Raw genomic sequence first — 72,089 nt, forward strand, 5'->3', positions numbered from 1 at the left:
TGTTCATGTGTAATCTTATTACAGAAAAAAAAAAAAAAACTTTCGGTTTTATAGTTTCAGCATTTTTAAAGGAGTGTATGAAAGATATTACATGGATATTCTCTTTTGTTTAGTATTTTGCTGTAAGTCACAAATACATGATAGTATTTCTGTTAGAACAGAAAATTAATTGACTACTAGAGATAGTATAAGTCTTAGTAATAGTCTAATTACAGAGTATATCATGGTATTTTCAATTTTTTTTTTTTTTTGGTTGGAATATTTTTGCCCTTGCTTCCCTTGCCTTTGCCGTTGTTCCTAGGAAGATGTTGCTACGGCTGAGGTCGAAGAGGTTGCTGCCTGCATTCTCCTCAAGGATTTTGATGGATTCCTTTCTCACATTGAGGTCCTTCATCCATTTGGAGTCTATTTTCGTGTGTGGTGTAAGGAAGTGGTCCAATTTCATTTTTCTGCATGTGGCTGTCCAATTTTCCCAGCACCATTTATTGAAGAGGCTGTCTTTTTTCCATTGGACATTCTTTCCTGCTTTGTCGAAGATTAGTTGACCATAGAGTTGAGGGTCGATTTCTGGGCTCTCTATTCTGTTCCACTGATCTATGTGTCTGTTTTTGTGCCAGTACCATGCTGTCTTGATGATGACAGCTTTGTAATAGAGCTTGAAGTCCGGAATTGTGATGCCACCAACTTTGGCTTTGTTCTTCAATATTCCTTTGGCTATTCGAGGTCTTTTCTGGTTCCATATAAATTTGAGGATGATTTGTTCCATTTCTTTGAAAAAAATGGATGGTATTTTGATAGGGATTGCATTAAATGTGTAGATTGCTTTAGGTAGCATAGACATTTTCACAATATTTATTCTTCCAATCCAGGAGCATGGAACATTTTTCCATTTTTTGGTGTCTTCCTCAATTTCTTTCATGAGTACTTTATAATTTTCTGTGTATAGATTCTTAGTCTCTTTGGTTAGGTTTATTCCTAGGTATCTTATAGTTTTGGGTAAAATTGTGAATGGGATTGACTCCTTAATTTCTCTTTCTTCAGTCTTGTTGTTGGTGTACAGAAATGCAACTGATTTCTGTGCATTGATTTTATATCCTGACACTTTACTGAATTCCTGTACAAGTTCTAGCAGTTTTGGAGTGGAGTCTTTTGGGTTTTCCACATATAGTATCATATCATCTGCGAAGAGTGATAGTTTGACTTCTTCTTTACCAATTTGGATGCCTTTAATTTCTTTTTGTTGTCTGATTGCTGAGGCTAGGACTTCTAGTACTATGTTGAATAGCAGTGGTGATAATGGACATCCCTGCCGTGTTCCTGAACTTAACGGAAAAGCTTTCAGTTTTTCTCCATTGAGAATGATATTTGCGGTGGGTTTTTCATAGATTGCTTTGATAATATTGAGGTATGTGCCCTCTATCCCCACACTTTGAAGAGTTTTGATCAGGAAGGGATGCTGTACTTTGTCAAATGCTTTTTCAGCATCTATTGAGAGTATCATATGGTTCTTGTTCTTTCTTTTATTAATGTGTTCTATCACATTGATTGATTTGCGGATGTTGAACCAACCCTGCAGCCCTGGAATAAATCCCACTTGATCGTGGTGAATAATCCTTTTAATGTACTGTTGAATCCTATTGGAATAAAATCTTTTTATTCCCTATTAGAACTCACATATTATAGATCTGGATACTTGGTATGTGGTTAGTATCATGTGTCATCGACATTAAATGTACCCATACATCTGTTTTCCTAACTACAAAGATGTTAAAACCTTCACCACTATGGCTGCGAAGGATATAGCCAGTAGCCCAACTTAAGCAGAGGATCCAGAGAATCACAAGATTTTATTTCCCTTGTCAGTCTTGCGACAGTTCTGTTCTCCAGGGTCTCTGATTTTTTTTTTTTAAGATTTTATTTATTTATTTGACAGAGAGAGATCACAAGTAGGCAGAGAGGCAGGCAGAGAGAGAGGGGGAAGCAGGCTCCCTGCTGAGAAGAGAGCCTGATGTGGGGCTCGATCCTAGGACCCTGAGCTCATAACCCGAGCTGAAGGCAGAGGCTTAACCCACTGAGCCACCCAGGCGCCTCTCTCTGAGGGCTTTTAAGGAAATTTTTAATTCTCTACAAATGAATTCTCTAAGACACAAGTGGAAAAGGTAAGGGGATTTCTTTTTTTTTTTTTTTTTTTTTTAAAGATTTATTTATTTATTTGACAGAGAGAGATCACAAGTAGATAGAGAGGCAGGCAGAGAGAGAGAGAGGGAAGCAGGCTCCCCGCTGAGCAGAGAGCCCTATGCGGGACTCGATCCCAGGACCCCGAGATCATGACCCGAGCCGAAGGCAGCGGCTTCACCCACTGAGCCACCCAGGCGCCCAGGTAAGGGGATTTCTAAGTTTTACAATCTGGAGACAGGAAAACATGTATCATTAAACATATTGACCCCGCAACCCATGAAATGATGAAGCATTAGATACAGACTAAGGAATAATTTATTTTGAGAGTTGGAGTTTTCATGCAATTTATCTAGTCAGTAATTTAGAAAATCACTCATCGAAGAAGAAAAATATCCTATATCTGTCAAACAAAGATGAAACATAGGATAGTTTTTAGGAACTGGGAATTCTGCCAGGAACTAGCTCATCAACCTACTTCTCAGATGCATATATGAGAAAAGATTTTGCCCACTATTTTGTTCAAATCATACACCACATCACATCATATCTCTTTTTTTTTTCCTTTAAAGATTTTATTTATTTATTTGACAGACAGAGACCACAGGTAGGCAGAGAGGCAGCCAGAGTGAGAGGAAGGGAAGCAGGCTCCCCGCTGAGCAGAGAGCCAGATGCGGGGCTCCATCCCAGGACCCTGGGATCATGACCCGAGCCGAAAGCAGAGGCTTTAACCCATTGAGCCACCCAGGCGCCCCAACACATCATATCTCTTGATGTAATCTTGATAGATTTTAAGTGTGAGTGATATTCATCCCATTATATATGCATATATATGTACATTCATACATATATACACATACACAAATGCATATATCACATACATAGTAGTATGTACATAAAACAGAATGAAACAAATAAAAATGCATTATAAAATATAGTCAGCTTATCCCCAAGATTCAAATAATACCACTCCAGCAGCACCTGTGTGGTTCAGTCGATTAAGTGTCCGACTCTTAATTTCAGCTCAGGTCATGATCTCAGGGTTTTGGGATCGAGTCCCCTGTCAGGCTGTGCACTGAGCATAGAGTCTACTTATCCCTCTTCTTCCCCTGGTTTATGCTCTCTAAAATAAATAAATAAATAAAATCTAAACACTGAAAAAATCACTACAAATTTTCTATGAGTAGTAACTCAAAACACATTTCAGAAAATGGTTTGATATCCTTAACATTTTAAAACACCATATGAAAAAAAGTTGAGGTTTTTAAAAATAAATGAAAATGGAAGAAAAATGAATAATGGAAAAAAAAGAAAAGGAAATTTAAAGTGGTTTAGGAGAAGTAAAATCTATATTGTGGTTGGTAAATCATGTAAACAGCACTATGGAAATTTGAATAAGTGACGTGAAAGATATTCTTGAGGTTTCTTCCATAATGTAAAAGGACAAAAACTTACAGGAAGAGTAAAAAAATGTTTGAAGGGGTGCCTGGGTAGCTCAGTTGGTTAAGCATCTACCTTCAGCTCACGTTGTAATCCCAGGGTCCTGGGATGGAACCCCACATTGGGCCCCCTGCTCAGAGAGGAGCCTGCTTCTCCTTCTTCCCTGCTTGTTCTCTCTCTCCTTCTCTCTTTCGTTCAAACAAATAAAATCTTAAGTGTTCCCAAAAAAGATGAATTCAGTGTTCTATATCCAGTGTAAATATCCTTAAGGAAGGGAATTGATATGAGGAAATTTTCAGTTTAAAGAAAACAAACAGAATTCATTGCAAGAATATGCTAATGATATTGAACATTGCCATGATATGCTCAAGGAATTTCTTTAGACTGAAGGGAAATGATACCTAATAGAAACATGAATCATCAAAAAAGGAATGAAGAGTATTGAAAATGGTAAATATATGAATAAATGCAAAATGCTATTATTTTTATTTCTTCTTAAAGAGAAAAGAGAGAAGATACAAACTGTCAATATCATGCATGAAAGTGTTTTAACACTACAGATGCTAGAAATATTAAAATAACAAAAATATTATGGATTATATCATGTCCATACATTTGACAACCTCGATGAAATGGACATATTTCTTGAAATATAAAAATTATCAAAATTGATGCAAGGAGAAATAGAAAATTCTAATGGTCTGAACCTAATTAAAGAAATGTAATTCACAATGAAACTCTTTCCAGAAGGAAAAATACAGGCCCAGATGGCTTCACCGATTTAATTCAATAATTTAGGTAACAATGAAATAATACAAATTCCATACAAACACTGTCATTAAAATGAGGAGAAGGAAAGACATTTCAACCTGTCCAATGGCACCAGTATTGCCCTGAAACAGAAGTGAAAGACATCACAAGAAAGCAAGCTAAAGCTCAATATCCTGCATGAACATACAAACAAAAACACTCAATAAACTTTACAAGTAGAATCCAACAAAATAAAAGTGATGTATCATACCTAACTGTTACTATTTCTGGAAATAAAGTGATTTATTTGAAACATCTGAAAACCAATGAGGTAATTCAGAATATGAAAAAGATAAAAAAGGAAACCAAATAGTCTTTTAAATAGATCTAGGAAAAGCACCTAATAAAATCCAACACTCATTTATGCTAAAAGTTCACAGTTAAACAGGAAATTTCCTCAATCAAATTAAGGACATCTATGAAAAATCTGCAACTAAGATCATACTCAATGGTGAAATAATGCTTTCTGCATAAAATCTTAATGTTCATTCTCACTGCTTCTATTTAACTTTGTACGAGAGATCCTAGACTGTACAATAAAGCAGAAAAACTAAATAAAAAGCATACATAAAGTGAAGAATAAAACTGTCTTTACTTAATTACATGGTTATGTACACAGACAGTCCAAAGGAATCCACCAAGAAGCTATTAGAACCAATCAGTGAAGTTAGTAGGGCCTCAGGATACAAGATCAATATCAAGAGTTCAACTCTATTTTTATGTACTATTAAATCAAAAATGACATTTTTTAGGTCACATTTAATTTAATTAAGTAACAACTCATTTTATAAGTCTCTAATCCTTCCCAAATAGAGAAGAGATTCCAAATACAAATGACAAAGGTAGAGTCATCTTCTCCAAGACATCTTGCCACCTGGTTCACCTGGGAGCTCACCGTGTTTGTGTGTGTGCATAACTTTGTTTGAAGTAGATTTATTTTGAAGATTTTCACAAACGGTCACACATATGAAACTAGTTTTAAGATTTTCTGACTGCCTTTGGAGAACCACCTTTAGGGCTTGGAGCAGTCCACAGCATATAGTAAGTACCCACCTAATATTGTGGAATGAAGTTTTAACAGAGTGTATTTACAAGAGCATCACAAAGTACTTAGGGATTTTTTTTTTAAATGTATAAGATTTATACCCTGAAATGCAGAAAACGCTGATAAGGAATATCAGAGAGGGCCCACATAAATGGAAGATATAAAATGGTCATGAATTGGAAGACTGGGTGTGATTAAGATGGCAGTTCACCTCAGATTGAACTACTGATTGATGCCATCCCAAACAACATCTTAGCCAGTATTTTGAAGAAACTGACAAATTCATGCTAAAATACATACAGTAAGGCAAAGACCTAGAATAACCAAACAATTTCTTTTTAAAATTTTTTTAAAGATTTTATTTACTTATTTGAGAGACAGGGACAGTGCACAGGTGGGGGGAGGGGCAGAGGGAGCAGGAGAAGCAAACTCTCCACTAAGCAAGGAGCCAGATGCAGGGTTTGATCCCAGGCCTCTGAGATCATGATCTAAGCCAAAACCAGCCACTTAACCAACTGAGCCACCGGGCACCCTTAACCAAACAATTTCATAAAATAAAAACCGCTTGAAGGACTTACACTTTCTTATTTTAAGACTTCCTATAAACTTCAATTGTCAAGAGAATATAGTGCTATTATAAGAATAAACATATAGAATGGTGAAGTATAATGAACAATTAAGAATAGACTTTCTACTTAAATGATCACTTGATTTCCTAGCAAGGCATTAAGATAATTTAATGAAGGGAAGATGGTCTATTCCACAAATAATGTTGGAGCAAATAGCAACCCATATAGAAAGAGTAAACATTGACCCCTACTTCATTCCAAATAGAAAATTAACTTTGAATGGATAATAGACTTAAATGTAATTAATTGCCTAAGCTTTTAGAAGAAAAGAGATGATTTCTAGATACTGGATTTGGAAAAGATTTTTAAGCAGGATATAAAAAGCAGGGGCCATAAAGTCTTAAGAAATGACAAAAATAAACTTCACCAAAATTGAAAACTTTTTCACTTTGAAAGATAGTTATGAAAATGAAAAATCAAGCTATAGATTGAGGGTAAAATTTATATATATATGATACAAGGCTTGCATTAAGATTATTAAAAAAAACTACAATTTAAGAAAAAGGAGATAATCAAGTTTTAAAAGTGGGTTAAAAAGTGGGGGTGTATGCTTTATTAAAGACACACAAATAGTAAAGAAGCCCATGAAAATAGATGCAATATCCTCAGTCATCAGAAAAATAAAAATTAAGACAATAAGATACAATTACTCACTCACTAGAATGGCTGAAGTTAAAAAGACTGACAATACCAAGTGTTGATGAGGATATAGAGCAGCCATAACACTCATAAATTGCTATGAGAATATAAAATTGTGTAGTAATTTTGGAACACAATTTCACAGTATCATATAAAATCCGACATAGATTACCATCAGACCTAGAAACACTACTAATTATTTTCTCAAGGGAAATGAAAGCAGATATTCACACAAATACTTGAACATAAATGACCACACTAACAATTTCATAAAAGTCAGAAAATGGAAACCATCAAATCTCCATCAACTGGTGAGTGAATAAACATACTGTAGACCATCCGTGCTATGGAAGCTACTCAGCAATAAAAACAGACAAGCTGTTAATACATGTGACAACATGGATGAATCTCAAAAACATTATGCTAAGAGAAAGAAGTCTAACAAATGACTATGAATCTGGGGCCCATTTAATAAAGTGTGTTTGTTTATATCTGTGAAGGGCCCAGAACTTGTGACCTAGAGAGTCCCACAGTCTGGATTTTACTACTTGCACAGTCTTGATGCAATTCAGTGTGTTCCTCTGTTTTTTGTTTTTCCAGCAAACAGATGGCTGATCCAGAGAAGGTTCAGACACAATTTCAAACCCTTTGGCAAAACTACCATTTTTATGAAATTTAGTAACAAAACAGACAGCAAATTAGTGCTTGTCTGGGGCAGGGTTAAGGTAAGCAAGCCAACTACAAAGGAACATGAGCAAACATTTGGGTAATAGAAACATTTCTGTCTAATTTATGGAGGTGGTGGGTACATAAGACTATAGAATTATCAAAATTTATCAAACTATACAAAGTTAGTGAATTTTATTCTAAAGAAATTATATTTCAAGAAAATTGGAAGAGAAATAAAGAAACTTCCAAAAATACAAAATAATGTAGAAAAAAAATGAACATATAAAATATCCAAATACCCAAAATTTAATTACACATAAAATTTTAGTACTTCATCTCAGGCTTAGAATTTTCAAAGTTTACATATATACATATGTATTACTCTTTACAAAAATGTTGTATAACACAGTATTTTAAAATATACTTAAAAGCAATGAAGACTCACCAAGAAAATGTAAAAATTGCAAAAATAGATACATAAAATAAAGATAATTTCTTATGATTTATTTCAGCTACTAGATAAATTAAGTAAAATTAATAATTCAAGGCCTATGTGTCCTTTCTTTTTTTTTAAGATTTTTATTTATTTGACAGAGATCACAAGTAGGCAGAGGCAGGCTGAGAGAGAGGAAGGGAAGTAGACTCCCTGCTGAGCAGAAAGCCTGATGCTGGGGCTCTATCTCAGGACCCTGAGGTCATGACCTGAGCTGAAGGCAGAGGCTTTAACCCACTGAGCCACTAAGGCACCCGATATGTGTCCTTTCTTTGCCAATTCTAGAAACTAGACACAGTTGGTTTGTAGCTTGATCTTCACTACTCAGTTATTTACTTCTCACTCAGCTCCACGACCACTCAAAACAATACATGCTCCTTCTCTCTTCGCCTATTCACAAAAAATTTAAACTGTTTATGTGCTTGGGGGATTGCACCAGTAGAATTACTAATTCCAAAGAATTGTTTTTCCAAGCAGAAATAACTATGCAAAACAACACAATGGAAATTGACATTCACAAGAAATAGAAGAAGTGGTTTTCTGATTTTTCAAATTGAGTGGCCTGGGTTAATTTTATTTTTTTATTAGTAAATTTATCATCTGTCAGTAGACTTCTTATTTGAAATCTTTTTATAAAGGACCTGTGATATAAAAAGTTTTAACTATGAATCTAAGAATGAAACAGTTTGTGTATTTCCAATTATTGTTTTCATTTAAACAAAATGATGGTGTGTAAAGTATCCAATTAAGAAATTATTGAGTTTCATGAATGACATGCCAATGTTAGTGAAATCTGAATGACTCTATTAAATGTTAGAATGTCTATTTTATTTGACAAGAGTATGTGTCAGTAATTCTGAACCTTACAGAGCTCTTTAAAAGTTTTTTGCATATTAGAAACTCTAAAATGCCACTATTGTGGCATTTCATGTAAAGTCTATCAAAACCCAAAATATATTTTTCTTCCACAATGAGAATTGTCCATATCAATAATTCTGCTCAATCTTTCAAGAGAGAGAGAGAGCACTGTTCAAAGTGGCTGTTGGTTAGCTCTCTGACAAAAGGCCTATGCCCGTGCACAGCAATAAACTGCAAAATATCTGACTGTTCATTCACTGCTCAAAAAATCTCCCTGACAGGTAGCCAAAACAGCATCAGAGGCCAAACAGGAATAGACATGTCTTTAATAAGCTGAAGGAGAAGCCATGATTCACATCCAAGGTCTTTGTGCATCTTCCCTCTTTCTCTAACAAGGCCCGGGACTTGAGCTACTCCTCCGGAATACCAAACGCATGAGGATGGGTAACCTGCTGTACCTCTCATCCCTGTGCTTCCATTAAAGCTGATCTCAGTTGTCTGGACGTATTTATACAGGAGGGCCAGCTGCAAGGCAGCCTACCTGGTAGAGGTCAAATAATAGGCATCTTTGAACATCTATTCCAAAGGAAGAAAAATCTTCCACAATACCACTCTTGAAGGAGAAACAGTATCTTTGTAAAACTGTTACTTGAACAGGCACCTGTTCATCCACTAAGCCTGGATGGTCACTCTGCAGCAAAGGTAAAAGCTAAACAAAAGCACGTGTTACAATCTGATCCTAGAAAGCACATCTAAAATTTGAAGTCTGGTTAATGGAATGGTTTAAGGAATTTTAGTTTTCAGTTTTTCCCGGACTGAGTTTCCCACTGGATCGGGGATCAGTCACTGCTATATTGCTTTCTACTCATCCCACAGTGTGGGGGAAATGTCTATGAGATGCATAGGTGGTTGAAATGGGAAGTCATCAGGGTAAGGGGTTGGAAAAATAACTTGCAGTGAGGTTAAAATCCTGAGCTTGTAAATTTGGAGACTTCTGCAATATTCAAGTTTCTTCCTTTTCAAAATGAGGGTGTTAATATGAATCTATATATTTTGATCCTAGAATGTTATTGGAGGAATTAAATAAAAGGTTTGGTATAACACCCTTATCAAGTAGAACACCCTCAATGTTGTGTGAATTTTCTTCTCCTTTTCTTTTTCCCAGGAAGACAGTATCTAAGCCACAGATAAGCTGTAATTTTTCTTCCTTCATTACATAATTTAGCACCATTTTTTTTGTTTTTGTCTCATCCACTAGATCTATCTAATCCTTTATATCCCTTTTTTATCCCATTCCCATATACATAAATATACCTACCATACACATATCAAGACATAGGCACCTACCAACACATAATGACACACAAATCTGTCTAGGATACTTGACTTAAAAGTTCACCTTTCCTGGGACACCTGACTGGCTCAGTTGATAGAACTTGAAACTCTTGGTCTTGGGGCTGTGAGTTCAAGCCCCACATTGGGTGCAGAGATTACTTAAAAATAAGGTCTTAAAAAAAGATCACCTTTCCCATTTTCTAGGCTGACGCCTATCACAATTGGAAAATAGATAAAGAGTTCCTACTTGACTAGCTCCTACATTCTATTGGTTCAGAATCAAGTTACATTATAAGCAGTTGCAGAGCACACAAATCATTTTTCAGATCTTTCCAGTTCTACTTTCTGTATGATAATCATATGTCCCCCACCCTGTTGAACTTAGGCTTGCTGGATGATGCTTTGACTAATGAAATTTGAGAAGAAATGATATATTCTACTTCTTGGCAAAGGTTTTAAGAGCCAATGCTTATGTCATGTATTTTTTTTCTTTCCTTCTTATGACTAAAAATATTCCAGAAGGTGGTTACTCTGTTAGCCTGAGTCCCAAAAAGAGAACAATAATGATAATACATATATGGTTCTCAGCCAACTTTCGATGGGAATGTGACAGGCGATTAGATAGTTGTTTAAAGCTTGGGTCCCCCAGGAGGGGTGGGGGTGCAGCAGGAAGGAGATGTTTGGTGGGAGACATATGAGACCTGCAATTAGGCATATCCTGCCTGATGGCCAAAAGGAATTCCAGTACAGAAGGTATAGGATGCACATTAGCATTGTGGTTTGGCGCATACCTGGGGGCTTTTTTAGGGGATCCTGGGTAATAAGTAAGACATAAGAACTTCACTCAGGTGCACCACAACAAGGAAGGAACCTTCCTTCTCGACCAGCTGTAGGATGATCAGAGGTTTATTCTGGCAGTGCTCCACAAGAAGCTGGATCAAACCAGACTGGCCCAAGATGGTAAATGCCAAGACAGGAAACCCCTGACCAAATTCAGAAGAAAAGATAGGAAATGTTGCTTCCTACCCCCATAGTGAATATTCCAACCCCCAGTTAAGAAAAACCCTAAGACCACTTACATTCAGGGCACTTGAGTCTATCTCTCAAACTGCCTGCTTATCCCTCTTGTGAGTATATTTAATAAACTCTGCTTGCGCATGCTTTTTGTCTCTTGACTGGATTCTTTCCTGGGAGAAGACAAAGGACTAGGCCACGTCACTCCAGGTGATAACTGAAATGTATCATAAACAGGAAATAAGTATTTCTAATGAGGTTTGGGAGATTTTATTACTACAGTTTAATCTACCTTCTCATGGCTAATATACTGGTCTCCAGCCTGAACTAGGTTATTTTAAATAAATAGACTTCACCCTTTTTTTTGTTCTTGAATAAAATTTTTGTAAACCATTCCAATACAATAGTAATTTCATTTGGCTGGATCAGTTTATGTACTCCAACTCCACATTAAGAAACAATAGTTTAGTGCTTCAGTCTCTAGTATCTACTCACATTACTTGATAATAATTTCTTGGATTTCCATATAGCATTTTCCCTGAGTTTCCTGTTAATATAATCTTCCCATCTGTTGCCAAAAAAAAAAAAAACTTTTATCTTTAGCACCTTACTAATGATTCCTTTCATGAATTGTGACCTGATAATCGCCATCCTTCCTTGTGCATCAAGCTTTATGTCCTTAGGGTCCTTTTTCAGCACCAGTGCCTAGATATAATCCCCTTGTTGTCCTTCGGGTGTGGCAAAATTTGGTTTCTATGTTACTCTCAATCTATAATATGAATAATTTTGATCAAGCTATATATTTTTTTAAGATTTTATTTATTTGTCAGAGAGAGAGAGACAGAGAGAGAAAGATCACAAGTAGGCAGAGAGGTAGGCAGAGGCAGAGGGAGAAGCAGGCTCCCCGCCGAGCAAGGAGCCCAATATGGGACTCGATCCCAGGACGCTAGGATCATGACCTGAGCCGAAGGCAGCCGCTTAACCAACTGAGCCACCCAGGCGTCCCTTGATCAAGCTATACTTTGATTAATAATGAAATATCCACTCTGTGAATTACTGACTTTGTGGCATTTTTGTTTTAATTCTGACTCATCTTATGATTTTTTTGTAAAAATTTAATAAAACATGTTACCAAAGATAGTTTAATTGTATGTGCCAAGTTCCCTTTTCTATGGGACTGAGAAAATGATTCAGAAAAGAAATGTGAATTTTCTACCACTCCTGTATGTATGAATACACACATACATACATTCACTGCTTGAAGCTAAGTGAATTGCCTTGCACATTTTTTCATAGATCCTGAAGTTGCTAAGAATAAAAACAAACAAAAAAAAAATTAAAAGAATGCTTTCACATGAAACTCATCATATAGTTCTCCAGTGAGCAAGTTTGGACAGGGGCCTTGGCACAAATTTGAAGTAAGCAATAGAATGCTAGGGGGATATTTGGCCTAGCATACAGATTAGGCTTGGAATTAATTTAAATGTTGGCTATCTGACATATTTCATATTTCCCCATCTGACTAGTTGCAAGAGATAGGAAATGAACAAGTGACACACACAGGGGAACGAGTCTTACTTCTGATCTCATCACCTCAGTGGTCAGCTGCTACTCCAACTGATCAGACTTAGATTGTGACACCAGTGAGTTAATTAAGAGAGAACAAATCAACAAAATAGGGTCACATAGAAGAATGATAAGTTTTTTGGAGTGCCTGGCTGGATGAGGTGGTAGAGCATATGACTTGATATTGGCGTTGTAAGTTTGAGCCCCATGTTGGGTTTCGAGATTACTTTAAAAAAAAAACAAACACCAAAATCTTTAAAAAAAAAAAAAAAAGAAAAGGATGGGGCACCTGGGTGGGTCAGTTGGTTAAGCATCTACCTTCATCTCAGGTCATGATCTTGGGGTCATGGGATCAACCCCTGTGTTGGGCTCCCTGCTTAACAGGAAGTCTGCTTCTCCCCCTCTCTCTGCCTCTGTCCCTGACTCATGTGCTCTCTCTCTCTCATGCTATAATAAATAAATGAAATCTTAAAAAAACAAAGACAAGTTTTTTAAAGAACCACTTGGGTTCAAACATTTTTATTCCTATTTACCAGCTGTGTGACCTTGAGTAAATTGCTTAATCTTGGTAAGTCACACTTCACAATCTTTACAATTGTGTTATATTAGTGCTTAACTCAAAGGATGGTTACAAGAGTAAAATGGCTTAAGATATGAAAAGTATTTATCCTAGTGCCTGATACATAGTATGAACAAAGTGAGCTGTCCCTACTATTATTATTAAGCTCTGTATACAGTCATGCATTTTACTCATCCTCTACTCTTGTCTTATCTCACCTTCCTTACAACCAAATTATCCCAACTATCCCAATTTTCTGCACAGCACACTCACAATTCTGTTATTCTGTTCCTCCGTTCCTTCAAAGCTTTCCTGCTCTGTCGGCCTGTGTTTGCATAGGAAAATGGCACTCCATGAACATAAACTCCTCACCTCTTCCCTCATCTGTGCCCCCTTTGCCTCGCCAGATGGCTCATCCCTTCAGTGCCCAGCGGGTCATTAATTACCGGTAAGGGTAGTGCCATGCTAACCTACCTCTCTGATAATTATAATAAAATATTAATGCCAAAGCTACTGAAAAATTAAACTATGTGTGATCTTCCTGAGAATTATGCAGCAGTAACTCTGAGAGTCAACTGTTGTTGCCCAAAGAAACTGTTAAAGTAAACTGTTGTGGCAGCTCAGAGAATACTGAGGGCACATATTCTTCACGTTCCTCCTTTTTTTGTTATTTGGCAGGAGATGATCTTAGCATCCAGCTCTGGTTGGTGGGGGGAAAAAGAAAAAAAAAGGAAAAAAAAAAAAGTGGAAGGAACTTGTTTAAGGATTTCTTTCTCCCAGTGAGCCCTGAGGACAGGGTCTGAACAAGGTCAGTTTAAAGGTGGGGTGTATCCTGTGATCTCCCCATCACCTTGTTTGCTCTTTGATTTTACAGATGAGAAAACAGAATCCTAGAAACATTGTCGCTTGCCCCCAAATCTTGTATTAAGTACCGTATTGAGTATGTTTCTTGAAGTCATCCGTTTTCCTCTTTATTCTTTAGTTTCTCCAAGTGTTCCTCCTGCTAGGCACTAGCTGTCCCAAGCATACGAAATGCTCTTCCAGCATCTCCCTTGCTTTCTTATTTTGTTTTCTGTGGCATGCTTTCTCTTCCCTTCCTTCTGAAAACCCAAATCATAGTGAAATGTCAGAACCATAGTGAAACCTTCCTTTTGGCCCAGTCACTGCACCTCCCCTTTACCAATGCCGACACAAAGCATTTAGTTTATATTTGTCATTCTTGGGTTCCATGCCTGTATTTCCAAATATATTATGCACTCTTTGATGAAAAGGCCCATGTCTTTTTTAAGGGGGATTTTTAAAATATGAAATAATTCTTATATCTACATAAATTCTATGTAAGTCTAGACGGTACATAGGATGACAAAGTGACCTTGGGTGCTCAGGACTAGCTTACAGGACAGAAGATTACCAGCATCGTAAACCTCCCAAAGATATCTCATGGAGAGAGTACTCTTATCCCCAGACTTAATCATTAATCCTAATTGCATGTTTATTATTCCCTTCATTTTGACTGTAATTTCACTAAGGATATATATCTACCATCAAACATCATATTGCTGATCGGATTGGTATTACACAGAATAGGCCCCTGGTCTTCTTAATTATTTTACTGTTAAGATTCAGCACAAAGCCTAGAAAAGGAAAAAAATAAATAAATAAATAAATCGTAGAAATAAATAAATAAAAAGTAGAAATAATGGTGGTATTATTATTATTATTATTTGGATAAGCAAAAGAATGTTCTATCTCACTGAATGTTCATAGTTTCCTGTGAGGTGTCTGTGAAGGAACAGTAGGATCTCCATTTGATGGATGGGGGATGAGGCTCTGGGAAGTTTGGCTGACACAGTTTTACCCCTGACCTGGTAGACAGGGTCAAAGGCATTTTATCCTCACCTTCCTCCACTGCTGTTGCTGGCCCAGGAGGCCGTCTTGCAGCGCCACTTTGGTCCCACCACCATTAGAACCATTTTTGAGATTTCTTAAAATTGGACCACTTCCCATGTTTACTTTTCTCACCCCCCGCCATCACGGTCATGCTGAATGCATGTGTTAGAGGAAACAGAGAAATCAGACGCTGACAACAGTTGCCTCATTCTTGTTTTCAAGTGGTCATTTTTTTTTTTTTTTTTTTTTTTTTTTTTTTAAAGATTTTATTTATTTATTTGACAGATAGAGATCACAAGTAGGGAGAGAGGTAGGCAGAGAGAGAGAGAGGAGGAAGCAGGCTCCCTGCCAAGCAGAGAGCCCAATGCGGGGCTCGATCCCAGGACCCTGGGATCATGACCTGAGCGAAACACAGAGGCTTTAACCCACTGAGCCACCCAGGCGCCCCTCAAGTGGTCATTTTTTAATTGCTCTGTTGGTGTAAGACAAAAAGGTAGTGGTGGGGGTTGGGGAGAGGCTGGTATCACAAGGGCAACAGATGTGGCCAAAGCATCTGTTTGATTCAAATTAGCAGCCTATGAACTTTGGCTAGCACCTGATGGTACTTGCCTTTATTTTTATGATGTGGCAGAGTGATCTGTTTTTCCCTCATCTTTGCTGTGTTGGAATCCTTTCTCATGACTTTGTTTTGGTGATGTGTATTTCCATTCCAATCCAAAGAACAAGGTGTTGCACCTGTCTAGCTTTTTTTTTTCCCCCTAAGATATTATTTATTTATTTCAAAGACAGAGAGAGAGAGTGCACACATGAGTAGAGGTGGGAGAGGAAGAGGCAGAGAGAGAAGAAGGCTCCCAGCTGATCAGGGAACCTATGTGGAGCTCAATCCCAGGAACCCAGGATCATGACCTGAGCCTAAAGGCAGATCCTTAACTAACTGAGCCACCCAGGTGTTCCTCCTATCTAGCATCCCTCCTGCAAGATCAAGGCTAGATCTGTCTCTCTGCTTAAGATAATGGCATTGTTTCGGAAAGTTCTAGGTTTTCTATTTTATCACCTTACCAAATGGTTACAACGTTAGTCAAAAATCCTAGGTGATAATAAGTAGAATAAAAGAAAGAAAAAAAGGAATTCCATTTGAAAAGTGTGATTTTAGAATTTAGAAAAGGAATGTTAACATCTAGTTGCTGTCAATTAGGGGCTGTGTCTTCTTGATCATATCATTTACCTTATGTGTAACAGAGGACCGATAATATTTGCTTTACATGGCTATGCTCTTTTTTCTTTTTTTTTGATGATATGGTTGAATGACCTTTTTAAGCTCTAAAGGCCTAAATGATTACAAGTTTTTTAAAAAATAATTCTTAGAACTTGAAAAAGATTGGAAAAGTGTGTGGTTAGTGTGAGGTTGTTGACACTATCACTTAAAGTGATAATTTTCTTGTAAAAATGAATGTACATATAAGTGAATAATACATTCTAAACACAGAGGAACAAAATATATTAAAAGGATCTGAGAAGTAGTGAAAAAACAGAATGAATATATCATAAAAGTTTGCCTCTAATTTTCAGGTAGGTAATCAAAATATACTGAGTTCTTTGTCTTTTTTATCTCAAAGCAGTCTTATAAGTAAGTCTAGAGAGATTTGATTCAGGGACAGATGCCAAAATTTCCAGTAGTTATAAAATCTCCCTTTTTTGTTAATATAATAATTATGCTTCATATGAAGTTATTCATTTCCTACTGTTCTCTTTGTTACACTTCCTATAAATTTCTACATAGTGAAATATAGATAGCAATATGAAAACACCCGAAAGTGTCTTTCACACTAAGATCAATTGTCTACCATTTTACAATGGCAAAGTACAATAGAGGAGAACCCCAAATGTCAAATGTTGTGCTCTTTCAGTTTGGATCTTGACTACTCTGATGCCACTGGGACAAATTTGCTCAAAATTATCCAACAAAGGGCCATCTGCGTGGCTCAGTTGGTTAAGCATCTATCTTTGGCTAAGGTCATGGTCCCACTGTCCTGGGATCAAGCCCAACATGGGCTCTCTGCTCGGTGGGGAGCCTGCTTCCCCCTCTCTCTTTGTTCCTCTCCCCGCTCATTTCCTTTTTCTCTCTCAAACAAATAAATAAAATCTTTTTTAAAAAAATTGTTCGACAAGGCTATGAGGGACATGGTGTTGACCATGTTATATAAATAAAAATGACTATTTTCTCTTAGTCCAGTGACTTGATGATCTAATTTTTATTTGAAAATACTGAATTACTTTTGGTATATTTATGAAGGGTAAATCACAGTTGTTTTATTTTTTTATTCTGAAGCTATTTTTTTCTGTCGGCCTAATGATACCTGTGTGAATTCACCTTACATTTGTCAAAATACTTTGAAAGTGTTGCCAAAAGCTGCCTCCTCTAATGAAGCAGCTTATTCTATTGAAATCCTTCTTCCTCATGACTTTATAGTCTCTCTTTTTGTTCCCTGGAAATCTTATTTTTTTCTACATTTAAGTTTCTTTTTAATTCTATGATTCTAAAAATAATTTATAGCACACTCAGTTGAAATATCTTAAGACCACTCTTTCCCTTGAGAAATCTTATTTTCCTACAAAGTGCTTAATTTATTCTCTCTCTCTCTCTCCCTATGTGTACACACACATACACACACAATTTATCTGCGTTATATTCCCAGAAAATTGAAGCATCTTTACTCATGGAAAAAAAAATGATTAAAAAATGCAGTTTGCTAGTAATTTCTGATGCAGCCTTCCCTACTTTTATATATATTTTTTATTTTTTTAAGATTTTATTTATTTATTTGACAGAGAGAGAGAGATCACAAGTAGGCAGAGAGTCAGAAGAGGGGGGTAGGGGGAAGCAGGCTCCCTGCTGAGCAGAGAGCCCGATGCGGGGCTGGATCCCAGGACCCTGAGGTCATGGCCTGAGCCAAAAGCAGCGGCTTAATCCACTGAGCCACCCAGGCGCCCTGCCTTCCCTACTTTTAATATAATGTTGACAACAGAAAAATATGCAAAGTTATCCACATCTTGCTAGAAACTGAGTGGCATTTTCAGTAACTGAAAGACTATGGATTACACTTGGGAACTCCATGTGCAGAGCCATAGGAAAGAACATGGCCTGGTTTGAAAGAACATGAGAAGACATTTCATCTTTTCTTCAGTGTTCTCCCTATGCTCAGACATGCAAGATCCCATTGAACAGAAAACACGGTGGCTGTAACTATATTTATTGCAAGACTGTTCCTTTGTGAAGTGGGCTGAGTGCTGTTCTCCTGAAGTATCCTTGAGAACCTCTCCATACATGTCCATGTAGTGGCCTTGAAATCCAAAAACAAACCAGAGCAGTGGGAACTGGTTGTGGCACACCTAATTCCTGAAAACATAGTCTCCCCATCATTAAAACGTGGCAAAATAGTATGGACAGAATGAGCCTCAGATGCTGTGAACTAGGAGTTTTAGTTTTTCATATGTTTAAAATGAATTCAGAAAGTCAGAGAACTAAATATAAAAGGTAAGAGAAATCTCTCCTCAGTCCAACAGAGCTGCATATTATGAAAACACAAATCTGCTTATATGCAGAAGAAAGGAGTGCATTAATGAGCTAATTGACCTCTAGATTTATAAAGGAGAGTTGGCCATCACTCCAGTGAATTGCACAGACAAAGGCAACTCACCCATGTAGCAGTGGAAAGATATCTAGGTTTATTTTATATCTTTCAAAATGATTGACCAAAACAAAAGCAACATTTGGCATATGAAATTTACAAATCTATTAAATATGTGTTGTGCCAATATTCGTTCTTGGCTCTCAGGATAACTTTAGGGAAATAGGAGGCAAAAATGACAAGACAAGAAGATAAGATTAAAAAGCCACTTATTGGAGATAGAGAATAGAAGGAAAAAAGATGACCTAGAACAAAAATTTAAAAAGCATTAACATGAATAGGATCTTCATTAAAAGGATAGAGTCTTCACTGAAAACAATAAATGTTTTTATTTATTGTTTTTAATAATAATAATTTTAAAATAAAATAAATAATTATTTTAATATTATTTAAAAATAATAAATTTATTTATTTAATGAATAAATTCATTAAAAACAATAAAATAAAAATGACATGACCCTTTTTTCTATTATCCCTTCACATCCCCTTTTGCTCTACATATTTGCTATCTTTCTTCCATACAAGTTGTTCCTGTGGAAAACTGTCCCCAACTCTCATTTCTAAAGAGAACATTAACCCCACCAATGACACTTTCTCAAGACTACCAACTCTGATGACTAATCCCATTCAAGATCAGCAGAGAAATGCCACTGCTTTATGATTGGCTTGATAAGTGGGTTTCTTTCAGCAGAATTTTGGGGATCTTAACAATGAAAGAGAAGCCTTCCTTACATACTAGAGTTCCCTCTTTAAACTCCATAAGCTGTTTGGGAAGGAGATTTGTTATGAGTTGGATTATGTCTTCCTCAAAAAAGATATGTTGGGATTCTCACCTCTAAAACTTCATAACATGATCCTTACTTTGAAATAAGATCATCTTAGATGTAATCAGTTAAGATGAGTTCATACTGGCATATGAATATGGTTGTATCCTTAATCCAATATGGTTAGTATCCTTATAAGAAGAGAAATAATGTGCAGATGGAAGGTGGTTATGTGAAACGTGGAGAGTACCATGTGAGGATGGACGCAGAGATTGGAGTGATGCAGCTACAACCAAGAAACACCAGGGACGGTTGGCCACCATCAGAAGCTAGGAGAGAGGCATGGAATAAATTCTCCCTCAGAACTCTCAGAATGAACCAACCTTGCTGACACCCTGATTTCAGATTTCTAACCTGCAGGTCTATGAATAAATGTCTATTAGAGAATAAATGTCTATTACTTTAAGCCACATGGTTTGTAGGATTTTGTTACAGAAACCTTAGGAAATAAATACAAGCTCTATATCTGGAACAATGGCTCCTTCCTACCTGAGGTCCCTAATGATTAGTCTTCACTACTTTTCCAAGTTTCTTGTTCAAGGATTCCAGTGTCTTTTCATCTTGACTTCACACAGCAGTTTAACAGAGACACATCCCTGATGCAGCCAAAGGATTTATTACATCTATTCTTAAAATATGTATGCATATAATATAAAATATGTATGCATATAATATAAAATATTACTTTTTCTTTTCATATGTTTTCACTATAATATATATTCAAAGATAGTATTTCTGTCTTCTATTGTGCTTTGGAAAAGAAAACTATAATAAATAAGATCCCAGGAATGAGAGAAAATTTCATCGTTTCATCTGCAGGGTTTAACTATTTTTTTTTTCTTAACCTCTACATTGAATTTTGAATCTATGTTCAGTTTTCTTAAGTATCCCAAATATTGAGACAGATAATCTTATCCTTTTCCTCCAGAAGTGATATCTAAACATGTCATGATATAAAAAAAAAATCATAGATTATCCCTCCAAAAATTAATCTCACTTGAAACTGGCTAGAGCACACTAACCCTATGAATGCTAAGATTTCATGGCAATGGCAAAGGAGGGAGAAGTGTTCGATTACAAGGCTGCAGATGTGAGCCATGGCCTAGGTGATGGAAGAAACCTCTTCCTAGATGTGTAGTCTAACAATTTCATTTCTATCCTGGCTCTTTCTTTGTTTTAGCTTTGTCTCTTGCTCCACCTCATATAATTAATTCTGCATAACCCAATGATACTCATTGTGATTCCTGTCACAAATGTATGGACTCAAATCTAGAAGCTCAACAGTATATTCTGGCACCTATATGTAACTCGTAGAAATCGGGTTGCATGTAAAAAAGAAATGCAAGCTCATACTAAAAAGTAGTCTTCAGTCTTAAAAGGTGTGTGTGTGTGTGTGTAGATCATGTTCAAGTATCTTGCTTACATGCTAAAGGATTCAAATATTACCCTGAAGATGCTGAATATTCATTAAGCATTTTGTAGCACAAAATGAAATAATATCAGATTTCTAGTTCTAAGACAGTCTTTAGCAAATGGTAACCCAGAGAGTATGAATTGGAGAGAAACAATTCTAGCTGTTTGCAATGAATAATTGAGGTGAGTTTCAAAGTAAAAACTGCACTGGACAAAATGCAACAGGCAAAGAGGACTTTATTCAAGCCCATTGCAATAAGGGGAGAGAGACGAAGCTAAACTACAGTGAAATAAAAGGTGGGAGGCTTTTTAAGCACAGGGGTGAGTTAGTGAAAAAGTCCTGGTACATGTTAGGGTGGAGGCTGATCGATGGAATGCATCAAGTGCATTGTATTATTCCTGAGTCTAATTTTTTCTGTGATTAGACCATCTGTGTTCGCTAATTGGTGTGTTCATCAAAGTAAGGCTCCTACCCCTCCCTCCCACAGAGACTGCAAAATAGAGGTGCTATCTCCTTCATGTTCTCGTTTCAAAAAGATGGCTTCCAGGTCCTTGCAAAACACATTTCCTGGGTTGTAAAACTGGCAAGAGGCTAGGAGAAGATTTAAATATATTTCAAAAGGGCAAAGAAAGAATTTACATTTTGCAAGTTTTTTAAAAATAAATGCTCTAAGCAAAGGGAGGCCTGGGACCTAGGGGCAGAAAGAAGTCTGTTTAAAATCTGTCAAGCTAAGAGAGTCGTTAAGGACATCTTGGTCATTAATCATTAACTTTTATTACATTCCTGTAATTATTTTAAATTCTTCATTCAATAATCCCATTAAACCTTCTAGCAACATTTAAATAAAGTATATAGTTATTCTTATTTTGTAGGTAAAAGAACTAAATCTTGTCAGGATTAAGTCATTTGCACCAGACCATTCAGCTGATAAAGGATAGTTTTGATTTCAAGTCATATCCATCTATCTGAAGTTCATCATTAAGACTACATTGTTTCAAGATGAAGACCACCATGATTCTATTGTTGTATGTAAGTTGAACAACAACAACAAAATCTTGAGGTGGTGGGAGTAACGATGAAGAAGTAAAAGAAGATTTAAAGGCCATTTGGTACTTAGAGGCACTAAGTCTTTGTGATCATCTATATGTACTAGGTGAAGCTTATATTCAATACCGAGTTTCTGAATTTACAAAAATGAATAGCTCATGGTTACTCCCATGAAGATAGGAAAGTCCTAAACAATCATCCGGAATATCAGATGAATTAGATTTGGGAAAAGGTGATATTGAAGATTAAAAAGGTGATACTGAAGATTAAAAAACAAAAGCGAAAAAGAATAAGGAATGAAAATGTGGTATAGTCTCTACAGTCACTGACAGAGTTGTAAATTGAAGCCATTAGGTTAGAAGCAATCATTCAGAAATAGTGAATAGTGGGAAGAGAATAAGAAAGGGTATTTTAGGGTGCCTGGGTGGCTCAGTGGGTTAAGCCGCTGCCTTCGGCTCAGGTCATGATCTCAGGGTCCTGGGATCGAGTCCCGCATCGGGCTCTCTGCTCAGCAGGGAGCCTGCTTCCCTCTCTCTCTCTCTGCCTGCCTCTCTGCCTACTTGTGATCTCTCTCTGTCAAATAAATAAATAAAAAATCTTAAAAAAAAAAAAAGAAAGGGTATTTTAATCAGGAATAAGAGATGCTTGAATTAGTCAGGTTAGCTCTGATGAAGGACGTTGTCAACTATGGAAAGTGCCATTGGTCTTATAGAAATAGACAATCACAGTGGCATGACTCCAGGTAAGGGGAGACTATAAAGTGTGACACAGCTTTGTACTAAGGAGGAAAATAAAATGAGTTCTCTGGGCCAAACAACTTCTAGAGAAATGCAAATACATGTGCAGAAGAAAATCGATAAAAGATTTCTATTGCAAACTTCATTATGTAAGAAAACCAACAAGAAAAAAAAGAAACAAACTATTTATTAACAGGGGAATAGATATTAAAATTTATCATTTAGTCACAGGGTGAAATATTATACATATTTTCAAATGAGTGAACTAAAAATGCACATATCAACCTGTCAGAAAAACATAAGACATGTAAGAAAAGGATATTACAAAATTATAGGTAGAGTTTTTTAACATTTATGTAAATAAAAAAGCACATTTAAGCGCTATGCATATGTTCTAAATGGATGATTAAAAAGCATCAAGATATGGATGGGGAGGACACATACAATTTGCCTATGACATAGGAAGCAAGAGAATGATTGGGAAAGGTTAAAAGAACATCTGTACTTGCACTGCTATTTTACTGCTGATTATAAGAAATTATTAATTCAGACCAAATCTGAGGCTGATATAAAAACATGTCTAGAGGAACTTGGCCAAAAAAAAAAAGTTTATAAAGCATCACACAGCTACCAAGAAAACAAGGATGACAGACAAAGATCTGAGATGATAAAAGTACCGCAGATGGTGGGAACAGACAGAACCCCACTCAGAGCCACTCTTGCTCTGGGAGCACTTCCCAATGAGGAAGAATTGGTGAAGGGGCTGAGTTGCAGTTCTGGTGATGCATGAAGCCAGTGAAGCAAGTCAGAATCCAGGTCCTGACTCGGTTAGGAGCACTGGTTAACACCTCCCTCAATGAACTGCACTTGAGAAAGGAGGGTGAACTGGATGAATTCTGGATAAACGTTTGAGCTATGTGCTATTTATATCATGTTAACTATAAGTTCTTAAAATTAAAAAAGTAAATCCAAATTGCTAGTATAATAAACATCCAAGCCCTTTACATTCTTTGGAGGAAGAGGTAATCATCATCATGAAGATCAAATTATTTCTAAAAGTAATTTTTCAAAAGCAATGTCCCCCAAAACTAAAGTTTCTCTGGGCACATGTGAAGACAAGTCATTCTGAGCAGGAAAAAAACCTAAATAGAAGACAGTTAAAATAGTTAGTTTATCAGAATTATGAGGTAGACTTTAAAAATACTAGACTTCTCTTGTTCAAGGAAATTGGAGTAAATCCTATCAGGAGGCAACAGGAAATAGTAATGTATCTTAAAAAAAAAAAAAAAAACTAAACAGAAATTTTAGAACTAAATAATAAACAATATAAGAATTCAACAGATGAGATAAATAAGGAGTTAGCAAATGATGGCCTGTGGTTAAATGTAGCCAACAATTTGTTTTTGTATGGCACATGAGCCAAGAATGGTATTTGCATATTAAATGGCTTACAAATTAAATGTTTATGTGATAATCTACACAATACCCTTGATCTTGCTCCTTGACTAGCAAAGCCTCAAACATTTACTACCTGGCCCCTTAAGAAAAAGTTTCCCAGCTCCTGAGAATGAATTATCTCCAGATATATCTCATTAAGTTTGAGCTTAGAATTAAAAAAGATATTTTAAGGACAGAAATTTCAAAAGTACTCCAGAGTATGAACTCATCTGGAATGAAGCCAGGAAGACAAAAAGAGAATAAAGAATATAAGAAACACAAAAGATACCTTCATGGGGAGGGGGGGAAGACTAGCAAATAGCAAATATTTAATTGGAATTTCAGAAGGAGAGGCAAAGGAGAATAGGTAATATTTAAAATGATTATGGATAAAAATTTTCCACATCTTATGAATAAGAGGAATATACAGATTCAAAAACCACAATAAACCCAAATCCAGATAATTTTTAAAAAGTCCACACCTAGACACAGCACAGTAAAACTCCATTAAAAAACTTTATAAAACCAAAGATAAAAAAGAAGATCTACAAAGCAAGCAGAGAAAAAGATTAATAATTTTCCTTCAAAATAAGTGTTAAGGCTTACAATTGACCTTGAAAAGCAAAAAAAGGTGATGGTATGGATTTAATTGTTTCCCCCAAATTTATATGTTGAAGCCTTAACCCTAGTGTAACTATATTTGGAGATGGGGCTGTTAAAGAGATAAATAAGGTTAAAAGAGGTTGTAAGAAATGGGCCTTCATATAATAGGTCTAGTGACCTATTATAAGAAAAGAAAGAGACACCAAAGAACTGCTCCCCAACCTCTGAGCATTCATAGAAGGCCATCTGAGGATGCAGCAAGAAGACAATAGTCCATAACCCAAGAAAAGAGGTCTCACCAGAAACCAACCCTGGTGGTATCTTGACTTTGGACTTCTAGCCTTCAGAACTGTGAGAGAATAAATTTCAGTTGTATAAGCTACATAGTGTATGGTACATTGTCATGGCAATCCTAGTAGACTAATCTAGTACCAAAAGGTAGAGAACTGTAGTCAATATATTGAGAAAAATTATTTTCCAGACTAGAATTCTATCATCAGTAAAACTGTTCTTCAAAAACAAAAGTAAAAATATAAAAAATGTTTTCACCCAGAGATCCACATTACAGGGGATTTTTTTTAAATTAATTTATTTATTTTTATTTGCTTATTTACAGCATAACAGTGTTCATTGTTTTGGCATCACACCCAGTGCTCCATGCAGTACGTGCCCTCCCTATTACCCACCACCTGGTTCCTCAACCTCCCACCCCACCCCACCCCCTCCCGCCGCCCCTTCATAACCCTCTGGTTGTTTTTCAGAGTCCATAGTCTCTCATGGTTCATCTCCCCTTCCAGTTTCCCTCAACTCCCTCTCCTCTCCATCTCCCCATGTCCTCCATGTTATTTGTTATGCTCCACAAATAAGTGAGACCATATGATACTTGACTCTCTCTGCTTGACTTATTTCGCTCAGCATAATTTCTTCCAGTCCTGTCCATGTTGCTACAAAAGTTGGGTATTCGTCCTTTCTGATGGAGGCATAATACTCCATTGTGTATATGGACCACATCTTCCTTATCCATTCATCCGTTGAAGGGCATCTTGGTTCTTTCCACAGTTTGGCGACCGTAGCCATTGCTGCAATAAACATTGGGGTACAAATGGCCCTTCTTTTCACTACATCTGTATCTTTGGGGTAAATACCCAGCAGTGCAATTGCAGGGTCATAGGGAAGCTCTATTTTTCATTTCTTCAGGAATCTCCACACTGTTCTCCAAAGTGGCTGCACTAACTTGCATTCCCACCAACAGTGTAAGAGGGTTCCCCTTTCTCCACATCCTCTTCAGCACACGTTGTTTCCTGTCTTGCTAATTTTGGCCATTCTAACTGGTGTTAGGTGGTATCTCAATGTTGTTTTAATTTGAATCTCCCTGATGGCTAGTGATGATGAACATTTTTTCATGTGTCTGATAGCCATTTGTATGCCTTCGTTGGAGAAGTGTCTATTCATATCTTCTGCCCATTTTTTGATATGATTATCTGTTTTGTGTGTGTTGAGTTTGAGAAGTTCTTTGTAGATCCTGGATATCAACCTTTTGTCTGTACTGTCATTTACAAATATCTTCTCCCATTCCGTGGGTTGCCTCTTTGTTTTGTTGACTGTTTCCTTTGCTGTGCAGAAGCTTTTGATCTTGAGGAAGTCCCAAAAGTTCATTTTTGCTTTTGTTTCCTTGGCCTTTGGAGACTTATCTTGAAAGAAGTTGCTGTGGCTGATATCGAAGAGGTTACTGCCTATGTTCTCCTCTAGGATTCTGATAGATTCCTGTCTCACGTTGAGGTCTTTTATCCATTTCGAGTTTATCTTTGTGAACGGTGTAAGAGAATGGTCGAGTTTCATTCTTCTACATATCGCTGTCCAGTTTTCCCAGCACCATTTATTGAAGAGACTGTCTTTTTTCCATTGAATATTTTTTCCTGTTTTGTCGAAGATTATTTGACCATAGAGTTGAGGGTCCATATCTGGGCTCTCCACTCTGTTCCACTGGTCTATGTGTCTGTTTTTATGCCAGTACCATGCTGTCTTGGTGATCACAGCTTTGTAGTAAAGCTTGAAATCGGGTAACGTGATGCCGCCAGTTTTGTTTTTGCTTTTCAACATTTCCTTAGCAATTCGGGGTCTCTTCTGACTCCATACAAATTTTAGGATCATTCGCAAATCAATCAGTGTGATAGAACACATCAATAAGAGAAGAGAGAAGAACCACATGGTCCTCTCAATTGATGCAGAAAAAGCATTTGACAAAATCCAGCATCCGTTCCTGATGAAAACGCTTCAAAGTATAGGGATAGAGGGAACATTCCTCAGCTTCATAAAATCTATCTATGAAAGACCCACAGCAAATATCATCCTCAATGGGAAAAAGCTTGCAGCCTTCCCGTTGAGATCAGGAACACGACAAGGATGCCCACTCTCACCACTCTTGTTCAACATAGTATTAGAAGTTCTAGCAACGGCAATCAGACAACAAAGAGAAATAAAAGGTATCCAAATTGGCAAGGAAGAAGTCAAACTCTCTCTCTTCGCAGATGACATGATTCTTTATATGGAAAACCCCAAAGACTCCACCCCCAAACTACTAGAACTCATACAGCAATTCAGTAACGTGGCAGGATACAAAGTCAATGTACAGAAATCAGTGGCTTTCTTATACACTAACAATAAAAATACAGAAAGGGAAATTAGAGAATCGATTCCATTTACTGTAGCACCAAGAACCATAAGATACCTGGGCATAAACCTAACCAAAGAAGTAAAGGACCTGTACTCGAGGAACTACAGAACACTCATGAAAGAAACTGAAGAAGACACAAAAAGATGGAAGACTGTTCCATGCTCTTGGATTGGAAGAATAAACATTGTTAAAATGTCTATACTGCCTAGAGCAATCTATACTTTTAATGCCATTCCAATCAAAATTCCACCGATATTTTTCAAAGAGCTGGAGCAAATAATCCTAAAATTTGTATGGAGTCAGAAGAGACCCCGAATTACAGGGGATTTTTAAAAGTGGTATAGCAAAGAAAATTAGCTAACCAACAAAAATACACTCTCCTCTAAAAAGAAGAGCTGTGAATGAAAAGCACTTCTCAAGTCAGAGTCTATATATTTTCAGTCCCTTTTCATCTATATGGGAAGAAGTTGACCATTCACAAGCAATGTGAAATTTAAACAAATTATTCATACCAAGGTTGTTAAGTGTCTGGAATGGCTCCTGCAATTTTTATTTCCCTTCTTTGGTGACTCCCAAGGATGTGTTTTGAAAATGCAATTGCATAAATTGGAAGGATTCTGGACCCCTGAGTCATCAACTGGAAGAGCTTCAACTTACAACTTGATGTTTGGGGTCTCCCAAAATAATAATGCCATCATGAAGATCTTTATATTTACATGAGCAAAAATCTAAAATTGCATTGTATCAAGAATCAATGTTTGGATTGCTTGCCACACCATTAAATGTACACTAATTAGGTTATCTATTAAGCAAAAAAGAATCCCAATATGAGGAAAAAAAGGAAGATTGAAAAATGAGAGCAAAATGAATGAGCAGATTCCAGTGAGACAGAAAGAAAAGAAACAATAGAGATTATTTTAAAAAGACAAACATCAGTTCTTTGAAAATGTTTTAAAATTTTTAAAATTCCTGAAAAGACAAATCAAGAAAAAAAGTTAAGACAACAATTATTAATGTCAAGAATGAAGATGTGACTATCACTGTAGATCTAGAGACATTAAAAAGGATAGTAAGAAGTTTATAAATACAGAAATTCCAAAGAATCCACAAAGAATTAAACAGAACTAATATATGAACTTAGCAAGATTGCAGGATATAAGCTCAATATACAAAAATCAATTTTATATCTATATAGGCAATAAACAATCACAAAATAAAGTTTAAAAAAATGTATAGTAGCACAAAATGCAGCAGGTATTCAGAAAAATATTTAGCAAAGGATGTGCATATTAGCTACAAAATACAGCTTTGAGAAATTAAATCAGACCTACACAATGTGTTTACAACATGTCTTTACAAGACATTGCTGTGTAAAATTTTAAAAGACATAAAATAAGTGGAGAGCTCATAGATTGAGAAATTCAAAAATTTTAAGGTGTCCATATTCCCCTGCTTCATTTAGCAAGTCAATGCAGTGTTAATAAAAATTCAGCTGGGATAATTTTAGAAACTGACAAGTTTGCTCTAAAATTCCTTTAAGGGGCACCTGGGTGGCTCAGTGGGTTAAGCCTCTACTTTGGGTCAGGTGGTGATCTCAGGGTCCTGAGATCGAGCCCCACATCGGGCTCTCTGCTCAGCAGGGAGCCTCCTTCCCCCCTCTCTCTGCCTGCCTCTCTGCCTACTTGTGATCTCTGTCAAATAAAATCTTTAAAAAATAATAATAATTAAAAATAAAAAATAAAAACAAAATTCCTTTAAAAGTACAAAGGACCTATAAAATCATGAAATAAAGAAAAAAAGTTAAAATTTTACATTACGCAATTTCAAAAACTAGGATAAAACTACAGTAATTAAATGTGATATTGACATTAAGATAGACAAATATACCAATGGAACAGAAAAGAGAGTCTGGAAACAAACATAAACATAGATGTTCACTTTCTTACCAAGGTCTCTGTTTAATTCAAGAGGGGGTGGTGTTAAAACAATTAGATATCTATATGGAAGAGAATGAGATTTGTACCCTAACTCATATAATAGACAACATTAATTCACATCATACCATGAACCAGAAACCAAGATGTGAAAACTAAACTTAAAAAAATTTTTTTCAGTTTTCCAAAATTCATTGTTTATGCACCACACCCATGGCTCCATGCAATACGTGCCCTCCATAATACCCACCATTTTAAGCATCATGAAGAAAAACATAATTGAATATTTCTGTGACTTTTGTCAATAATTCCTTAAGAAAGATACTAACCTTTAAAAAATTAGATATCATGACATTTAAAATTTTCTTCTGAACAAAAATAGTTTTAAGGAAGTAAAAAAGCAAATTACACACATGGAGAAAATAGTAAAATACATAATTCTACATAGAATTGATTTCCATAATATGTGAAAAACTCTTTCAGTTCAGCGATAAAAAGATAATCCAATAAAAACACTTTACTAACACACATCACAATGGCCCTTAATTATATGAAAAATATTAGTTATTAAGGTAACACAAATTAAAAGCACAAAGGAATAATACTTCCCAGAATGACTTTAATAAATAAAGAGATAATATCAAGTGTTAGCGAGGATATCGAGCCAGTCAGATTTTCATGCATGGTTAATGAAACTATCACAACCAATACAGTAATTGATTTGACAGTTTCATAAAAAGTTAAATACTCAATAGCCTATAATCCTGAAACTCCTCACTTAGGGAGTCAAAAAAGGAACTAGAAGATAGATTGAAAGTAAATATTCATAGTGCAGCACATAGCATAAAATCAAAGGAAAAAAAGATTTATATGCCTTTTATAAAGGTCTAATATATTAATTGGAGTAACAAAGAAGAGTAGAAAAAAATTGGCAAAGATACTGAAAGAGAATTTTCTAAGTCTGTTAAGAGATATTAAACCACAAATTGAAGAAGTACTTTTTTTTTTTTAAAGATTTTATTTATTTATTTGACAGATAGAGATCACAAGTAGGCAGAGACACAGGCAGAGAGAGAGAGGAGGAAGCAGGCTCCCTGCTGAGCGGAGAGCCCTATGTGGGGCTCGATCCCAGGACCCTGGGATCATGACCTGAGCCGAAGGCAGAAGCTTTAACCCACTGAGCCACCCAGGCACCCCTGAAGAAGTACTTTTAACCTACAATGGAATACATGAAAAGAAGCTACATCATGCACATCATGAAAATAGTTTAAAATCACCCAACAAAATAATTTTAATTTTAAACAGGCGAAATGAGGCAAACAGTTGATTTATAACAGAAGACAAATACATGAATCTTTAGACTAATAAAATAATTTTCAAGGGGATTCTGTACCTAGCCAAATGCCCTTCCAAAATATAGAATAAGCCTCAAAAGGATCAAACAGATTTCAAATAACTACTTTGCCTTCCAGAACAATACTGACACTCTTTCAAAGGAATGCCAAAAACTGTAGCACTAATAAATGTAAAATTTACAATGCCTGGCATCTAATCAAACATTGCTAGCTATAAAAGGAGCAAAGAAATTTAGCCTGAAATGAGGGGAAAAAAATAGAAATAGGGTCCAGAAATAGCAAAGAATGGGATTTTCAGACAAGAACATTAGAAATGTGATCATAAACATGTTCAGTATGTACAAGGATTGAAAGGAAAGCATGAATATAATTTATAAATGGAGTCCACAAGAGAAGAACTAAATAGAACACCTAGCTATTAGGTGCAGTTTTTGAAATGCAAATTTTACTAGATGAAAATAACACCAGATTAGATACCTCAGAAGAAAAGACAAGTATACCTAAAAACATAGCAACATAAATTATTTAAAATGAAGACGGGGGGAAAAAAGGACTGAAAAATAATTAAACAGGACCTCAGGAGTCTATAGAGACAAAATAAACAGTCTAATGCTGGAACACTATTAGAAGAAGAATTAGGGTCACAGAAAAAATACTTGCAGAAAAAGTGCCTGAAAAGTTTCCAAAATGGATAGAAAGCCTAAAGCAACAGGTCTAAGAAGTTTCATAAATTCCGACCAGAATAGTTACACACACAGAGCACACATCAAGGTGCATCATACAGCATACATTGTTGAACATTAAATATAGAGAGAGGATCTTAAGAAAGGCGTAATATGCACAGAGAAAAAAAGGTAGAACATAAGTGGATTTTGTGTCAGAATTATGAAAGCCATAACTTAATGGAATACCATGTTGGCAAAAAAAATCACTTATATCTCAGGAAAATTTCCTTCAAAAAAGGTAACATAGAGGGCTTTTTTAGATGAGAGAAAGCTTTCTGATGAGAAGGAAACTTGGATGTATGCCCTCCAAATAGAGAAATGGAAATGGTGAATAAGTGGGTAAATACATCAGATGTTGGAAGTTCTTTAGAAGGTAATTTATGGTATGTATGGATTACAATCTACTGCATGGAATTAAAACATGTTATAAGGAACAACAATAAACATAAGTAATGGAATGGCAGCATAAGGAAGTATACTGTCATAAGGTTCTTACATTAGACATGAAGAACTATAATGCTTTTGAGAATAACTGTGCTAAATTAAAAAGGTACATGTTCTAAACACTACACACACACTGAGACATATAATAAGTCAACAGTAGTGAAATATGGAACCCTGAAATAGTTAATTAAAAGAAAGCATGAGGGAAAAAAATCAGTTGAAAATACATCAAAAACAAAACAAAGCAAAATGATCCCACAACAACGACAAAAACAACCCCAAAAATAAGAGGTAAGATAGTACCTTTCAACTCAAGTATATTGAGTCTTATGTTCAATATCAATGATAAAAACCTTCCAATTAAATGGCAGATATTTCCAGACTGGTTAAAAAACAGAACTCAATTATATACTGTGTATATGCAATTGGCTCTAAAAATAAAGGCTCAGCTAGGTTAAGAGTAAATCGATAGAAAAAACTAATATGGTCCAAATCCTAATCATAAGAAAATTGGAGTTAATATAAGATATCAGATAAAGTATCCTACAGAACAAAAATTATCACCAAGGTAAAGAGTGTTATTTCATAATGACCAATGAATGAATGAAGACATAAAATTCCTAAATGCCCATCTTAAAGCTCAAAAATAGAGCATTAACATGCATGTGGGAAAATTATGATAGAACTGATAGGATGAATGGACAAACCCACAATTATAGCTAGAGATTCCAATAGTCATCTCTCAGTAACTTAGAGAAGTAGTCAGAAAATCAATAGGTATATAGAAAACTCTGTAGTATCTAACTGATATTTTCAAGGTCTGTCCAACAAGGTGGGGATACAGATATTTTCCAAATGCATGTGAAGCAATCAACAGATTAGACTGTCTATTAACCTCGAAAGAGTACTCATTCATTTTAATTAATTTCAAAAACTTGAAACTATAAAGAGGATGTTTCTGACCACAGAAATAAATGAGAAGTAAATTACAAAGAGAAACCTGGAAAAACCTGAAATAATCAGAAATTAAAAAAAAAAAATAGCTATATAATCACTGTTCAATTAAGAAATAACACATTTGAACCAAATGAAAATAATAGCATAATATATCAAAATTTGCATAAGTCACAATAAATAGTTAAGACAATATGGTATTGGCATAACAATAACACACTAATATTACAGAAAAGAGTCCAGGAATAAACTCACATACATAGTTGTTTGATATTTGAAAAAGGTGCCAAAGTAATTTGGGGTAAGAGACGGACTTTTCAATAAATTCTGCAGCAGCAGCTGGATATACTTAAGGGAAAAAATGTGACTTTTATCTTATGATTTACACAAGAAATTAATCCCTAAATATTTCACAGGTAAAATGTAAAAGATAAATCTCTAAAACTTGTAAAAGTACACATAGGAGGGAAATTTTTGCAACTTTGGAGTAGGCCAAAGATTTTGTAGGTCACAAAAAGCATGACACAAAAAGAAATGTTATGATAAATCATACTTCATTCAGAAGACTCTATTATAAAAATGTTTACCTTACAATAATTTGTTAAGTTTTACTTATTTTTTTAAAGATTTTATTTATTTATTTGACAGAGAGATATTAGAAGTAGGCAGAGAGGCAGGCAGGGGAGTGAGGAAGCAGGCTCCCCACTGTGCAGAGAGCCCCACACGGGGCTCAATCCCAGGCCCCCAGACCATGACCTGAGCTGAAGGCAGAAGGTTAACCCACTGAGCCACCCAGGTGTTCCAAGTTTTATTTATGTTTTATGTACTTTCCATAAATATTTTATTTCCCCCAACTAGGGCTGAATAAGGTGTAATTTCTATTTTACTTCTAAAGGTTATTTAATATTTATCTGAAGCAATATTATAAAAAATCTTATAGGTCAATACTATCTCAATGCATTTGTGGTTACATTATCACTGATTTTTCTGACATTCATGACATTTTTCATAATCAAACATATATGAAGATTATGTATATAATGAATTCCATGTGATATTAGTAAAAAATATATTTAATTGACCATATAATTGTGGGTTTATTTCTGGGCTATTTTGTCAATTGATTTATGTCTGTTTTTGTGTCAGTACCATATTCTTTTGATTACTATAGCTTTGTAGGGACTGTGATAATTCCAACTTTTTCTTTTTCAAGATTACTTTGGGTATTTGGGGTCTTCTGTGGTTCCATACAAATTTTAGAACTGTTTGTTCCAGTTATGTGAAAAATGCTTGTTGATATTTTGATAGGGATTGCATTAAACATACAGATTACTTCGGAGAATATAGATATACTTAGTGATAGTATAGATATATTTAGCAATATTTGTTTCTCCAATCCATTTTTGTCATTTTCAATTTCTTTCGTCAATGTTTCATAGTTTTCAGGGTACAGGTCTTTCACCTATAAACTTAATCTGGTTAAGTTTATGCCTAGGTATTTTATTATTTTTGTTACAATTATAAATGGGATTGTTTTCTTAATTTCCTTTTCTGTTACTTCATTATTCCTATATAAAAATAAAATGGATTTCTGTACTCTTGTATCCTGCAACCTTACTAAACTCATTTATCAATTCTACCAGGTTTTTTTTTTTTTGCTGTTTTTCAGGTTTTCTATATATATTATCATGGCATCAGCAAATAGTGGAAGTTTTACTTCTTTCTTACTAATTTGAATGTGTTTTATTTCTTTTTGCTATCAGATGGCTGTTGCTAGGACTTCTGGCATTATGCTGAATAAAAGTCTTATTCCAACATTGGGCAAAAAGCTCTCAGTTTTTCCCCATTGAGGATAATGTTAGCTGTGGGTTTTTCATATATGGCCTTTGTTATGTTGCAGTATATTCCTTCTAAACCTACTTTGTTGAGGGTTTTTGTCATGAACAAATGTTGTACTTTGTCAAATGTTTTTTATGCATCTATTGAAATTATCATATGATTTTATCCTTTCTCTTGATGATATGATGTATCACGCTTATTAGATTTGCAAATATTGAGTCACCCTTGCACTCCAGGAATACATGAAAAGATGCTCAATGTCACGGGTTATCAGGAAAATACAAATCAAAACCACAATAAGGTATCACCTCACACCTGTCAGAATGGCTAAAATTGAAAACATTAAGAAACAACAAGTGTTGACAAGAATATAGAAGAAAAGCTTGTGCACTGTTGATGGGAATGTAAACTTCTGGAAAGCAGTATGGAGGTTCCTCAAAAATAGAACTACCATATGATCCAGTAATTCCACTACTTGGTATTTACCCTCTCCCCCCACAAAAAACCAACAACAACAACAACAAAACACTAATTCAAAAGTATTTATGCACCCCTATGTTTACTGTAGCATTATTTACAATAGCCAAATTATGGAAGCAATCTAAGTGCCCATTGATAGATGAATGGATAAAGAAAATGTGGTATATATATTATTCAGCCCTAGAAAGAATGAAATCTTGCCATTTGCAACAACATAGTTGGAGGTAAAGAATACAATGCTAAGCAGAATAAGTCAGTCAAATAAAGACAAATACCATATAAGTTCATTTATATATGGAATTTAAGACACAAAACAAAGAAAAAAGGAGATAAACCCCAAAACAGACATTTAACTAGAGAGAACAAATTGGCGGTTTGCCAAGGGGAGGTAGGTGGGAGAATGGGTGAAATAGTGATGGGGATTAAGAGGATACTTATGATAAGGACTGAGTAATCTATAGAATTGTTGAATCACTATATTGTACACCTGAAACTAATGTAACACTTTATGTTAACAACACCGGAATTAAAATTTAAAAGTTAAAAACCAGAAAGATAATTAAAAAAAAGAAATATTATACTTTAAATTATTTTTATCCTAACACCAGACTCATAAAATAAGAGATGTGTATAAAAAATCTAAAAATGAAAACTATCAGTTAACTTTTTATGATGGTAGGAAATTACATATTTTTCTTTAAGAAGTATGTTAATTTTTTTACTACAGTTTATGTAAGTAGTACATATTGGACACATTCAGAAAAAATAATCTAATGAACATCACAATTATGATATTTCAGATATATTCAGGGTAGTGACCCATTCTTAAGAAAACCAGCCTTGGGGCGCCTGGGTGGCTCAGTAGTTTGAGCCGCTGCCTTCGGCTCGGGTCGTGATCTCGGGGTCCTGGGATCGAGTCCCGCGTCGGGCTCTCTGCTCGGCAGGGAGCCTGCTTCCCTCTCACTCTCTCTGCCTGCCTCTCTGCCTACTTGTATCTCTCTCTGTCAAATAAATAAATAAAATCTTTAAAAAAAAAAAAAAAAAAAAAAGAAAACCAGCCTTGTGCATTTTAGAAAAGGTCACCTTGAGTTCTAAAGTAATGACCTTTTCTTTGGGAATGAGACAGACAAACCAGAAACTCTTGTTAAAACAGAGTTGGGCTGAGGAACCATTCTCACCAGCAGATTTGCATGTTGCTAACAGCCGATTAATTCAATGCTCACTTGTGGTGCAGTGTGGGTGTCATTAAACTATTTTTAATGTTTCATACAGATGGCTTTAAATAACAGCTTTAAATATACTGGGACTCCTATTTATGTTTGAGTGGCAGGTTGTCACATATTTTTTAATTTGTGTCAATTCATAAAATGCATAGATGCATAAAATCTACCTAAAAATTATATTAAGATATTCACTAAGGATGGCAAGTTTAAACAAAACATCCACTAAAAACAAAAAACAAAACCAAGAGCTGTAGTGAAACCAAAATAAGGAGCCCATTTATTCAAATTAGAAGACTTTACTATAAAACAGGGTTTTGGGTTACAAAATAATACCTAACAACCTGGCTAACAAGGCAATCACATTTAATGCAATACAAGGTTGTTTAGGTACCAACTATTTAGCAGCTACTGTGAATTGTACATGGAAGGGAACATTTGGAGAGAGAAAATAAATGGTCCTTCCCTTGGAACACAGCTCTATCCTTGCAGTTTTTGCTGCTTGTTGTGGGTTTCTATTGGAAATACCAAATTTAGATCAAATACCTATGCGACTTTCCCGACATGAAATCCATTTCAGCCTAGTTTAGCTTCAGGAGCACAACCATCCGAGCTGGGACTCATACAGAAAGGACTCCAAAATCACCTGTACTTGCTTGAAATTAATGGACTTTTTGAGGAATAACCAGGGACCAATGTCTGTTATCAAATCCAGTCTGTGGCATTTATGGACAAACCATGTGACGTCTGGGACAATAAGACTCTATAAATAGAAGAATGGGAGGGTAAAATACTAAATAAGAATATTTTGCATTGTTATTAATTAAAAACAAATGGAAAGTTTGCATTTCTGGGAGGATAGTGTAGACATATTTTCCTTATTCCTTCCACTAAATACAACTAAAACAAAGATAAAGAAGATGCAAAAGATGGAGAGATGGAAGACTGGCTAGAGGCCTCAGAACCTGAAGAACAAAATGGTGGTGAGTTTTCTGGGTTTTCTTTTTGCCTTATGTATCTCAAACTTGGGGCCTGAAGAGGCTGAAGAAGCCAGGAACCAGAATACACTTACAGGTTCAGACCAAAACAAAAGAACAACAAAAGCCTATTCTCTATGTCCAAAGGGCCCAAACAAATATAGCACAAGATAGAAAACCTTGAGGCAGTAACTGCTCTATTCTAGCCAAACAGCAGAGAACTAAATCTGGTCTCTCCCCCATTTATTCCTGAAAGGCTAAATGAGGAGCCTAGACTGCTACTCTTTGGCAACTATAATGAGGCCTACTTACCCTGGTCCCCACCAGAGTAGTATCAGACAAAAATGAGAAGAGAGTACTTTTACCTCTGATGGGTGCTAATAAGCCACCAATTCCCAATGATATGTCAGTGAAGACCACATGAGGAGCCTGGACTTTTACCATTACACAACAGTCATGAGGGACCCCTAATTTCTCTCTTGAGGTGGTGTCAGAGGAGGCCAAATGGGGAGCAAGGACTTCTGCCACCACTCAGCTATAAGACAAAGCCACCTGCCACATCACCTCTATGATTTATTTCAGAAGGAGGCCATGACAAAAATGAACTACTGGGACTTCATCAAGATCAAAGCTTTTGCACAGCAAAGGAAACAGTCAACAAAATCAAAAGACAACTGACAGAATGGGAGAGGATATTCACAAATGACATATCAGATAAAGAGCTAGTATCCAAAATCTATAAAGAACTTCTCAAACTCAACACCCAAAGAACAAATAATCCAGTCAAGAAATAGGCAGAAGACATGAACAAACATTTCTGCAAAGAAGACATCCAAATGGCCAACAGACACATGAAAAAGTGCTCAACATCACTTGTCATCAGGGAAATAAAAATCAAAACCACAGTGAGATACCACCTCATACCAGTCAGAATGGCTAAAATTAACAAGTCAGGAAAGGACAGATGTTGGAGAGGATGTGGAGAAAGGGGAACCCTCCTACACTGTTGGTAGGAATGCAAGCTGGTACAGCCACTCTAGAAAGCAGCATGGAGGTTCCTCAAAAAGTTGAAAGTAGAGGTACCCTACAACCCAGCAATTTTACTACTGGGTATTTACCCTAAAGATAAAAATGTAGTGATCCAAAGGGGCATGTGCCAAAAATTTATAGCAGCAATGTCCACAATAGCCAAACTATGGAAAGAACCTAGATGTTCATCAACAGATGAATGGATAAAGAAGAAGTGATATATATACACACATACATACATACAATGGAATACTATGCAGCCATCAAAAGAAATTAAATCTTGCCATTTGCAACAGCATGGATGGAAGTAGAGGGTATTATGCTGAGTGAAATAAGTCCACCAGAGAAAGGCAATTATCATATGATCTCCCTGATATGAAGAATTTGAGAGACAGGGCGGGGCATTGTGGGGGATAGGGAAGGAAAAAATGAAACAAGATAGGATCGAGAGGGAGACAAACCATAAGAGACTCTTAATCTCACAAAACAAACTGAGGGTTGCTGGGGGTTGGGGAGGTAGGGATAGGGTGGCTGGGTTATGGACATTGGGGAGGGTATCTGCTATGGTGAGTGCTATGAAATGTGTAAGCCTGATGATTCACAGACCTGTACCTCTGGGGCAAATAATACATAATATGTTAATAAAAATAAAAAATAAATTAAAAAATAAAAAGGAGGAGATCACAATGGTACCAGTAACAAGTTACCTGTAGCCAGGGAGGTATCAGTGGAGGACCAGTAGGAATCAATATTCCCACCCCCACCCAGCTTTAATAAAGATCCCTGCTTGGGTGTTGACTGAGGACAAATGGGGAACATGATCTATTCTTCCCATTCATCAGTAATGATGCATAGTACCCCTCTGTTCTTAATGGAAGGCTACTATGGAAAACAGTGTGGAGGTTTCCCCAGGAAATTAAATATAGAACTACTGCATTATCCAGGAATCCTACTTCCAGGGACATATCCAAAGAAAATGAAAACAAAATACTGAAAAGATATCTGCACACCCATGTTTATTACGGCATTATTTATAATAGCCAAGGTATAAAAATAACCTAAATGTCCATCGGCAGATGAATGGATAAAGAAGATGTGATTGATACATACATTGGAATCATGAATATATATATATGCCTCCAATAGAATCTTATTCTCGCATGAGAAAAAAGGAAATCCTGTCATCTGTGACAACATGGATGGACCTGGAAGGCATTGTGTTGAGTGAGAAAAACAAAGAAACATAGCTACTATATGATATCCCTAATATGTGGGATTGAAAAAGCCCAACTCCTCAAAAGAGTAGAATGGTGGTTACCAAAGCCTGGGCAGGGGGAGGAGCTGGGAAGATGTTGCACGTGGAAGATGAATAAGTTCTGGAGAACTAATGCACAGTGACTATAGTCCAATACTACTGTTTTATACACTTCAAAGTTGCTGAGAGACTAGATCTTAAATATTCTTACTACAAAAAAGAAATTATGATCATGTGTTATGGTAGTGTTAGCTAATGGGTAATCATATTATAATATTTAAATGTATCAAATCAACATATTGTATGCCTTGAACTTACACAATGTTATATGTCAATTATATCTGAATAATAAAACTAAAATTTAAAAAAATTAAAAAGAATGAAGTTAGAGGAACCAGTGTACCTGATTCTTAGATTTATTATAGAGCAAAAGCTATATATATATAAGACAGTGTGACACTGGCAGAATGACAGAAACATAGATAAATGCAACAGAACTGAGAATCCAGAAATAGACCCATACAATTATCTCCAACTGATTTTTGATTCAGGTATGAAAGAAATTCCATGCAGGAAAGATATCTTTTAAAGAAATTGTGCTCATGTCCATAATAGCCAAACTATGGAAAGAGCCTACATGTCCATTGACAGATGAATAGATAGAGAAGAGGTGGTATATATACACAATGAAACATGATGCAGCCCTCAAAAAAAGTCTTCTCATTTGCAAAGACATGGATGGAACTAGAGGGTATTATGTTAAGTGAAATAAGTCAGTCATCAAGGACACCTTTTACTTAATATCGTGTCACCAAACCGCTGTCTAATATTTGGTGCACAACATGTACTTCATTAAATTTGTTGTTGATTTCAATAAATGCAATTTCGGCACAATGATAGGTCAGTAGGCAGATTTCTGTGGGCAAAAGAATCAAAGGGAAGTGAAAAAATAAACAGCTCTTTTAAAAGATTTGGTTCTGAAGGTCAGAGCAAAAATAAAAATCAGAAGGCAAGGGCATATTTAATACTATGTTCTTTCTGCGATTTTGATATGTGAGAAACCAAAATATGCATCTTCACTAAGAAGAAGAGCCAGAGAGTTGGTGAGAACTAAATCCAGGAGAGAAGATGAAAGGTGGATATGGAAATGAACCATAAGGAAGTAACATAGATGCAGATGTTTGTAGGTGGAGAGGTAGGAGTGCATGCCAGATGGCCTCTATTTTTCACTTAAGTGGGAGGTTAACTGTGCTCGGCTATGAGAGGAGAGCAAGAATGCAGGCTGGAAGAAAGCCTCAAGTTTGAAATACATGAAAAATAAGAGTAGGAACAGATCTACAAGCATAACCTCAGTTCTCATGGACATTGATCTCCACTTGAGCCTCACCTTGACTCACTAATGTATGCTTCTTCACTTTGAAACTAATAACCCCCATCCCAAATGAGGCATGTCTCTTCTGAACCCGTTTTATTCTCACACTAACTAAAGACCAAAAGGGCTTTGTGTAAATGTCCAAATCACACGTAATCAACACAGCATATTCTTGAATTTATATGAACATGTTGTTTTTCTAAAGACACATTTCAGCATTATGTTTTGTTCAAGGACAAAATAAATGGAGGAATCTAGAGATGGATTTGCTCACTTACCTTTGTAAGTGCCCTCTACTGAACACAAATTATCTTATGAGTTACAGAACAGCATGATCTATTTTTAGACAAATGCTTTTGTAAATTTCATATGCAATAGGAGAAGAGTATTTTAAATCCTCATTGAACTAAGCTATCTCATTACCTGGCTATACTGACCAATGAATGTTGCTATGGTGATGAGGCAATCAAGTTAGCAGTCCCTACTGTGAGAATTTTCTATTCCAGATGTTTTATCAAGTTCCGTCTTGCTCATCTCCAAACACTTTCTAATCAGCAGGGATATAAAGAAAATGATTCTGTGATACAGAAATAGGCATCACAAAGGAAAAACATTTTGTTTTTGTTTTTTTTTAATGAATCTAATGACAAGGTATGCTGACATAAAATTTACAAAGGAAGATTTTTTTTTTTACAAGTTCTAATGCCTTAAGCTTCTCAACAACAAATAAAAGTTTTCAAGCTGTATGTACCAATTTTGACATATTAAAACTTTGTGCAGGGGCACCTGGGTGGCTCAGTCATTAAGTGTCTGCCTTAGGCTCAGGTCATGATCCCAGGTCCAGGAATTGGGCTCTGCATCAGGCTCCCGGCTCAGCAGGAAGCCTGCTTCTTCCTCTCCCACTCCCCCTGTTATGTGTTCCCTCTCTCCCTGTCTCTTTCTGACAAATAAATAAATAAAATCTTTAAAAAAATGTCACCTTTAAAAAAAATCTTTATGCATATTCAGGTAAAAAAATCAGAGCTTAAACAATCAGATGTTTTATTGTCTGCACAAATGGTCTCAAAGATAAGTATAACTTGTTTTATCAACTCAATTGTTTCCTCTCCAAATTCATATGTTGAAACCCTCATTCCCAATGTAATGGTATTTTGGTCATGGGACATCGGGAGATAATTAGGTTGAGATGAGGTCATGAGGGTGGGACCCCCATGATGGGACTGGTGTCCTTAGAAGAAGAGGGAAAGATACTAGATGACGTCTCTGGCCCCCTCCCTTTCTCTTTCTCTGCCCCTCTCTCCCTTCTTCCTGTGAGGACACAAGAAGTCTGCTTACCCTGCAAGCCAGAAATAGGGCCCTTACCAGGGAAGTGAATTAGCTAGCAGTTTAACCTTAGAGCATCCAGCTTCCAGAATTGTGGGAAATAAATTCCTATTGTTTAAGTTACCAAATCCATGGTATTTTGTTATAGCAGCCCAGATGAATAATACGGATTGTGTAAATGAAATTTTTGAGACCCAAATATACCTTACAACATGGTAGAGATCAGGTATTGACAAACACTAAGTAACTTCCATGCTCAGAAATAAAATCTAAGAGCAAGAGTTCAGAGCAGTTTCAATTTTATCTCAAAAAGGGAGTATAGAACTATAAAGTTGTGTTTGAAACTATAAAAAATTGTAAAATTTTATCACTTCTATATGTTTGCATTGTTATTTTCTTAGTCTAAGTGGCAATAGAAATTTTCAAATCCTAAGGCATAAAATTGTGCTTAGGAACAGAAAGAAGAGGAAGAGCCCAAAAAACTCTATCTTTTTGTTTTTGAAACTTGCATTATGGGGGGAAAATGGAATAGAATGCTTACGACAGGATTTAATAGAAGTTGGAGATAAAAATGGCAATGGGCTAACCATGCCAATAAGTGTCTTCTAAATCTCTCATTAAAATTCCTGTGAAGGCATGCTAAAATATAAAACAAAGATGAACAACCACACTGTAAAACCAAGGACACAGGATGGTATGTCCAAATCTGGAGTTCATTTATATGAATTGAATTCTGTGTTCTACAAAGGTAAGTATCAGCTCTGTTTTATTTTAGTCATGTATGCCCAGAATCTAGGATAGCCCTTGGCTCTCATCAGGTTCTCCATAAACATTTGGCATCATCATTGTTAATAAGACAGTTACTGAGAATTGATTAAGAAGAACCTTTTGAACCATATAGTGTATGCTTTTCCCTTAGAAAGACAGCAATATGGACAGCTTCTAAAGAAATAGACACACATGATTCCCCACATCAACATAAATTCAATGACACAGAGATTATACTGACCAGAGGAAAAACACACTACGTAAGTGCTATCATCTAAGCCACTCAGAACAAGAACAATCTACGTCCTTTTATTCTTATGCAAGATGTTCTTACATCTATCTGGCTCCATAACTCCCAGGACTTTCTAGCACAGTAGCAAGAGAGGTATGTAAGGTAGTGTGCTGCAATGTGGTGAATACAGACACAGACACCTAGGGAAGTTTGAGAGAACAAACTTTAGGAGCAATTAATTCTGGGTTATTTAGACTTTCACATCCTACGTGATAAAAAAGATGATAAACAACAATTTCTTCTTTGGCTTATCCCTAGAATTGAACTGTCAGAGGAAAGTGGTTCAATTGGACTTAATTCCAACACATACACACACACAAAAACAATATCACTGACATGGCAAACCAGAATGGCGTGAGATGCTTATTTGTATAACCTCCACCTATAGATCTGACTGGGAAGAGGAGGTAGCATTTGAGTGAACAACTGAACCTAGAGTCACTCCATGCATGCTTCCTGGAAGCCAACATCAGAACACCAAACTATGAATTAAACAGAACACTGACCAAAGAAATGATAAACAGGGCTTGTGGAATGCTAGTTTGAAACTTGGAAAGGATCTCAGGGAAAACATGATTGAAAAAAACTCTTCTAAAAGGAAAAGAAAAAAGAAATATATATATATATATATATATACATATATATATGTATGTATGTATATAATGTATGTATGTATATATTTATCACCAATGACTTTGCATTTTCTTCTTCTTCCATGCACTAAACAGAGTTATTTCAGTAATAATTAAAATTATAAACCTTAATATAAAATTAAACCTTCCTCAAAACGTTAACAAAAATATTCAGTATAAATGTGCAAAACAGTGGTTCATTGGTCAGTGATGAAATGCCTTATCACTGCTTAATTAGCAATGCTATTATTCTATGGGAATTCTGACAACTTTTTATAACTTGGGACAATTTTTTAACTTTGTTTTGCTCATTTCAACAAAACACCTTTAGTAAAATGTGGTATCTTGAACAAACAAAAGTGCAGCTTTCAGTAAGAAACTGAACATGGTGGAAGTATTTGTATCACTTACATATTTTATAACTACTGGCCACAGCCCTGACAGGTATATAGTTACCCCCACAGCCCACCTGATTTCCCATTTCCTTTCTCTATAATAGTAACTGTGTCGTGTTCTTCCTCTCCATTTCCTGTCTCACCAGCCAAACAGAAAGCCGTTTTAGAGTCTAGATTAGGAAATACTGATATAACGCATGTAAAGAACAGAATGTTAACCAAGTGATAGATTCTTCGTTCTCTGATCTTTTCTACTTGAGCTCCTTTTTCCCTCTTCAACTCATAACTCCTCCAAAATTATTATACTGTAAACTCTTATCAACCTTTTTTTTCCTTCTTTCCTCTATCTCCCCATAAATCTCTGCTACCTTGGTTTTCTATTAGACTTACTAGTGTTTTTATTTGGATGGCCATATTAATAAATGAAGTTGCCTTTTCCAAAAATTTGTGTAAAAAGTAGCAAATTCACCAGATTTTCCTAGGATATGTGATAGGATTGTCCTAGTTTTTTATTTTTCTTCCTCTACCCTGGCGAAGTTTCAGAAATATCCCAATAAAACTTAAGAGAAATAGCTGTAGTAGAAAGTTCCTTTTTTTTTTTTAATTTTTTAGCCTTCCTTCCTTCTATATTCAACAATCTACTAGGTTGAGTACCTCTTACAACAACAGATACTAATATTGCAGTAAATAAACTTTTGAAAATATCTCTGGAATTAGTTTTATGAGACGAAATTTGGCCTAAGTGTTCCTTTAGAATCACCATGGTTAGAAATATTTCTGATTTGGGGAAATAGATGCCCAGCCAATCTCATGATTTAAAGTAATAAATTTGTGGCAGGAGCCAACAAATACCCAATTATCCCACTTGTCATAAATGTGTTCTGTGGACAATTAAGCATGCCAAACTTTATGCAGACTTATAGAGATAGAAGATGTGACTTTAAGGTATGTGAATCCATAGAGGAATTCTTTATGAGACTGCCTTCTGTATTAGAAAAATGCAAACAAATCTTGCTTATGACCCAATAAAATCTGTAGAGCCATATTTCTGACTTGCAGTAAAATCTTTAATTCTCAAATTTTCTGTCTTCCTATGCGTACCCTTCCTCCATTCTTTATATTAGCAAACTTTCTACTGTATCAGAGGGCTGACTTGTGCCAGGCACAACTTTTTCAAGACTGTCTTCCTGCTGATTTGTCTCCCCTGACCAAGTTCAGTTGGCTTTATAAAACACTTTCTGCATATTTTGAACTTGATCGATTTCCTTGAGACATGAGCTCACATTAGCAATACATCTTTCCAGATGCTGAAGCACATGCTTTCTCTTTCTGGATCCCTGTGAGGCATGAACTCTGGTGACCCTGCCTGGCAATTGGAGTTTCTGTAGCAATATATCACTAGTTTTCTTCCAGTCATGGCAGTGTGCAAATGCTCAAGCATCTGCTTGCCCGAGAAAATGAAGAAATGTCCGTAGACCCATCTACATGCTGTGATGTCACTCACCAATAATGCTTTCTCTATGAGGTCAGAAAGAATAATCTACACCCCAGATTGTGCCTCGGTTGTCCCAGAACCACACATGATCATGGCAATTTTCTTCGATCAACTACAGCAGATTTTATCATTAGGATCCCTACTGTTGATTAAACTTGATACATTCTAATATTAGCAACTTGGCATTTCTCAACAAATGGTTGATGGAACGAACATGACTTTTTTTTCTTGAGCATGTATTATACATCTGACACAATATAAAAGCCGTATACTTACATCAATATATTAACATCAATGACCTTTGGGGAAAAATATGACTGCTTTCTTACAAATGAAAAAAACAAGTTTCCATAGGGCTGATAACTAACTCATGACTACACCACCCTTCACTTGGAATAAAGTTTCACTTAGGTTTTTACCATTTTTAAGGTTCTATCCTCCCTTTCCAACAAACACTGGAGACTTTAGAATCCCATTAATAGATTTTACTTCTACCTCAGCCCCTACAATCATTTTATTTTTTTTTCCCTTTTTATTAATTTTTTCAGCGTAACAGTATTCATTCTTTTTGCACAACACCCAGTGCTCCATGCAAAACGTGCCCTCCCCATCACCCACCACCTGTTCCCCCAACCTCCCACCCCTGACCCTTCAAAACCCTCAGGTTGTTTTTCAGAGTCCATAGTCTCTTATGGTTCGCCTCCCCTCCCCAACAATCATTTTAGAAATTCGCTAATTGTGTCACAGTGCAGGTGCCCCACTTTCAAATTTCAAACTCTATTTCACATTTGTCCTTAACCTCCCATCCCACTCATTCTCTTTTCCTTCACTTGGAAGCATGTGCTCATAATTCTGTTGAGCCTTCCATCACCTCAAGTCTCCTGTTATCTCCTAGTCTTCCCAGATCTAGAATGGCCTCACTTTTTCAGCTGTCCCTCTCTGGAACTGTCCTTTCTTGAGCCCTGTCATCTTCTCTACACACCTATACTTGTGCTTCCCCTGTCACAGATGCCATAAATTGATCCTGTTTAACCTACATGCCCACTTTCTTCATCTGAGATATAGAGACTTCACTGGACAGCTAGTTACCAATTACAAAATCCATGGTTTTTAAGTCTTTCGAAACTTAGAGTATTGTGTTCTTTTTTGGTAAATTTATCTTCTCTCTTTTAATACATACTTCCAACTGGTTTTTAAATATGTTCATGTTTCTCTCTTTTAAAAAAATACCATAAAAATATCAAGATTCTACAATTCACTCTAGTCCCTGCTATTTCTCTCCTCTGCTTTACATCCTAACTTCTTGACTAGTCATCTACACACAATATATTCATTTGTATTCCGGATTTCACTCCCATTAAACAGCTCCCGATAGGGGAGCTGGGTGGCTCAGTGGGTTAAGCCTCTGCCTTCAACTCAGGTCATGATCTCAAGGTCCTGGAATTGAGTCCCACATCAGGCTCTCTGCTCGGCAGGGAGCCAGCTCCCCTCTCTCTCTGCCTACTTGTGATCTCTCTCTCACTCGCTCGCTCTCTGTCAAATAGATAAATAAAAATCTTAAAAAAAATTTTAAAAATTAAAAACAAACCCAGCTCCTGATAATGCCACTTATTGCCAAATCCAGCAGGCATTTTCCATCTTCATCTCACTTGACTTGTCGGGAAAATTTTGTACTACAAACCATTCTTTTTAGTAATCCTTTGGACATCACTCTACTGAGTTTCTTCCTACTGAGAAGATATTCCTTCTCTGCCCATTGTTAGGCTCATTCTATTCCTCATACCCATTAAATATTAGAGTTCCTCAAAATAAGGCCATCTTCTAACTCTACTTTCTCCTAGCAAGCACATCAATAACCAGATCTCAATTTCTACTGTTATACACTTGACTGATAAATGAAACCTCTATGCCAGAACTATCTGCTAGAACACTTTGCAATATTAGAAATAGTCTATAATTTGTATCATCTAATATGGTAGCCTTATGGCATACAACTTTCAGTTTCTTGCACTCCTCTTAAGAGGAGCACATTAGCATATGTCCAGAACCCTGGAGGATCAGGTCTCTTAGCTTGCTCCTTGTTGGTCTAGTATCTTAACATCTTTATTCTGCAATATCACATCCAGTTTTCCTCCTACCACAAGACTTTGAATACTTCTTCAGGGAAACCTTCCTTGACTTCCATTATTATGTCAATTCTCTCAATTATCTTCTGGAAATTTGTGTTAATTTCTGTGATTCTTTGATTAGTATATGACTAACTTGAGAGGAAGGGCTTTTGTTTTTTGTAACTGTTTTATACACCATTTTATTTCCAGTGCCTACTAAAGTTACTGAAATATAACAGGTATTCACTAAATATATGCTGAATGAATATATGAATAAACCTCTCCTTGAGTTCTAGACTCTCTGATATCTCAAAATTCTCCCAAAATATCCTGAACTGTATGTCTTAAAGGCATGTGAAAATGATTTCAGTGTTTTCTCTCACTCCTATACACACATACACACACACACACACACACACACACACACACACACAGACCTATTATGACAGCGTGGTGGACCCCGTCATTCACCTGAAAGTTTACTTTAAATGTGATTTAATGGGGCACCTGGGTGGCTCAGTCAGTTGAGTGTCTGCTTCAGCTGGGGTCATGATTTCAGGGTCCTGGGATCAAACCCTAGGTTGGGCTCTATGCTCAGTGGAGTTGGTTTGTCCCTCTACCCTTCTCCCCATTCATGCTGTCTTGCTCTCTCAAATAAACAAATAAAATCTGCTTTTACTTTCTCTTTAGCTCTCTACAGAGAAAATTACAAGTCGGTATTGAGAATTTTTAAATAAAGAAGTGGAAAAATATAACTTGTCTATGATTTAGAAGACCTCAGATGTAAATAATGCTGTATAATTTTTCCCAAGTTGAATCAGAGATTCAATGTAATTGCCCTACCCCCAATAGTAGTATTGCTGTATTATGTATGGAATTGCATTGAATCTACGGATGAATTTGGGGGCAACTGTACAGTATTATTTACAGTACTGGGTCCCCTAAATCCTGTAGATAGTACATATTGTTGGGGGAGAATTTTGACAAGCTGATATCCAAATTAAAATTGGAATACAAAAGCCAAAAAATATTCAGAAAAAAATATCTTGGAGAAGAACAAGTTTATAAAAATTACAAGAGTACTTAAGTAATTAAAATATAAGGTCCTAGCAATTAAGATAATATAGTATTAGCAAATCATTCAATGGAAAATAATAGATGGTTCAGAAATATATCTACATACATACAGTCTCCTGATTTGTGACAAAGATGTCATTGCAGAGCAGTGGGAAAGCATGGCCTTTCCAATATATCATGCTGGGTGGGTGGTTATGCATATTAAAAATCTATGGCCCTATCCACACAAATCAATTCAAGGTAGACTACACATCTAAATGTAAAAGTTGAAACAATAATTTTTGGAAGAAAATATAAGACAAGAGCTTCATAACCTTGGGGATAGGGAAAGATAATATAAATGAAGCACAAAAAGCAATAACCTTAGAGGTAATAATTGATTAACTGGTCTACATTAAAATTCTGCTTATCACAACATACCAGCAAAGAGTGGAGAAGCAGCCCACAAAATGGGAGAGAATATCTGCAATGTTGTAACCGACCAAAGGATCCTATACAGAAAAAACAGAAAGAAATTAAAAAAAAAAAAAAAAAGAAAAAAGCAACACGCAGTAGAAAAAAGGGCTAGACCATTAAGTAAGCCTTTCAGTAAAGATGATATTCAACTGGTGAATAAACTTATAAAAAGTGGTTCAGCTTCATTAGTTACCAGTAAATGCAAGTTGAAAGCACAATAAGATATCAGTACACTGCTCAGAATGGCTAGAATGAAAAAGATTGAGCACACCAAGTTCTGGGGACCATGTAGTGACCAATTCCACAGGGTGGAAGTATATACTGAAAACATTTGAGCAATATTCATTGCACATACGACAGCATACACAAACTCTATGACCCAACAGTTCTATTTATTGCTATGTATCTTATAAAACTGCACACATACTTATACCAAAACACATATAGAAGAATATTCATACCAGCGTTTTTTATAAGAGCTCCAAAATGAAAATTGCCCAATACGTGTATCAACAGTAAAATGGGTATTGTGGGATATTTATACAGTAGGAGAAACTATAAGTGCACTCTCTATAACAATGCATAACAAAATGCTTGAATTTGTCAAACATAATTTTGAGTCAAAGAGGTCAGACACAAAAGAGTACAAACATTGTGTGATTAACTTCATATAAGCACAGAAACAGTCAAGAAGTTGAATTGATGGATAGTGACCAGTAGTAGTCATAAAAATGCTGCTAGGGATCTGGAATCTTCTATTTCTTGGTCTCAGTGTTATTTACAGGAGACTGTGATCACTTTGTGAAATAAGCTTACACTCACCATTTGCATGCTGTTCACTATATACATATTACTAAAACAGAAGTTATCAAAAGAAAAAAGTCCATCCTATTTCTCTCAACTTTATCACATAAGTGTCAATTAAGTCCACACTTTTTATCCCTCTGTCGTTCCTTAGTTCAGTCCCTCATCATACCCTACTCTCAAAATGGCAGTAGCTTTCCAGCTGGTCTTGCTCCACCCAAAGCTATCCCCATGCAGTTATCTGTGAAAATCCTCTAATGGGCAAATATGACCACCCCTTGCGGTCTATTTAAGATGCTTTAATGTCTACCTATTTGAAAATCTGGTATTCAAGTACCTTGCTGGCAAATCTTCCATTTCTATTTGCCTCCAGCTGCATCTTAGTCCAGAGCTCACTCTCTTGTTTATATTCTCAGTGTACGCTAAGAATGGACAAACACTGTTTTATAGTGTTCAGCAGATAATAATAGCCCAGTTGGTGTCTGAAACCTGGTCTGCATGGCTCCATAACCCATGTTTTTTTCCACAAATCACATGCCCACTATTGCATATATGGGGAACAACTTGGTTATTACAGAATCAGTGTTCTTTAGTTTAATGACATCTAGTTTAGAAGAGCTAAATTTAAAAAAAGAAGGGAAAACATAAATAATCAAACCTATTACAATTTATTTTTACGGTTTTCCCCAGTTGTTCTTCGATCTCATAGTGTACTTAAAATCACAGAAACTCTGACACTGTCATTTATCCTAAAGGAAATGACAAACAACTAAAAAAAACTTATCAAGGCAGGAGAATAACATAATCATATTACATTTTCCAAAAACCGAGTGAGAGTAGTAGTGAGGCAAATTAGAAGGGGCAAGACCAAAAGTAGAGACCAAAAGTATTCCAAAAAATAAATAGGAATCTATTTAATTAACACAAATAAAAGCCCCTGACAGCTTGAAGATAAATTAAATTAGAAATAAATTATATAATATTTCAAAGATCATGAAATTTCCATTCTTAGAGGTGATGAGAATAGTAATAAATCTAAAGGATATTAAATAATCACTTCCTAAAAAAAAATGTAGGTTAGAGCAGATGATCTTTTGAGCTGTATCATTCAAATGTAAGATTAAAAAATCCTCCAGAATCTCATAATCAGGAATCTATCACACCCATGAATGGTGCTTGAAAACATTATTCCCAGATGTTTTGCAAGTGACTACTAACTTAAAATATTCAGAAATTGGGGAGTTATAGTATAAAGGAAATGATGGAGAATCGTAAAATGGGAGAAATCAATAGCCATAATATGAAACTATTAGTACAGTGAATATAGTTGATTGAAATATGCAATAATTATTTATTATTAATAATAAATAAGGTTTAAAATCCCATCTTATTAAAAATTGGGCCCAAGGGGGAGAAGGAAACAGCATGCTCTCCTACTGTGTGATAATGTATATTATATACTCTCATAAATAGATACTGTTCTTTCTTAGAGTGATAAGGAAATGAAATTTAAAACAAGTTTGCTTTTTAAGGGTAATCATACTTAGTATAATTAGTATGTACATGACTCAAGTCACTGAAGAAAATGAAAAGCATAAAGAACTTGTTTGGTATAGATTAGCCTAGGTAAGGGGAACAATAAAGCCTAAAATTAGAAAGTATATGGAGGGCAAAAGTAAAATGAAAAATACCAGTTACCACAATCATTGTAAAAAGATTAAATTTCTCTTGTATTGGTAAAAGAACCTAAACAATTCTATGATATTCACAAGATACACAACAGAATGGAATGAAATAGAAAAACTAAACTTAAAAGATGAACAGTTATATATCAGGCAATTACAAATGAAAAGAAAGCTATCTGGGCAATATCAGTATTATAGACATCAAGGCAGAAGCATCAAATGGGAAAATGAGTATGCTTTATATGAATAACAAAGGAATGAATGAATACATATAAGTGGCAATTATGAATCGTTATCTTTCAAATAATTTATATTAAAATATTTAAAGCAAAGATGAAGAAATACAAGACAGAGTTGATAAAATTATAGCCATGGTGAAGGAGTTGAGCATATCTCAATCAATACAGAGAAAAGAAAATAATTAATAGAAATAGAGGACTTTAATAAAATAAGACAATGAAAACTTACACCTATAGTGTTTACTATGTGTCAAGCACCCGCTATATTTATTATATGTATTATTACAGTTATTAGTTCATTTACTGTTCATGACAACCCTCTAGGAAGATACCAGTATATTCTTATTTACAGATGAGGGAATTAATGCAAGCAAGATTCAGTAGTTAGACTAATGTTACTCAGTTGGGACTGGTTGAGTCAAATGTTAAACATAAGCAACCTATCTCCAGAGTTTTAGCCCTTAATCACTTTACTATAGTTCCTCAATTAGTAAGTCAAATTGAAGAGGCATAAATAGGTTTGAGGCATAGATACAGATTGCACACATTCTTTTAAGTGTCTATAATCCATTTTTACACATAATCAACAAATTTCAAAACATAAACAAAATGTAAACTTCTGCCTCAAAGTAACAAGCATAAAATACAACAAAACTAAAAACATAAAATACAATAAATATATGCTTTGATAAATAAGTTTGGGGGGCAAAAATGAAATTAATACTGATATTGCAGACATTTAATAATGAGAAACCTACAGAATATTGGGGATCAAAGATGTACACAGAGAAAAATGAATATACGTAAATGAATATATTATTGGAAAAGAGAGAATGTCAAGAAAGAAAAACAAATAATGTAAGTTTAGGAAAAGAAAACAAATCTGAAGAAGGCTGAAAGAGTATTTAATGATCTAGAAAATACAGCATACTATCAAGTAAATTTGAAGAATGTACATAATGCTATAAATGCATGATCCTGGTTGTGTTTTTATAAGCAAATGATATATAGAGATTATTAAGTAGGTCAGAAACACATCAAAAGCACTGTGGTGATACGGTTAGTAGAATTACCAGAAATTATCATTTTTATGCTTTAAAATATATGTTACGTGTTATACAATAAACATTATCATTCCATTTGTATATAGAATAACTACTACTTACACAAACTGTGATTGGCACTGAGACATACACAAAGAACAAAAAAGTCAACAAAAGCTAGACTCCAAAGAAAAAAAATTTTTAAAACTAATAAACTTTTTTTTAAAGTACATATGTAACAGTATGGATCGCTCAGAAAAGCATTGCTAGAGACAAGAGGCAGAAATTAATCTATGATTCTTTTTATCTAAAAATATACTAATATGATTTGCAGTGCTAAGAATCAGAATATGGCTTCCTAAAAGAATGGAGAGTGGTAGGAAAGATAATCAACAAAAAGGGAAACAGGAAAACTTCCTGGGTTGATGGAAAAGTTTTACCACTTGTTTGGAAGAGGATTACCAGGGAGTACATAATTTTTTGGCAGAACACTTAATGTCTTTTTCCCAATCCTTGAATCTGAGTTGGCCTTGTTACTTGCTTTGGCCAGTAAAATGATGTGGAAGTAACACTGTGCCACTCCTGAGCCTATGCTTCAAGAGGCATTGCTTGCGACTTTTTCTCAGAACTGTGTTGCTACCCAGGTTAGCCTTTTGGACAGGAAAAGATCATTTGAAAAAGAGCCTAGTTTTCTCAACCTTACAAATAATGACTTTCCTACACTAGACTGCCCTTAATCAACGCTTAGCCTACCATGGATACCTGATTCTTGCTGAGGCCAGAACCATGTAGCTGACTAATACACTAGTGAGCAATAATAAATATTTGCTTTAAGTCACTTAATTCTAGATTAGCTTGTTATGCAGCAATAGCTAGCTGATACACAGGAAAACAAAAGTTGTCTTCCAGTTTTGTCGTGAGGAAAAAGTGACTGAACAGACTTAAAGGAGCACTTAAGGAAGAAATGAAAACTACTATAAAATACAACAATCTGGTCAGACAAGCATATCTTTTAAAGCTTCCTCTGGGCCAATTGAGGTACTAAGAAAAAGCATCATAAAATATTAGAACTGCATATGAGATCTATTCAGATGCTATTTAGAGATGAGACATGGACTTTATGTTCTATGTAATATCTCATTGAGAAGGAATCATTACCTGAGTGCTGAGCCATGAATGATTGTATACAGGCATTCAGGAGGAAACATGACTTACTAATGCCTGCATTAGGCATAGAACACACAACTGGTTTCTATTTCTTGTTTTGTCCATTATCCTCATTTTGTGATGACAAACTGAGATCTTGAGAAGGAAAATTCCCTAAAAAGTCATTAGTGGATCACCTGGGTGGCTCAGTCATTTAAGTGTCTGCCTTTGGCTCAGGTCATGATCTCAGAGTCCTGGGATCGAGTCCCAAATTGTGTTCCTTGCTCAGTGGGGAGGCTGCTTCTCCCCCTACCTGCAGTTCCCCCTGCTTGTGCATGCTCTCTCTCTCTCTTTCCCCCTCTCTGATAAATAAATAAAATCTTAAAGAAAAGATAAGCAGAAATATGGAAGAATCACTCCCCTCTTTTCCCTCCTCAAGTAGATTGCATTGATACTATGTTCTGTTTCTGAATACTATTAACCTAAGGTTTACTATGATAAATACATATGTTTAAAAGAGGGAGTACCCATTCTTATCTCTGATCATTTCATTTGAAAAGGATGCTGGGTCACCACCAATTCCCAGCTGTAGTTCCAGCCAAGTTTTTACCCTATAAATAGTAGAGTCCAAGGCAAGCAGTAGGGAGAGCGACTTGTGGAAAATCATTGACTCTGGGGCAGGAAGAAACCAAGGAGAGTGCCGTGAAAAAATTCAGTCAGGAAAAAAATCAAGCTGATTAGAGGAGAAACATTTGGAGGGAGATGTCAATTGTACATGCATCCTTTGTGGTATCCTCAAGATACATTCAACAGAAATTGGCCTAGTTTGGCCAAAAGACTGATATTCAGGCTCTAGAATTACAGTAGTTGACATTGTATATTATCGTATTAAACAAATTGGATCCAGGACATATCATCTCAGTTACTTTGAATATGAACAACTTTCCACATCAGGGGTGACCAGAGAAAATACTGCCAGAGCTCACTGAAGGGCTCTTCATATCAGAAAACAACATGATGTCCTATGGGACTTCCAAGTCTGGGTAGAATGAACTCTGGAGTTAAACATTTGAGCCTATTATTCTTAGCTGCCCATTTTAATCATGGGTGAGAAAGATCAGGCCTTTTGGCCCTATTATATAGTCTCACATGGGGATACCTCATTCATCAAAGTTATAGATTTCAGATATGAATGTATCAAAGGGAATTTGTAGGCAGAGCTATTAACATATTGTGTCAGGTGGATCTGCCAATAAGTGACAGATGTGTCCAGTGTCTAGGCCCGGCATCTACTCATTCTTGCTTGGGCCCTAACAGATGTCATGCACATCTCCAAAATGATGTGATGGAAACACTATCAATTTAGGATCAAACAGACTTGGGTTTAATTCTGACTCTGACCAAACAGTGTGACTTTGCTCACATGTATTAGTCTCTGAGAATTTCAGGTATCCTCATTTTTATAATGTGAAATGTACTTCATAGGTTTGCTTTAAATGTCAACCTTACAATTAAGTTAAGAAAGTAATGTATATGTATAAGAAGAGTGTCTTGGGCGCGTGGGTGGCTCAGTGGGTTAAGCCGCTGCCTACAGCTCAGGTCATGATCTCAGGGTCCTGGGATCGAGTCCCACATCGGGCTCTCTGCTCAGCGGAGAGCCTGCTTTCTCCTCTCTCTCTCTGCCTGCCTCTCTTGTGATTTCTCTCTGTCAAATAAATAAATAAATAAATCTTTAAAAAAAAAAAAAAAAAGAGTGTCTAACCTACAACATGTGCTCAGTAATGTCAGTGCCCTTCCACCTAGAAGGCAAGGATCTTGCTTCCTCCATCTTGTCCTCACTGATCAACAGAGTGAAAGATAACAAGTTATAGCAAAAATTTTATCCCTATTTCCAACTTGGTACATTCACTTGAACATGGGAGGCCTTTAACTTTCATATTCTGAATCTCTTAATTATAAAATCAGTTGGATGGAGTTTCATCTTAAATTCTGAACAAGCCCCTGGTCCTCAAACATGCTGTATGTATCCAGGGTATTTGTTGACATCGAATACTAAAGTTGCCAACTTATGAGAACACTATATATGTGTTGGGTATAAATCAGAAATCATCTTATAGTTTCCAGGGCACACAAGCAACAGCAGAAAGAGATGATTTACAAAAATAAAGGGAATGAAATTTTTTCCATTAGCAATCTTCTTGTATGCTTTGAAAAAACAAACAGGATTCACCCTGTCATACAGTCTCACACTGTGACAGTCTCATTTATCAAAGTTATGGATTTTAGATATGAAGACATCAAAGAGAATTTGCAGGCTCCTCAGTAGAAGCCAATGGTATATTATGTAGTCATGTGTATATTATGGTAGAATACCCAAGTCCAGCTGCAGGAAAAGCAGCAGAGCTGAAGAGCAGCTGGCTAACACCCTGCCAAGATCTGGATCCTCTGAAAGCTGGCATCTTTCCATCCTTCCCTCCTATTTTCCCCTGACTCCTGGCCCTACCCTCTTCTAATAGTAGCCTGGAGTGTAGCTGCTTCTTTCTGAGAACCATGGACTTTGACATTTCTTTATTAATCTTCCATTGTTATATCTTCAGAGAGAAGCAAGGGTGATTGTAAGTACAAAAATCAGGCTAGATTTAAGACTTATTGACTCTTCTTAATCCTATAACTTTTGGGGTCACAGTGAGTAAATCAACTCCCTTACCTGACCTGGAGCAAATCAATTCCCTTTTTTGAACCTCGGTTTCCCCAAATGTAAAGAAAAGGAGAAGACTAGGTGAACTCTTTAGTGTTGAACCAATTCTAAGGCTTTTTCTGATTCATTGTCATCTCCTTTCACTGCTCCACACTCTTCAAATGGAACCAATTCATTTATCTACTAGAGCAGCCACAGCTTCTGGCCATGGACAAACAGCTGGGGGCAGGCACAGAAAGGCAGTTCTAAGACTATTTCTCCCTGTTATTGGCTAGTCAGTCACCTAGGAAGAACTTCCAGCTACCACACTTTCAGAACCCAGATACTCTTCCCTTTGGTACTTCAGTACCTCCTGTGGGTAACTTCAGTCTCTACTCTGAAACTCTGGGTTTTGTTCCCACTTCCATTGACACATAGGGGGTCTGCAAGTCTTTTTGCCCCATGCTCTTTACTTTAGTTTGTGCTTAAAAACTATGTGAGGGGGTGCCTGGCTGGGTTAGTCTGAAGAACATGGGGTTGTGAATTCGAGCCCCTCGTTGGGTGTAGAGATTACTTAAAATAAAAACTATTGTAAATGCTCTGAGTCTATGTTTTAGAAACAGCTGCTCTGAGTCAAGGTCATTTCTGTTCCATGGCAGTGATTTAGCTCAGACTAACTTTTCTCCCCACAATAATGGGCTTGCTGCAGTCACCCTGTGGGACTGATGTCTGGCAGGGGAAAGCAAGTGAGCAGAACAAGGAAAGGATATGGAACAAGCCAGCAGCCCCTGGATGACAGGTCTCCCCAAGAGAGCCTCCCCCAGCTGGAGTCAGCCAAGCCTAGCCTTTCTGCTGACAGATGCTCCTGCTTTCAGCCATGTGTCTCCCGACACGTTATTTGAAAAGGCCTGCAAGGTAGCTCTGTAGCCTCATTTCTCTGAGGATCTCCAGGGAAGCCAGCTTTCATGGCGACAATATAATTTACACCTACCCCCCTTGCTTAAAGGCTCTCACAGTCTCCCTACCACCTAGAGAATAATATGTAGAGTTTTTGACATAACCTGCAAAGCTAGCCTTCTCATCTGTAAAATGGGGAAAACAATATCGTACTCATAGGGTTGTTCTGGAAATTACATAATCTACTCTATGCCTAGGTTACTGCATAGTAAATGGGGGAACCCAAAAATGACCAGCTTTCTTTCCCTTCCCACTTCTTGATCTGGTCCTCATCTATTTTATAGACACATTGGCTTCTACTTACATCCCTCACTTTAGACAACCTAGTTGAATTCTTTAGACATTTTTCAAATTCTGGTTCTTTCAACTCACAACCTCTCTTGAAACTGAGGCTGACCTTTTTTGAGGGGAAAAAACCCTCTTGTATCTCAGCACTTTAGTGAAACCGTCCTTCGCACTCTCTCTCTCAAAGAACGCACACTCTCTCTACCCCTTCCAGACCACTGCTGCCCTGATACAGTTCCACCACAGCACTTAGCATTGTGTCATTAATGACAATAACTATCATTACTTAAGTGTCTATTATTTACCAGAAACTCTATTATTCACTTTATAAACATTATCCTTACTCCTCAAAATAATCCTACAAGTGTGGATATACAGCCTGTATTTTGGACAAGGAAAATGAAGTTTAAAGGAGACTGGGTTGCCATGATACACAGCCTCGTTGCTTATTTGTCTTCTAGACTAGATTGTATTTAAATAATTGTGTACGATAGCTGGTGCTCAATGAATGACTACTCACCAAAAATAGGAATGTCTGAGAAAAGACTCATCTTTGGCCCTTGATTAATCACTTTACTTGTCCACAGCATTGTCTTTCTTCTCTTTTCCTTTAAAAACGTTTTTATTTAACCCTGTTTTATTTTAATACATGCCATCAAAGAATTACAGAGGAACTTGGTAGATCAAGCAAAATGTGGGTTTTTTTTGTTTTTGTTTGTTTGTTTGTTTGTTTGTTTTACAGATGTGGAAAAGCCTTGGAGATGATGGGCAAATAGCCTCAGAGACATTCAAACCCTTCCTGGGGTCAAAAGTGAAGTAGTGAGAGGGATGGAATTCCAATGACATGCACTTTGTTTTCAAGCAGGGGTTCTCTGCACAGCACTGGTTAGCAGGATTGCAGAAATGATTTCTTTTCAAATCTATAAAAATTTGAGCACAACTAGAAAGGCTTCACAACCTGTGCAGATGGCTTGAGAGCTGATCAAAGTCAGCTTGGCTATTTAGAGTCAGGCTCTTTAGTAAATGTTGGCATCATCCCTAAAATTAGAGGTGAATAGAAATTATATGTCTGAGGGTGCCCAGGTGGCTCAGTACATTAAGCAACTTGCTTCGGCTCAGGTCGTCCCAGGATCGAATCCCATATCAGGCTCCCTGCTCAGTGGGGAGTCCGCTTCTCCCTCTGACACCCTGCCCTCTCGTGCTCTCTCTCTCTTAAATAAATAAAATCTTAAAAAACTAAATTACATGTCTGTTTACCCCACAACCCCAACTGAGTGGTAGACAATGAAATCAAGTTTTAGACAAAATATGTCACCTGAGGGACATTTCCTAGCTAAGCAGGAATAGAATCATATTACCAATTCTTTAAACTTGTTGAGGTCTTATCTGTCAAGCAGAGGCTTGACATCAAGCCTTGCCTTGTCCCAAGGCAAATGCGACAAATATGTTGATAGCATGATCAACTATTATTCTTATAATGACCAGTGACAGGATATTCTGTCAATTGGAAAACATCAAACAGAATTCTAGTGCTAGTGTGGAGTTGAATTACATCAGAGTGGATGTAAGCACACAAATTATTGCACACAAACAGCCAAGTATATACATTAAACACCATAAGTTTTCACTCATGAAGTATTTTTTCTAATGTATAATATAATTGGCAACCCCCATGAATGTATTCTGATACCAATATTTGAAACACACAACTCTAGAGTGCCAACCTCTGTGCATAAGGGTAACTCACCATACCTGGGACCTGAATTTCTTATTAGAAACCTTTGGGTATTAACCAATTATCCTAGCATATAAGTCAAACTGACTTACATAAACATGTGTTACCTTGTCTACAGACTAGTAAATTGTAGACAATATAACACTACCACTTTTGTGATTCTGCTGAAAACCTCATACTACTCTGTTGGAACCTTCAGTGCATGAAGTAGTTGTTCGAGGCAATATGTCTTCCTCTACTAGCAGAAATTTTAGTTATTTCTATCCTCCTAAGCACCCATCTGGCACAATGACTGGCATAAAATGAACATGCAGTAAATGCATATGATCTTGAATGAACGACTGAAGTAATGAATAATACAATGAATAAGTTAGAATAAGGAGCTTTAGGAATGACTGTAGATTCAACTCAGGCTGCTATAACCAAATACCACATACTGGGTGACTTAAACAACAGACGTTTATTTCTCATAGTACCAGAAAATGGAAGTTCAAGACCATGGTGCCAGCAGGTTCAATTCTGGTGAGATCCTTTTTTCTGGCTTGCAGAGGGCTGCTATCTCTCCATTCTTATGTGGCAAAGAGCTCGAAAGAGAGCTCTGGTCTCTTTTCCTTCCATAGGGACACTAATCCCATCATGGAAGCCCCACTCTCCTGATCTCATTTAAGTCTACTTAACTTCCACAAGTCCCACCTCCAAATACCATCACATCAAGGGATAGCGCTTCAATATCTGATTTGATGGAAGGGGGTAGATGGAGAGGGGACACAAACATTCAGTCCATAAAAGCACTCTAGTCTGCTTCCCCTGTTGTGATCATTCTGAACAAAACAGTAAAAATGGTAGGAAAGGTACTCATCTTAGAAACAGCCAATGACATAGAAGTGGATAAGAAAAACTAGAGTTCTGTATTAAGTTAAATTCTACTTGTATCTGATTTTCTCATCCATCAGAGGGGCCAATGTGTTCCTTGGAGAGCCAGTGTTTTAAGGCAGGCTGACCTTACCACAGAAGGCAGAATCTCCATGGTCAGCTGTTCCAAAAGCAGCTTTGTTCATTCGGTATCCTGTTTCCCTTACTTCAAGAGTCTTGATTCTAATGTTACCCAGATAGAAACTCGCCTTCAGAGTTTACTGCATATCCTGAAATGAGGGGTTCTCATCATCTAATTTGCATTCTAATAGGCACAAAATTGATTGACAAAACCTTGGTGCTGCTTAACAGGACAAATGAATCATTTGCTTCCCAAATTACTAGGAGCTTTGATGTCAGGCAGCTTAGGTAACCATAGAGCTTCTCCCTCAAAGACAGAGGAATGCAGACAAACAGCCCTGGCTTTGGGAGCCTTCTCCATTCTGAGTGGTCATTGTCATCATCCTATTACAATCCTCAAGGGGTCAGGGTATTAGCATGCCTAAACCAGCATATGGTGCACATCTTATTAACTTAACCGTGGGACAACAGCAAGCTGTCTTCAAGATAATTTGGGCCCCTGTGAATAGTCAACCCTTCTGAGCCCCTGTTCAGCTCTGGAAGGGATGATGCCTGTACATCTCCTTTGCCCAACAGACTCTAAAAAAATCTTGCCAGTGTTTGTAATATCCACAAAATCCCTCTGTAAATAACACCCAGGCCACATTGAGCAGATTGAAGGCATGAAGCTCAGTTCTGCCTGACAGCTTTTCCCCCAAGTTGTTATTTTTGCAGTTTTGAAGGGAAGAAAGACCCCTGAACAGAAGATTCACAACAGTCTTAGACTTTTTTTATGGCTGCTTTATGGAAGGTCATTTTTTATATTTTTGAAGGCCAAAGTAAATTCAGCTTCTCCATCTGGAAGCCTCTTTCTATGCTGGTCAGAGACAAGTTTTTTGGTTGTTGTTTTTTGTTTTAAGAATAATGGTTAAAAGTAGACCTTAGTTTATGAAAACACACGTGTAAATTGGTCTCTGTTAGGCAAGAATCTCCCTTCTCAAACTCAATCCCTGTCTCTTCAAGACTTCCAACCCTGAATGCCAAGGTTTGCGAGGGATTCTTTAGCAAACTGTCCTGTCCTGGGAAACATCTCATCTGGAAAATGAGAACTATATTAGAGATGTTTCTTTAAAATGGAATAAGAGACTTCATTCAACCTTCAGAAGATGGATTTGTGACTGATTCCTAGAGGTAAGAAGGAAGTCAATAGGGACATTTCAGTACCCACAGGTAGAGGAGAAATGGAGACATGGGAGAAAAAACTAATATTTATCACTTACTTATGGAAATAAACAATGACACCCCCCCCCCCAAGTGAGAAGAAGGACAGGCTATTTATTCAGAGCTTGTTAAAGCAAAGGAATTATCAACATCTCTTGCGTCCAGTAAAGATTCAAAGGTAGGCAGAGGAGTGGGAAAGCTTTAGTATGGGAGAAAGGGAAGGTTTCATGTATGCCCTGATTGAAAACTGTTGGTGTGGAAACTGGAGATGGCTAACTAGAGGTAGATATAGCCTATGTGATTGGATTGGGAAGCTTATTTGGCCTTCTCTGGTTGGTTCTGTGTCAGAAGCAGAGGGATGAAATGGGGGATCACTGAGCAAGCATTGGCCCTTCTGACCAGATTGCTACAAAGGCCATGTCTTGACTTCCTGGACTGCCTGCTGAAGAACTTATGAGTCAGAGTTCAATTGCCCTGTATTTTGCCTACCTGTCATGTCATGCCCAGTCACATTTTCTATTTGTTCATATAATCTCTCAAATGGCAGGTACCATCATTTCTTCTAATCTTTACGAAAGTTCCATTAAAAAAAAAAAGAGAGAGGCATTGTTTCTCTGTCTCCCAAAACAAGAAACTGAGGCAAGTTGTTCAAGGTTGAAGAGTGAGTAAGTGGCAAGTCTAGGTCTTGGATGTTGGGATGACTGACTCAGAAACCCATATTCTTTCTGCAATTCTATGCAGCATCATTGGCTGGGTTGGGGATGTACACTCCTGGAGGTCACTGTTGGGAGCTTCTGCCGAGATCAGGGTAGGATGATTCTTCTGTTTCTATGGTACTAGGTCCAGCCTGGCTTCAATATGACCTTCGCTTCCATCAGCTAATAACTAGAGACTGTACTCCAAAGTTTACACTAGCGTATCTGTTGCTAAATTAAGAGGGATCTCTAGCCAAGTAGCGGATGCCTACTGTTGAGGTCATTATCTCTAGTAACATAGCCCACTAAAACTTTTTTTTTTTTTTCAATTGAGCTTTTATAATCTGAATCATACTTTAGGTTGCATTATGAGGAAAAAATCTTGAAAAATGATGCCCCCTACTCCAGATTAAAGGAACTTAAAGTGAAGCCCATGGCTTTCTAAATACATACCTGGGGGGAAAAGATACACTTAAAAGATAGGCAAAATATTGTGCTTCTAAATATGTGTGCATTTTTCTCCCTGGGTAAACAGCTGTACTTTTATAACATTTTGACAAAGCTTATTGACCTACAGAAACAAAAGTCCTATCATCTGTAATTTAAACAAACAACAAAAGCATTGCTCAATCTATGGTGATGTGCAGTCAGGATTGAGAACTGCTCTAAAAAGAGAAGAATTTTGTTTTAAATGTGGTTAACTTTGCCATGTCTCTGCCATTTTTGTTCATATTTTAAAAGCTATAAGTGTGTTCGCCTCCAAGATGCCCATGGGAGAGCACCAACCATCACTGCTCTAGGCACTGCTGACCCAGAAGCAGCTTCTTCCTGCCTCCTGTTTGCATTTCTTTTCCCAGATATCTAAAATGTTTATTGGTCTTATGAGTTTCTGGTAATATTTTATTTGAAAATAGGCTACAGTGCAAATAAAAGTTTTGAAAATTATTAAACAAAATGAACTTTAACGACTCTTTTAACTTTAAAAAATGTCAAATTTTATAGGTAGCTTTTCTTTATTGTCTGTCACCCATAGAAGAAACAGGTAAAAGGCCTTCCCAGAAAATAATATGCATGACATGCCAACCCCTCCTCCCTCCTCCTAATGGTTTCCGCAGCTAAGCTACTCCCATGATGAGGTGGGGAAGTTGAGGGTTAGATTCTGCCCCTGGATCCTTTCGAATTAACAACTGTCATATCACTGTGGTTCTCATGGACAGAACCAGTCTTAAAATTAGGGAAAAGCAAATTTGTTCTTTTAGGAATTTACCTCCTTTTCCCACATATTCCCAATACCAGAACCATCTGCCCTCCCTAGATGCAGATTGTCAGTTGGATGTGATAACCTCCTGGGAGGTGTGAGAGGACCATGTACCCCTTCTGCCAAATCCCATCACTTCACACATTGTTTCAATAGCTGTTCCTGGACCTATACTACAAATACTTCATCTTAAGTTTTCTTTTATGATTTTATCTTGATGTTTTGAAGCTAGATTATATGACCATTAAATACTGGTGTTCCTCAGGACTCTGCCCTGGATGATCCTCGGTCCTCGTCCCTTCTTCCTATTTTAAACAGATTTATTGAGATATAATTCAAATGCCAAATAATTTTCCCTTTTAAATTATATAATCAGAAGGTTTTCAGTGTACTCACAAATATATGCAATCATCATATCACCACACTCAATTTTAGAACATTTTCATCACCTCAAAAAGAAAATAGCTATTAACCCCCCAATTCCAGTCCCAGACCTGAGAAAGTTACTAATATATTCAATATATCCATAGATTTCCCTGTTCTAGACATTATATGAATAGAATCATATAGTAAGTGCTCTTCTGTGACTTATTCCTTTCACGTAACATGTTTTCAAACAAGTTCTCAATTTCAATTGAGAATTGGGACATGGCATGAAGCCTGAATGCAAACTCCAAACTCACTGCTTTCTTCCTAATCTTGTGCTATTTTCCAAAAAAAAGACTTATGTTACCTTTTAAAAGTCTATGTAGTTGTCAGAATATACCAATAGGAAACATCTTGAGAAGATTATGGATCACTTTTTTTAGATATTCCTTGAGAGAATAACAAAGCATCTTCATACAAAAATCTCATCCTCATCTACCTTGTAGGCAGAGAGCTGCTATAGTCCTCCTGGCTTATCGAATGACAAAAACACCTGCAAGTCACACCAGAAGACAAGAGAGACTAGAAAATGGCTCCTAAGGGTGGGAACAAGGACAAGCTCTTAAACCCTTTTTAAATTAAATCAGTTAACTGTATAATGGTTATACAAATACAGTTAAGAGGCATATAAGGAAAGAACATAGTTCCTCACACATAACAGAGCTCTGCAAATGAGAGCTTCCTTTTCCCTTCTTTCACAACACCAGGGGCTGCCATCACTGATAAAAGATCACAAGATGCGAAAAGAGTCATTGCCCTGACTTGCTAGCCTTTCAGCCAACTCCTAAAAATGTTGAGAAGCTCTGCTAAGAAGCCTCACTTGTAACCTCAAGGGTAAAGTCCAGTTCAACAAAAAGGAGCTTTATCCTCTCTGATTGGAAATACATTGTAGCTCAGGAGTTGATAGGTCACCCCAGTGTCCCAAGCCTAAGTCTGGTTTATATTCTAGCAATGAGTAGGGTTTTTAAGTCTTTCTACGTCACGTTTTGAGGCTGGAAGCTCAAGAACCAACTCATCCAGGGCTCAGCTCTGTTCAGGTCCAGGACTTCTTCAGGTGGGAACACATCCAGGCTCTCCATACTGTTGACTCTGCAAATACTTTGTGCTTGCAGGTACTACCTGCAGTCTGGCATGAACATTCTAAGCCAATGCTTCTCAAATATTAGGTACACAGGATTCATCTAAGGATATTGTTAACAAGCAGATTCTGATTCAGACTGAGTCTGCATTTTTAACAAACTCCACAGATCACACTTTGAGTACCAAACTTTTTTTAAAAATATTTTATTTATTGATTTGACAGAGAGAGAGAGCACAAGCAGGGGGAGTTGCAAAGGAAGAGGGAGAAGCAGGCTCCCCACTGAGCAGGGAAACTGACTATGCAGGGCTGGATCCCAGGATCCCAGGATCATGACCTGGAGCCAGAGGTAGATGCTTAACAAACTGAGGCAACTAGGCACCCAAGTACTAAATTTCTTTTTTTTTTTTTAAGGATTTTACTTATTTATTTGACAGAGAGAGAGATCACAAGTAGGCAGAGAGGCAGAGAGCCCGATGCAAGCCATGATCCCAGAACCCTGAGATCAAGACCTGAGCCCAAGGGAGATGCTTAACCGTCTGAGCCACCCAGGCACACCCCCCCCCCAACACACACACCGAGTACTAAGTTTCTAAGCCACTAGTTCTCAAATTTTAATGAGCATCAGAGTCACTTAAAGCCTTGTTAAGCTCTGGCTCTACCTCTGGAGTATGTGATTCAATAAGCTTAGAGTATAGCTCCAAATTTGGCATTTCTAGTAAGTTCCCAGGTAATTCTGATTCTGGAAAATCACAAAAGTGCCACTGTGATGCAGAAACTCACATTCGTGTAATACACCTAAACTGACAGGCCTAGACTTGCGCATTGTTCTGGCTTCCTCTGACCACTGTGATTTCAGTCCCACACTTGTATCACCTTTGTCTTCAATTATGCCTCAATTTCCTGACTACTGGGCTTCTGACTGAAAGCTTCATTTCCCTGCCCCAAATCAACAAAGTGGGAAGGACTACACAGAACATGGATACTGGATGGTGTGGTCCACTGGAAGGCTGTCTTTGCAGACTAGCTACTATATCATTCCTCTATCCCAACAAACTACACTTAACAATGTAATTCATCAGAGACACTTCTTAGAGAAAGCACGAGCCCACTGTTCTAAAGGAACAGTGGAGAGAATTCCTAGAAGAGGGAACAGAAAGCTAGCTACCCACCAAGGACTCTGTCCCATGTCCCATCACTGCCATGGTGGCCCCATTTTTCCATTCTTTCTTCACTGTGTCAGTGATCCCTGAGGTAGATGGACTGGGACTAGCTCATGTCCATTTCTTGAATTGAAGCAAAAGTTGTTCTCTCACTTTAACCTTGTCCATTCTCTGACCTAGAAGGGTCCCTCTTGAGCCCAGTCTGTAGCTCAACTCAGAAACAGTCAGGGACACATCACTGCAGCACCAGACAGCTGCTGGCAACTATTAAGAGAAGTGACAGACATTCCCTCCCTAGGCTTTTAATGTGGAATCACTCTTTCCTGTCAAATCTGTCTGTCCTCACTTGACCTTTCAGTGAAAAGCATGTAGCTGTTAACAAGCATCTTCTAGATAAGAAGCGATAAATCCACTCCCACTGCTCCAGCTTCCTTCCATACTGGAGGTGCTCTACTCTGGATACCTCAGGATACCATACTGGGTTCCATTCTAGGCATACTGGGGGACAGGCTGTCTTCACACTTCATGTACAAATCTAACTGGAGGCGGAGTTCTCCACATGAGAAGCATTTCAAAGTGTCATATTCAGCTCTCTGCTGCCTCTTAATGATATTAATCAATCTGTTCCCTGAAGAGCCAAATGGAGTTGGTAATTATAGAAAAGAAAGTGATAAAGATCAACTATTTATTTTCCCAACAAACATTCTCAGCTGACCAATTAAATCTTTACTATGATCTCTGACTCTCGGCACCATCACCTCAATTTTGAAAGGATTATAGGTTAATAAAGTATATGTTAGTAATTTCTATGAATTATTCACATTTTATAATGAAATGGCAACGGCCTGTATCTCACCTTTTATGTGCCAGGCAGCAGTTTTAGTGCCTGATGTATAATAATTAATTCTCACGACTACTACATAAATTTGGCATTGCTATTAATTCCATTTTACAAAGAGATTAAGTATTCTACCAGGATCTGTTGAATGCTGGAGGTAGAATTCAAACTCAAGCTCTCCAATAGATTACCTTCTGCTTTTTACATTTCCTAAATCACTTGTGTATGATCTACCTGCTTTGGAAGGCAGGGAACATTCTTAGATTTTGCAGGCAAGGAAGGTGAGATTGGGAGAGTTTATGTGCTATCTCTGAGTTTTGTGCAGGATATTTCTGGAATTAATCCAAATCCTCTCTTTAAGAGCCATTTTAAGGTAGTCCAGAATTTTTAAATATATGTTCTCTCATCTTCCCAGTACAGAAGTCATGAGACAGTAGACCGACCAAGGCATAGAGTTTGTGAGAGCCATACACAGTCCCATGCACAATTAGACCTAGAGGAACTCAGCAGAGTAACCTGATTTTTACCCAATATAGCTTTAAAGTTTTGATCACCCAGGGTGATTGGATAAATAGATCAGTGAGAGTTCTTTCTGCATCTTGATACACCACGCCCTGGGTCCCTGGGTTTCTAGCCACTCATTCATAATGTGATTCCACACAAAGTTTTGGAACTCCCAACCTCACCATTATATTCTACTGGGAGAAATCAGCGAAAGGCAATGGGGGTGAGTCTGGCCTCCCTGCTTCCCCCCCCAATCTGCCTATCTGCCCTCAACACCAAACAGCTCACTGATGACCCTTAAACACAGCAGGCAGCCCTCTTACAGGATTAGAAAAACCAGTGGGAACCAACAGGGTCTCATCTCTGAGCAGGCTGAGTAGGCACTTCTGCCAGAGTCCAGGCCCCATGGCATGAAGAACCCACTCTTCATAGCACTAGCTGCTGATAACCTACCAGATAATTTACTGACTGATTATGTTTATTGTTTATTTTCTCCCCCTCAGGCTAGAATGTAGGCTCCCCAAAGGCAGGGACTTTTTCTAATTGATGCTACTACTTAGAAGAATCCTTATGCCAACCCAGAGGCTAAATAAATACAGGAAATTGAAGACCAAATGAAGTACCTTCTGAATATTACTGTATCTTCCATAAGCATTTCCTATTATTACCAACAAAACTGATTTCATTGTCACTAAAAGTATTCATGTCCGTTTATCCAAACCAGATGACAGAGTGGGCCTGGTATTATTATAGTCATACAATTGTCTTCCACACATTTTATGTCCTCACCAGTCCCACTGCCCGCTCCTCTAGGCCAGAAACTCCTTGTATGGACTTTGTTTGAATCACTGCAAAGTTTCCCACCAGCTTCCTTTCCTCTATTCTGGTAGCCATTTGATGCTAACCCCTGTCTGGTACCCATTTGATGCTAACCCCCCCTCCCCATGCCCGTCCCTGTAGGGAACATCCTACGACCTATATATAATCTTATTGCAGTTTGGCTTACAATCCTTTCATGATACTCCACACTTTGGGATAATGGATACCTCCCCTGTCTTGGAATATAGCCTTGTTTATCCTCTGCCCCTGTCTTCCCTGCAGTTGTATTCTTCAGCATGGATTTCTCTCTCCAGCCACACCTGACCACCTGCCTGGTGTGCCACTCACAATTGCTCTTCATTCTCTGACTTGCCACACACTTTTTCCTTGACCTAGAAATAGTCCTTGTCCACCCAGCTGCTTCCTCTTCTTTAAGGCACAGTTTAAGTTTTATCTTCTCAGGCTTAGTTTTATGACCTTCTCACCTGCTCCCATAAACCTATCGTGTGTGCCTGTGGTTGCAATTTTGGGTTATTCATCTGTCTTCTACTATATTGTAAATTCTTCAGGGGTAAGAGATATGCTTCAACTTGACATCACTAGAACCTAGCTCAGGGTCAGGGGTAGAATCTTCACTGAAGAAATGTTTAATAAAATAATTTGGAAGGAATAGAGAGAAGTGCTTGTGCTTATCTCCCCGCTCAACCCCCCATCTTCAGATGATTCTCATGAGTCATGAAATCGCTTAGAAAAGATTGCACTTTCAGCAGTTAGGTCCAGTGGAGATGGAGTGTAACTCTAGGGTCAGCTATAACTGGGTGAAATTGTAACTCTTGCAATTTGATATTTTAGTGGTTTAGACAAGAGTCAGACACTTCCCACCCTTACCCCCCCCCCCCCCCAGCTAGGCCTTATCCAGGTATTTTCTGACATTTTGAGAAAAATGATAACAACTTCTAAGTAACACATAACATCCAAAACATAAATTTTTCTATCCTTACAGAGCAGATATATGAGCCTCTTCTTCTTTTGTCCCTCCAGGTCCAAGAGCCTGGATGTCAAGCCCATCCTCTCTGGCTAAGGTGGGAATGTGTGGGCATTGATCTAAGTTTAATTAAATAAAAAGGCACCAAAAACAGTATTTAAACATTTTTGCAAAGACTAACATTGTGAATTATGGTTTCCTAACCCACATCAGGAATGGTGTAGCCTAGAGTGGGCTCAGAATGGTGAGACAGAGACAATGACAGGGTGGAGAGAGGCAAGGGTGACCACCTCTTTAATCACTCCTCAGGACTCCTCTGGACTTCTCCTGCATTATCATCCCTATACTTGAAAACAGACTGCTGAAGTCAGCATGTGTAAAGTGTGGGGACTTCCACATCCTAGTCACCAGGCCTGGGGAACTTTGCACAGTTCAGTCTGGCTCAACACATCACCATTCAGACAAGTCCATTCTTTCTGCAGTTGGGTCAAAGAACAAAAGACATGTGAACAGAGGACAAATTAATAAGAACAATGCTTTATGTGCTCATAATTAGGGATAGGTAAGAGCCCACTAAGGCAAATGGGAAAGAGGCAGCTATAGGGAGCCATGGGTGTCCTCCACCTCTCGCCCAGAGCTTGGATCTGCCAGGCCAACAGTCAAAGCCAACGATTGCTTGGTTGATGATACACACAACACTTTCCTACTCTACCCAATGGAATTTCCCAAGTCCAGTGTATTGACCTGGCTGGCCTCATAGGATCCCTTCCCTCCAACACATGTACACACACACACACACACACACACACACACACACACACACCCTGAAGTGTTGGATTAGGAAGACAAAGAGAGGTTAAGTTTGTTTGACACGGCCAAAAGGTATTGAGCCTCCCACCAGCAGATCAAGGTCCACTCACAGGGTACTGCGGTGACAGTCCTGCAGGAAACCGTTCTTGCTTAGTTGCTGAGATCCTAGATCTTGCCCAGAGGAAAATGAACGGCTTGGAGGCCTAACAATGATCTCCAGTGAAGCCCTAGACAGGTGATGAGGGGGGCCTGGAAGCAAGACAGCTGTTTGCTGTGCTCACATCTATAATGCTTTTGCTCTCACCAAAGGTGGTGAGAAAAAGTCCTTCCAAGCACAGGTATTTTCTCAGTAGTGCTGGCTCCCCCAGAGTCAAATGGGGTACCCTGAATGGGTGGATCCCTGGTGTTTTCACAGAAAGTAAGACAGGAAGTGTCCCTCTGAAAGCGTAGGGTATTGTCCCCTCTGACTGAAACAGATGTGCTCTGACCATAAGCTCCCCATGTCTCCCAAATACTTGTGGGGATGGTAGTAGCTCCAGACACAGGATACCAGCCCCTCCTACTGCCTCAGCTGTTCTCTGGACCCATGGGTCCAGGGGCTCCGAGGGAGGCAGAAATACAGGGGGCCTCCAATCCTTGGTATGAAGCTGTCAGTTCCCATTGCGCCGTGAGTACTCTGGAGAGGTGGGCCATAGGTACACGGACTGGAGGCAGGACCCGACGTAGCTCCAAGCACAAGCATGATGCTGTCCCCTGGGCTCTGATCAGGCGGGCCCCAGGTGCTCTGCCTAGAGACAGGAGCGAGAGTGGCACTACGCATAGATGTGGGGTATGGTGCCAGGCCCTCTGCGGCAGCACGTGCGCAGTGGACAGAGTCCCCACATGTTCCGATAAAAGGCAGGAAGAGAAGTACCTCTGAGCACTAATATGGTGTTGGCCCCTCTGCTTAGGGATGTGCTCAGACCTGAAGGGCCTCTAGTGATCTGACCAGAGGGAAAAACTGTCTCCTGGAACAGGTTTCTTCTCAGTGGTGCTGTCTCCTCCAGTAGCAGCAGGTGTGCTGTGGCTGGTC

Source organism: Meles meles, chromosome 13, assembly GCF_922984935.1.
Source record: "Meles meles chromosome 13, mMelMel3.1 paternal haplotype, whole genome shotgun sequence".
Classification (NCBI taxonomy): Eukaryota; Metazoa; Chordata; class Mammalia; order Carnivora; family Mustelidae; genus Meles; species Meles meles.